General features: G+C 48.2%; 2 protein-coding genes and 2 pseudogenes across 4 annotated transcripts; 3 read left to right on the forward strand and 1 right to left on the reverse strand.

Annotated features, from left to right (window-relative positions):
* Positions 1–1,300: 1,300 nt before the first annotated feature.
* CHST13 (carbohydrate sulfotransferase 13) lies at positions 1,301–21,098 on the forward strand. Of its 3 annotated transcripts, XM_053600148.1 has the most exons (4): positions 6,406–6,458; positions 10,097–10,164; positions 15,599–15,681; positions 19,376–21,098. In XM_053600148.1, exons 3-4 carry the CDS (start codon positions 15,661–15,663, stop codon positions 20,219–20,221), a joined length of 867 nt encoding a protein of 288 aa, XP_053456123.1. In that variant the 5' UTR covers positions 6,406–6,458; positions 10,097–10,164; positions 15,599–15,660; the 3' UTR covers positions 20,222–21,098. The 3 variants fall into 3 exon arrangements, with proteins under 3 accessions (XP_053456122.1, XP_053456121.1, XP_053456123.1); XM_053600147.1 differs by lacking the exons at positions 6,406–6,458; positions 10,097–10,164 and adding an exon at positions 1,301–1,406; XM_053600146.1 differs by lacking the exon at positions 10,097–10,164 and having other exon boundaries at positions 6,111–6,458.
* Positions 10,882–13,329, forward strand: LOC128591667 (chromodomain Y-like protein; annotated as a pseudogene).
* Positions 21,099–28,195: 7,097 nt separating the features above from the next.
* On the reverse strand, positions 28,196–30,443 carry C8H3orf22 (chromosome 8 C3orf22 homolog). The gene is made up of 3 exons (XM_053600308.1): positions 30,291–30,443; positions 29,182–29,307; positions 28,196–28,388 (listed from the first exon to the last, which is right to left on the reverse strand). Exons 1-3 carry the CDS (start codon positions 30,377–30,379, stop codon positions 28,196–28,198), a joined length of 408 nt encoding a protein of 135 aa, XP_053456283.1. The 5' UTR covers positions 30,380–30,443.
* Positions 30,444–48,613: 18,170 nt separating this feature from the next.
* LOC128592388 (leukocyte surface antigen CD53-like) lies at positions 48,614–51,946 on the forward strand (annotated as a pseudogene).
* Positions 51,947–65,518: the final 13,572 nt, after the last annotated feature.

The raw sequence follows: 65,518 nt of genomic DNA on the forward strand, positions 1-65,518 counted from the left end.
TCTGAACCACCCTGACCATTTGGAGCCATATCTTAAAGCCAGAAGAACTATTATTTGATTAACATTCTTCCTTAACTACACCTTCTAAAACTGAAATAATTATAAAATAGGAAAGAATTTCTACATTACCACTGTAACAGACACCAGAGCCTGTTGCCTGACATAGTTAATTATTTTATGGGACTCAGCACAATCATCTCCCAGATTTCACTGAATCTCCACAACATTGTGATCCTGCTGGACAGTGACCTGTCTCACACAGCTGGTACGTGGCAGCAGCAGCCTTTGGAGTCACCAGATTTTTCTTTTTCTTTTATTTATTTATTTATTTATTTGCAGTTTTTGGCTGGGGCTGGGCTTGAACCCACCACCTCTGGCATATGGGGCCGGTGCCCTACTCCTTTGAGCCACAGGCACCGCCCACCAGATTTTTCAAGAGCAGCTTAAGAACTGGGGCTTCCTGCAGTTCCCATCCACAGGCTCACATTACCCTGCAGCACAGTGCCAGCAACACCTCCAGTTCCCGCTACCTAACTTCTGGGCAGCAAGACCTGGGCCAGGTGTGGTCTCCACGCCCAAGGGCTGGCTGAATGCCTTTATCTCTCAAGGCTGGACTCTACTCTCACCATTCTTCCCACCCTACAATCTACACAAGTCCTTGGCGAGCTCCGAATGCTCATTTGGTCCCCAGCGCAGTGGCGGGTGACAAGCTGAGGCACAACAGTCCTGAAGCCCAGAGGGGTGTGAGCTGAGACCCTTACCTTTCCTCCCAGAGCTCGGATTCAGGCAGGCCCTGGAGACCCCAAGGAAAGGCTACAGGGCAGTGGGATATTCGGAGGCGGGGGGATCCCTCCTCTAGGCTCCTTGGCTCATTCCAGATTCACCCTTGGGCCCCTTTATCTGTGGCAGCAAAAAGGCAAGAGGACACTGCCCGGGGGTGTGCAGCATACCACAGTGACGATGCTTTTGGGGTAGACACTGACGCCCCAGGGCAAACGCTAGGGGCAGAGCCTTACCAGAGACAGGGCTCCCCTCCACCCTGTCGGGTGGGGACATGAAAAGAGGAACAGAACTACTCACCTACCGTTGCCCATCTCCCCAGTCCCCAGAGGCCAGAGAATGGCAGAGAGTGGTCGACCTCTGTCCCCCCCAGCCCATCCCCGGTGAGCGGGGCCATCGCACCCCCATGCCGTACGCCTTGGTACGCGCCGGCAGGCTGGCGGCCCGGCAGGTCCTGGGGCGGGTCCTGGGCGGGTCGCCTCCGCCCCCAGCAGGACACAGGCACTGCCATTCCGCCGCCCCGCACAGCATGGGGAAGCGCTGCTGGAGGCGGCGCAAGCTGGTGGCCGCGAGTCTGGGCGCCGCGCTCCTGCTCCTGTGCGTCGCGCCGCACGCCCTGCGCCCTGGTGAGTGAGGCCCATCGAGGCCTGGCTGCGCGCCCATTTCGAGGGCTACCTGCTGTCTCCTTCCCGGCTGGGGCGTAGGGGTGGCAGGGCCCAGAAAGGCTTTAGTAACCCGGTGAGCAACCGTCCTGCTGCCCCTTGGAGGTTGGTCTCTGGTAGCCTGGAAAGGTGATCATTTGGATACAGGGAGACCAGTCTGTTGTGGGTGGTGAAGGACATCTGCTCAGTCCAGGAAGGCAGCCTCCTGTACCCTGAGCATCTGGAGCCCCTAAATGTTAGTGATGACACGGAGTGGGCGGGTGTCCCTCTGCGCATTAAGCACTGCTCACTGGAGCCGCTGCCCTACCCTGAAGTTCCCACGGGAAGAGGCTTAACGCTTTCTCACTGCCCTCATGGTCTGGTTGGGGAAACTGAGGCAGCCGGTCATGACTCTGCAGAGCTGAGTACCTGCCTGAACCCAGCACCTGCGCAGTGTTCACGCTGAGTCTCTGCTCAGGTCATCTCAGGCCTCCCCAGCTCATCTCACAGAGAGGGAGACAGCCCAAAGAGGCCTGAACAGGTATGCGACTGAGTAGGGTCTGCACAGTCTGCCTGGGGCCGAAGGCGCCAGTCTGCCCTGTTTCCCAACCTCTTGCCTTGTGTGTGTGGGAGGGGATGTTTCCCGCCACCTCCCCCACTGCCCTGTGTGCTCTGTGAGAATCTGAGGCTGACCCTTGGAGCCTTGCAGACATAGCCCCAGTGAGTCAGTAACCACCCCCAGGGTGGGCAGGGACCATTGGCAGTGGGTGTAGGAGAGAGAGAGCAGGGCTGGGAGGCCTTTGCCCATCCACCCTGACACACCATCCCCTGTCCCCTGCACTTCCAGACACAGCAGGTCAGACTGGAACCTGGTCAGGGGATGGAGCTACCCTCTGACCCCCATCTCCCCATCTCTCCTGTTTGAGCATAGTCTGGGGTGTGGTCCTGGTGTGTAGCTGTCTCGGTCTTCGTATACCCAGTCATTCAGTAGACAAATGATTGCCCAGTTCCTGGGACAGGGTGGGGCATGACGGCTACTGAACCCACAGGGCTTAGCCCCAGTGTGAGAAGTGAGAGGAAACCCAAGGGCCTGGGCCCCAGGGGGGGTGTCTGCAGAGGAGCATGCATCCTCAGGGGACGGCATGGTGTGTCCCCATGTCTCTGTGGGACACTCTCCTGCCACCTTCCTTACCCATGTTTGAGAGAAGAGAAACCAAGATCTTGGACCACCCTCTCCCCGCAAAACCTGGGAGCAGGGCAGGCACAGGGAAGGAGGAGCAGGTGTTAGGGTGACTCATACACTCCAATACCACCTACCTCATTCTTGCTGGGGGCCTGTTCATGCAAGCATCCACCTAGGTGCTGGGAGACAGTGGGGAACAAAACCTACAACTATTCCTGCCTCACAGAGCTTACGTGCTTAATATTAAAACCAAAATCGAGCTGAGCACAGAAGCGATGAGGGAAAAATCACTACAGTCCAGGGGTGCTAGTCAGGGTCGCACATAGAAATACCACTGCACTCCGGGCTGGGCAGCATCTCTTGATCTGGGTCTCAGCTCTGCACCTCCGCCCCCAAACACACCCCCCAGTGACAGCCTGATGGTGCCTAAGCCCCTCCTTGGCTCATCCATAGCACCAGACTCCTCCTTCCACTCTTATCACTCATCCACAGAGGTCAGCATCTTTCCAAATATTTGGAAGTCATGGATATTTCCCTTGGGGCGACTCCTAGAAGGCCCTGGATTTGGGTGCAGGGAAGGGAGGGTGTCAAAGCAGCAAGGTTCCCAGGGCAGCCCAGCACCTCCTTTCCAGGCTGGACTGCAACTCTCCTGTTCTCTTAGAGCCCAGCACTTTCTACCAGAGGGTGACATGTGAATGGTGACCTCATAGCATCATCCTTCCTAAAGAGTATAAGGACCCAGGGATCTTAGGTGGGGCCCTGCATTCCCTCTCCACCCCTACCCTCTCTCACTGTTCCCCTCATACCCCCCACCATGTGTGCTTGTCAAGATGTCCTGCAATTATGTAGTGTACGACGCTCATAGCTGAAGAAACGCCATATTTGGGTCCCATGCAGAAGAAATTCAGCAGGCTGAGGTAGCTGCTGAGGAATGAGATGGGATTGGCTTTGGAGCTTAGCAGGCCCCTCAAGGGCTCCACAGCAGCACCCTTCTGCACAGGGGTCAGGGCCATTGCCAGCACAGCTAGGGGAGTGCAGACGGACCCTCCAGCTGTCCTGTCTCCCCTGCCTCTCACTCAGCTCCTGCAGGCCTCCAGCTGGTGGTATCCCCTCAATACCCTTGCTTGGTGCAGCCTCATTGGTGTCCTTGTCTGCACCTGAGCACCTGACTCCCTCCCCAGTCCTGGCCCTGCTCAGTCACAGGTGGACAGAGCAGGAACGGAGACTGGAACCCACCCACAGACAATGGTGGTCTCGGTGAGGACGAGCCCAACTCTGACTCACTTCAACCAGGAAGAGCATTTGTCTGTGAGTATAACAATGATTCCAGAGGTCTCTACCTGGGACACAGATGGATCCCAGGGCTGAACTCACAGCTCCAGCTCCAGCTCTGGGTGCTTTCTGGGACAGCTTCACTCTAAGCAACCCCAGCCCAAAAAGGGCTCCTTTACCAACAGCTCCAGCTAGGGTCCCAAGGGTGCATCTCACTGGTCAGGACCTGGTTGCCCGGTGCCTATCTCTAAGCCAGTGGCAGGAAGTGGTGCAGGCTCTGACTGAGCAGGCCTGGGCCACGTGCCTGTCCCAACAGCCCCAGAGGCGGAAGCCAACCGGAACCACTGCACTGAGTGTAGGCAGAAGGAAGGGCGTGGCTGCTGGGGCCCAATCAGTGGATACTAACTGCACTGCAGCCCACTCCCCAGTACTGCTGGGGCGTGCAGAGCTCAGAGGCACCTCCAGAGGGTACCAGGAGGAAAGGTGAGCTGGCAGATAGATGGACAGCTGGACAGAGTGGGAACTGGTACTCTCACTTTGCAGAGGAGGAAACTAAGATCAAGGCAAAGGGAGTAACTTGCTCAAACCAGGATGTATAGGGCCAGATTTAAACCCCAGTCTAATCCAAATCCTTGTCTTTCTCTTCTCTAGGGCAGGGGCATTTGTGTTGGGCTTTGAAGGCTGTACAGGAGCTTACTAGGTGGGAAAATGAGGAAAGGAAATTGCAGACGGAAAGGCCAGACAAAAGCATTGAGAAGTTAAGTGGCTGGTGTCTTAGGATGGACTGTGGGCAGAGGTCCAAGTTCTTGAGGAGGAGTGGTGGGCTTAGAAGCCAGAAAGATACCTGAAGTTGAGGCTCAGTCACGAGTGGCCTGGAATGGCTACAGGCTAGGAGTTCTTCCTACAGCTGTGAGTCTTTTTTTTTTTTTTTTTAATGAGACAGAGCCTCAAGCTGTCACCCTGGATAGAGTGCTATGGCATCACAGCTCACAGCAACTTCCAACTCCTGGGCTCAAGTGTTTCTCCTGCCTCAGCCTCCCAAATAGCAGGGACTACAGGCACCCGCCACAACGCCTGGCTATTTTTTTGGTTGCAGCCGTCATTGTTGTCTGGTGGGCCTGGGCTGGATTCGAACTCGCCAGCTCAGGTATATATGGCTGGTGCCTTAGCCATTTGAGCCACAGATGCTGAGCCTGTGAGTAGAGTCTTTAAATAGTCATCAAAACTATGTGAGGTACAGGGGTTACAGGAAAGAAAAACAGTCCTCTTCCTAATAGAAGTGACCTTCCAGAGGGGTCAACCTACATAGAAACCATATGATTTCAGCAGTAATAAGCGCCATGGACACGGTGGAGTGCTACTTCAGACTGTTGGGACAGGCCCTCTTCGCCAAGGGGACATTTGCATTGTGATCTGGTCACTTTCAAGGTTCCTGGAAGAGCATCCAGGCAGAGGGAACAAGTAGTGCTTGATGTGTGCCGTGAGCAGCAAGATCAGCAGGAGGGCCACTGTGGCTGGACTGTAGTGGCCCAGCAGCAAGTCAGAAAAGGTGTGTGGAAAGGCCGTGGGCCAGAGCAGGGCTTGTTGTGAGACAGCAGAAGGCCCCTGGGTTTGAGATCCCCAAGGCAGGGAAGCAGAAGCAGGAGATGGCGAGGCGCCTCCTTCCAATCCTGGCGACTACTGCAGCAAGAACCAGGCGGGGCTGACTGCCGTGGGGAAGGTGGGCGTGGGGTCCTGGTGGCTCTGGAGGCCCAGCTGACAGGACTGTGCCAGCAACAATCTGGGCAGGTCAGGGTTCCATTCCAGATGCCTTGTGTAGTTCAGCAAATGGAGTTAGAATTAGACACAAGTAAAGAGGTCTCTGTTTCACTCAAAAAACAAAAACAAAGAAGGCAGAATTTCTTTTTACTTAGAAGGGCTTGTCCAGTGTATCCCTCCCTAGGGCCCGATCACCACAAAGAATGTTCCCAACTCTGGGGCACACGGGTCACCCCAGAACCTCCTTGGGGGAGGATGGGGCAGGGCAGACCCATCAGTGAGGCCCTCAGAGGCTGCGCCGGGATGTGTGCCCACTGGCGCCAGGCTCTCTACGGGCCACGCTGCATGGGCCTGGCCACTCCTGCTGGGCTGCTTGTGCAACCCTGACAAGCTACTTATTAACCAGATCCATGTCACAATCCCCACTCTCTGGACTGGGAGTCCCCAAGCAGCATTTCTCCCAGAGGAGACTTGTGGCCTTCATCCCTGTGAGGGGGGCATGTGCCCTTCCCTGGCAGGGGCTGGACATGCCCAGTACTACTGTCCTGCTTCTCTGTTTGGGTTTCTCTGCATGGCGTTTCACCCGAGACCTTATTGGCAAGGCAGCCTCCCAGCATGGTGTCTGCAGCATCCTGTCTGGTCACCGCCAAGGCATGGCCTTGGGTAGCCCACTGCCCTGGCTGGGTGGCACTTCCCCATCTGCCCCATGGGTGCTGTGCAGATGGACAGGGCCAGTGGTAGCCGAGAAGAAGGACAACATGGGCGTGAGGACACAGACGCTGGTGCTAAGGGCCTGGGGCTAAATCCTGTTTTGGGTACAGCAAGTAAGTTGTGAGGCTTTGACAAGTTTCTTTAACCCTCTGACCTCAGTTTGCCTATAGGAACCTAATATTATTCTATAGGAATAATAATAGTTTCTAACTGCTAAAAGTAAACAAGTCAAGGCGCATACAGCCCCAAGCTTCACTGCTCGGTCCAGGTGCAGCCCCACCTCCTCGGGCTGACCGCTGCGTTCTCCCAGGGGCTACCAGCCCACACTGCAGTGGGCACTGTGTCCCTCGGGGGCTGAGAACTGCAGGTGCTGGTGGGGGGGTCCCCACACTGGCCCCTGCCTACGGATGCAGACCTGCCTTTAGGCCTGGGGCTGGAGAGTGTCCATGGCCTGAGCCCTGTGTGGACGTCATATGTGGGGCCTGGGCCCGCCCGGAAGGCAGCAGCTGCTTCCCTTTTGTCACAGCCCAGCTGCCTGCTCTGGGCTACTTCGGAGGTCCCTGTGTCCTCCTCTGTCTCTCTCTGCTCCTGTCTCCTTACCTCTCTTGCTCCTGACTGTGGTCCCCGTCCTACATAGCTCTCTCTCTGTCACTGTGACTTTGGTGCCCCCAGTCCCTCTCTCTGTCCTCTCTCCCTAACCTGCTAGTTTTGTTTCCCTTATTAAAGCAGTGTGTGTTTTTCTCTGTGCCCAGCTCAGGCTCCTCCCTGGCTGTGCAGGCTGGGCCTGCCATGTGGCTCTTCCTGGCCTGTCTGCCGCACTGTGCCCTTGGCAGGGGGCCTGGGACCTGGGACCTGGGGCTGGTGGCAGAGGATACTGGCCAAGGGGGCTTGGGCTTAGGGTGATGGGAGTGGAGGGTGAGAGATGGCCCACTGTGGCTGTGAGCATGAGTTGGAACCAAGGATCTACAAGGATCTATCCCCCTGTCCGCTACCCTGGGACCTTCTGCAGGTCCCAGACCCCTCATGTCTGTGTGGTAGCCAGGGCGGGGCTAGGCACACCAGCTTAGCCCTGTAATCACTGGCCACAGCTATTCTGGGCCTCTCTCTGGGGCCTGTTCCCTCTTGCCCTCCATCCACAGACCCCTGGGGTCTGTTTAGAAGCCCACTTTCCTCTAGGCTGTGGTCTGGCAAGGAAATGAGTGGTTCTATGCTACAGCCAGTGTTTCTGGAAGGCTGGGAACAGTGGCGGGGTCCCGGAGGGTGGCCTAGGTCCCTTTCTCCATCACTGCAGGCTGCTACGCCAACTGTGCCCACACACCCCAGCAGGTGGAAACCAGCTCATCTTAGTCCTCAGTTGTAGCCCCAAGGAAAAAGACACCTTTCAAACGCAACAGGGCTGGAGACCCTGCCCCTCTCAGGGTGGCAACCCCTGTGCTAGCATGCCGCAGGACTAGCTCCGCCAGGGGTGATTGCTGCTATACTTAGGCCAGTGGTGGTGCCAAAGCCAGTCTGGGACTTCCCGGCACTTTGAGGAACTGGCCAACAATACTGCCCTCTCATGTCAGCCCATTTTCTGATGACAGTGACATTTGCAGGACATGTCCAGCTGCCAAGAAGGCAGCCATGGGTCCCACAGAGATCCCTGAGTCTGAGTACAGCGTCAGAAGTTTGAGTGCTGGGACAGCCCAATGACACTGAGACACAAGCAGGCCCTGAGCCTTCCAAGACCCCAGATCTCTGCATGTCCTGGTCATGGGAGAACCTGGCCCTTATTCCAGGGACACACATGACATGGCCTGGGCTGCACAGCTATCCTGAAGCAAGCAGAGGGGCAGTGGGGATCTCTGGATGGGGGCTGCAGGTACACACAGTAGGGTTCTAGAGGCCAGGCAAGGCCAGTCTGGCCATCAATTACTCCTTTGCAGCCTCTATGTATTAAGCACATGCTATGCACTACCCGCCAGGCCCTGCACAGGGTCACAGCACTCAAGGCATGCTCCCAACATGGCCTCCCCTGGGAACTGCTGAAACACAGTTGTGAGTGAGACTGGACCATAAACCTTGGGTGTGGGGCCTGGGAATCTGTATTTCACAGTCCCCCACCCCCACCCCCAATGCATGCTAAAATTCAAGAACCACTATTCTAGGTCAATTTGCCAACGGATCATTTCATCAAACTTCCCAAGTCTATTAGCATATTAAAAGTCTTAAGGGAAATGCTTTAATCTTTTCAGTGAATGTATTAATTTATAGACTTTTCATTTTTTTGACAGCCAAAGGTCATAGAACATTTATTCTTCTTACGGATGTATTCTTTTTTCATATGTTCATGAATTCTTGAATGTATTATTCTTATGAATATTCAATGTTGAGATGAATTCAAGAATCTTTTAAGTAGCCATTTCATATAAATGGACTTATGTAATTGGTGGCTCTTTGTGCTGGTCCCTTTCACTTCACATAATGTTTATAAGGTTATTCATGTTGAAGTATGAATCAGTACTCATGTCTTCTTAAGGCAGAATAATAGTCCATTTTACAGATATATCGTGCTTTTGTTAGCCATTCATCAATTGATGGGTTTGAGTATGCTTGATGTTTTGGCTTTTATGAATAATGCCAATAGGACACTTGTCTGTAAGTTTTTCTGTGGACATGTTTTCCGTTCTCCTAGGTATATATGTGGGACAGGAATTCATGGGTCATATGGCAATTCCATGGTAGTTTTTTTTTTTTTTTGAGACAGAGACTCAAGCTGTCGCCTTGGGTAGAGTGCTGTAGCATCACAGCTCACAGCAACCTCCAACTCCTGGGCTCAAGCGATTCTCTTGCCTCCACCTCCCAAGTAGCTGGGACTACAGGCACCCACCACAACACCCAGCTATTTTTTGGTTGCAGCCATCATTGCTGTTTGGCAGGCCTGGGCTGGATTCGAACCCGCCAGCTCAGGTATATGTGACTGGCGCCTTAGCCGCTTGAGCCACAGGCACCGAGCCTCCACGCTAGTTTTTTAAGTAACTACCAAACTGTTTTCCATGGTGGATGCAGCATTTTGCATTCCCACCAGCAGGTGTGAGAGCTCTCTTTTTATCACAGCCATCCTTGTAGTTTTGGTTTCTATTCCTCTAATGCAGTGGTTCTTAACCTTCCTCATACTGCGATATTTTTTCATTGTTACAAAGGGGTCGTGACCCACAGGTTGAGAACCGCTGCTCATGGCTAGTATTGTTGAGCATCTTCTAATGCACTCATTCAGATTCTTTCCCCATTTAAAAAGTTAGGTTGTCCTGGGCGGCGCCTGTGGCTCAGTGAGTAGGGTGCCGGCCCCATATGCCGAGGGTGGCGGGTTCGGACCCAGCCCCGGCCAAACGGCAACAAAAAAATAACCGGGCATTGTGGCGGGCGCCTGTAGTCCCGGCTGCTCGGGAGGCTGAGGCAAGAGAATCGCGTAAGCCCAGGAGTTAGAGGTTGCTATGAGCTGTGTGATGCCACGGCACTCTACCGAGGGCGGTACAGTGAGACTCTGTCTCTACAAAAAAAAAAAAAAAAAAAAGTTAGGTTGTCCTTTATCATTCAGCTGTAAGAGTTCCAAATTTTGGGTACCAGTCCCTTATCAAAGAGATGATTTGCAAGTATCTTCTCTCAGTTGTGAGCTATCATTTCACTTTCTTGATAGTGTGCCTTGAAGCACAGAAGTTTTTAATGTCAATGTACTCCAATTTATCTATTTCTTTTTTTTTTTTTTTTGCAGTTTTTGGCTGGGGCTGTGTTTGAACCTGCCACCTCCGGCATACGGGGCCCTCCTCCTTTGAGCCACAGGTGCCGCCCTCTTTCTTTTTCTTTTGCTGCTCGTGCTTGTGGTGTCAGATCTAAGAAATCATCACCTAATCTTGTCTTAGATATAGAGATTTATGTCTGTCTTTTCACCCAAGAGTTTGAGTTTCAATTCTTACATTTAGCTCTATGATCCATTTTGAGTGAGCTTCTGTACATGCTCTAAAGTAGGGGGCCAAGTTAATTCTTTTGCATGTGGATATCCAGTTATTACAGACTATTTTTCCTCCCCCTCTAAATTTTCTTGGCACTCTCATCAGAAATCCGTCGACCATAAATGTTAGGGTTTATTTCTGAACTCTTGATTCTGTTTTATTAGTCTACTTGTCTCTCCTATACCACTGTCAGTTTTGATTACTATAGCTTCGTAATAAAGTTGTGAAATCACAAAGAGTGACTCTTCCACTTTTGTTCTTTTTAAAGACTGTTTTAGATATGATGCATCCCTTCAATTCCCACATAAATTTAAGAATCAACTATCAATTTCTGCAGAAAAAAGGTAGTTGGGATTTGGATAGCGAATGCATTGAATCTGTAGATAACTTTGGGGAACATTTCCAGCTTAATATTAAGTCTTCCAGAGTCATTGTTCTCCTGAGATGGAAAATGGCTGTGATTCCTGATCTGAAGCATCATACTGTTTGGCAGTACTGATTGTTGATTATCAGTTGTTTGGGTGTACAGGATTCGGAAGAGAAGTAAACTGGATCATGTTCACCTCCACTGACTGGCTCTGGTCAGGTTGAAAGGATTGTTGACAAAAGGAAAAACAAAAAAAGGAGCACAGAGTACTTGGTTCAGTGGAAAGGCTACAACAGAGGGGACGACACTTGGGAGCCACAGCAGCACCTGCTGAACTGTGAGGAATATACCTAAAAAGCAGAAAGAAAGCACGTTAACCAGAACAAACAGGACCTCTCCAAACAATGCTAGGAAACAGATCTCCAGATCCACTAACAACAACTTTTCTAAAACCTCTTCTAAGGTACTAGAGATTAGCAAAGACCATGAATCTAAAAACAAAGAGTTATTTGCTGCCAGCCAGAAGTTCAGGAAAAACACAGCCCATCTCTCTTTTTAAAGTTAGTTTTGTTTTGTTTTTTTAAATTAAGTTTATTTATTTTTGTATTTTTTTGTTGTTGTTGTTGCAGTTTGGCCAGGGCTGGGTTTGAACCCACCACCCTTGGTACATGGGGCCGGCATCCTACTCTCTGAGCCACAGGCACCACCCAGCCCATCTCTCTTGAGTCAGAAAAATATGGACCTAGCAAAGTCAGGTATCAAGATACTTGTGCCTAAAAGCCCCATTAAGAACAGGACCTCAGTGGATGGCTTTAAGAATGAGAGCCCTGAGAAACTGGACCCCATCGAGCACGGTCAAAAAGACACAGTGGCACCCAAGGTGACATCAGAGAAGCCAGTCGGAGCTCTTTTGGGCCCTGGTGCAGAGCTGGCCAGGAAGGGGAGCAGGCCCCGGATACACCTACTAGTGCCTCAGGTGCCTGGCCCTGTAACTGCAGCCATGGCCACTAGATTAGCCATGAATGGGAAAGGTACATCTCCGTTCATGGATACATTAACAGCCAATGGAACAACCCAACATACAGACATCTGTTACATGAGTGACAGCTGGGAAAAGGAAATTTCTTGATGACAGAAGAGACCAGCCTTTTGACAAGCGGTTGCATTTTCAGTGTGAGGCAAACAGAGAGTGCCTACAGCTACAGAGATGTTGTCGTCAGGAAGCAGGATGGCTGCACCCACATCTTATCCACAAAATCATCAGAGAATAACTCTAAATACAGAGGTAATGGGAGAAGTCCAGAGTGCTCTGACCACAGTGACTGCCACTGACAGCAAGCTGGTTCTGCTGAGTGCAGTTGGCTGTGGTTTCTGTTGCAGTCTTGACTTTATGTATTTTATACAGCGTTTAACAGATGACAGATGAAGAGAAAGCACTAAAATGGTGGAAGCTGTAAGAAACTTCGTGAATACTTTCATTCAGTTTAAGAAGCCCATTATTGTAGCAGTAAATGGCCCAGCCATTGGACTAGGAGCATCCGTATCGCCTCTTTGTGATGTGGTTTAGGCTAATGAAAAGGCTTGGTTTCAAACACCCGATACTTCCTTCAAACACAGTCCAGAATGGCTATTCTACCGTTATGTTTCCCAAGATTATGGGAGGAACATCTGCAGATGAAATGTTACTCAGCAGGCAGAAGCTGACCACACAGGAGGAGTGTGGCAAGGGCCTGGTCTCACAGGCGTTCTGGCCCAGGATATTCACCCAAGAAGTCATGGTTCCAATTAAGGAGCTTGCCTCGTGTAATCCAGTGGTGCTTGAGGAAGCCAAAACTCTTGTGTGCTGTGACATAAAGATGGAGCTGGAATAGGCCAACAAGAGGGTGTGTGAAGAACTGAAGAAAATCTGGGGCTTTCACCAGGGGACTGAATCCATGTTACAGTACTTACAGAGGAAGATCAACGAGTTTTGATTGCCAAGCTGCCTGCCATCGACCATGGAATTGGCTCCAAGTTGTCCTAGTTCATCCTCACAGCCTGAAACAAGTTCCACTCATGTTTGGAAACAGGACTGGAAACACCCAAGCTATTTATTATTCAAGAAGTTTTTAAGTGCTGTAACTTTAAATAACTACAAAGCTTCTTTGTCCAAACATCGTAGTTTTATACTTATATATGCACAAGTATAAAAGTATAATGTAAGCACTAGACTGCTCGTGGAAGTTCTCGTTTTTGTTTTCTTTGGCTAGTACTGTGTTTTTACAGCTGTGTTTCATTGCTTTTGGTGATGGAAAAGTCTGGAGTAATGTTTGTTTTCCTCATTTTTTTCCTCCTAATACACAGAATCTAAAAGGGTTATCAGCCAGCCTCATGGTCCCTGCCCCAAATAGAGATAAGGAAAGATCTGAGATGTTGCCTTTGTCTCCAACAAAGTACAAACACCTCTGATGAAAATTCCATTGACAAGCAGACCCCTAACCAGATGTCTGGAAGACTGACGAGGATGTATATAGCTCACAGCAACCTCAAAGTCTTGGGCTCAAGCAAACCTCCTGCCTCAGCATCCCAGAGTAGCTGGGATTACAGTGGCATAAGTTCATGCCACCATGCCCAGCTAATTTCTCTATTTTCTTGCAGAGGCAGGGTCTTGCTTTGTTGCTCAGGCTGCTCTTGAACTCCTGACCTCAAGCAATCCTCAGTCTCCCAAAGTGCTAGAATTATGGGCATGAGCCACTGCATCTGGCCCTGGCTTTTTCTTTTTATAGTATATTAGATTGTGCATTGATTGATTTTTCTATGTTAATCCAACCTTGCATTCCTGGCATAAATCCTACTTTGTCCTGGTGCATAATCCTTTTTTAAGTGATGTTGTTTTCGGTTTGCTAGTATTTTGTTTAGGATTTTTCATCTATATTTATAAGGGGTATTGGTCTGTAGTTTTCTTCTGATATCTTTGTCTGGTTTTGGTGTCAGGGTAATACTGGCCTCATATAATAAGTTGGGAAGTGTTTTCTCTTCTTCTGTTTATTGGAAGAGTTTATAAAAGGTTGGTGTTAAGTGAGGTCCCCCAAAATACCCTTCTTCCTCCCATATCACTCCTCCCCGCCCTCTCCGCTTCCCTTCTACTTTCTGGACTATAGTTATGTTTTGCCATTCGTATGAGTATGCAGGTGATTATATATTGATTTCATAGTAGTATTGAGTACATTGGATACTTTTTTTACCATTCTTGAGATACTTTACTAAGAATAATATGTTCCAGCTCCATCCAGGTAAACATAAAAGATGTGAAGTCTCTATCTTTTTTATGGCTGCATAGTATTCCATGGTATAAGCATAATGCAATGGTACATTTCAAAACTATTAAGAAATGAGTATAATTGTGATGAAGTGTTACTTAGTTCAGTGTAAGAATGTCACATTGTATATTGAATCTGTACCCTGATCCCCATAAATGAATTAATGTACAAACTTACGATTTAATAAAAAAACAATTAAAAAAAATTAAATTAAAAAAAAAAGGTTGGTGTTATTTAATTCTTTAAACTTTTGGTAAAATTTACCAGTGAAGACATCTAATCTTGGGCTTTTGTTTGTGGGAATTTTTTAAAATTACAAATTCAATCTCTTGTTATAGGTCTGTTGAGATCTTCTATTTTTTTCTTGAGTCAATTTCAGGACTTTTCTTTCTAGAAATTTGTCCATTTCATATAGGTTATCACATTTCTTGCCCTACAGTTGTTCATAGTATTCTATTATAACACTTCCTTGTTTCTTTAAGGTCAGTAGTAAAAACCCCTTTCATTCCTGCTTTTAGTAATTTGAGTCTTTTCTATTTGCTTCTTGGTCAGTCTAGTTAAAGTCTGCCAATTTTGGTGATCTTTGCAAACACTGAACCATACTTTATTAGTTTATTAATAAGAATAATCACATTCATGAAAATATAATCAAGGAGCATGTGATGATATATATTTACTATATTACTGAGAAAATATTAATTGAATTTGTTTATTGTTTTATTTAATTTTGTGTAGAGATTGGGTTTTGCTGTGTTGCCCAAGCTGGTCTCAAACTCCTGGCCTCAAGTGATCTTCCTGTCTTGGCCTCCAAAGTGTCAGGATTATAGTGCCCTTATGCACTAACTGAATATGTTTAAAATGATATTACTTAAAATTGCTTTTAAGTAAAAGAATATAAACTTTTTAGTAAACTGATTTTTCAGTAGTTCTATGAAAACTGAAGAACACAGCAACAAGGGAGACAGTAGCATCCTTGACCTCAGCCTGGGAGACCCTGCATGTTCTGGACTCCATATTTCCCACGAGGCAGCACATGCCTTGACAGAGAAGCACAGGCTGCCCTCGAGGGGTGTTCACAGCAGGCTACCCAGCCTAGTGAGACATCACTGAGGGCCTACAGCCAGCCATGCCACCTGTACTGCTGCCCCACCCTTTCTGGCTGCCCATGCCTGGATCTGGGGGCCTGCAGAGCCAGCCAGCCTAGTCGGCTCTCATGCTTCCACAGATGCAGGGCCAGCAGGGATGAGGCATGACATGAGAGCAGAGGGAGGTGGGAAAGGTTGGGTGGCCAGGCCTTTCCCAGAGGGCCTGTGGGCTGCGCGCCACCTACCCACTTGTCCCCTCTTGCCTGGCACCCTCCAACTTTGGAGGGCAGAATACAGGGAGAGGAATGACCCCAAGACCACAGCCCTGGTGCATCAGGAGCCCTGTCAGTGCTGCCCCTCATGCCACCAAGCCCCCAGGAGGTAGGCGGGATATAGGAGGGAAACTGAGTCCCAGCCGTGGGTCACATGTGGGCCCAGATGGTCAGCCAAGCTCCCAGCTCCACAGCAGTCCCTCTGATATAGCAGTAACATCGTTCTCCTTGTGCCCCACAGCATTTGAAAATGGAGCCCTGGGTTCTGGCTGGCTTGGTGGGAAGAGGAGGAGTCCCCTCCAGATGCTCTACGACCTGGACCAGGTACGTAGACCCCACCCCAGGGATGACTCCCTCTACCCCCAGCCATGGGAACCCCATATCCCCAGTGTAGACCTGCTATAATGGGGCTGGGCCCATACTAGAGCACAGAGGGGTTTCCTTTCCAACCCCAGGCTCTGTCCAGACAGTAGTGACAAGGGCCAGTATTGGGGGTGGGTTGAGAGACCCACCTACCTTCCCATCCGTTACATATAAAATATATAAAAGGGAGTGAAATAGCCCCTGGGGCTGCCCTCAGGGAGCTCACAGTCATAAGTTAAGCTGGGCCCCACAGGGAGCCCCCCAAACATAGGGGCAGCACAAGGGGGCCCCCATATTGTCCTCAAGCGGGTGGCCCAGGCAGCTCCTGGGACTACACACAGAGTTCGCACCACTGTGCCCCACTGGGCAGCCCCACCTCGGGCTCGCACACATATAGGCACACATGGAAGCACTTACTTGTTTAGTGTCTTTTGAGCACCTACTGTATGCAGGCTGTGTTCAGGGTGCTGAGATCCTGCAGCAAACAGGTCGTCTGGGTCCCTGCCTTGTGACTGGGGCCATCCAGGCATTGCTGCACTGATATGTGACCAACTCTGCTCTAAAGGGGAGTATGAGGTGTAGTGAGGGTGCTACCTAGGAGAAAGCCTCCCTCCTCTCCATGGGGATAGGGACACCGGAGCTGAGACCTGAAGAGTAAGAGTTAAGAGGTGAACAGTAGGAGCCAGAGGGAAAGGCTGTGCCAAAGATCTGATGCAGAGTCGAGGACAGTGCTTGAGGTGGCCCAGAGAGGTGGGCTGTCACCTGGCAGGGCCCCGCCTATGTGGCAAGGGCAATAGGGAGCCATGGACAGTTTTAACTGGGAATGACTGTGTCAGATTTCCACGTTTGGAAGTCCCATCAGGCTGCTATGTGGAGAAGAGCAGAGGGGGGCTGGGTAGGTGGCTGCTCACCAAATCCCTGCACAGGGAGTGGAAGGGGCCATGGAGTTTATCTGTCCCACACACCCAGGTTGCAGGTGGGAGGCCTTGGTTCAACAAGGGCCACTGACTAGCTTGCCCTGTATCACACAGAAAAATGAGGGTGGGCCTGGATCTCAGTAGAGCCCTGATTCCACTAGCTCTGTAGACCTCTGAGTGGCAAGTGGCTCCTCACAGCCTGAGGACCCAGTGCCCAGTGAGCGTCAAGTCCTTGGACATGTGGCACCTTGCAACCGGAGAAATGATAGTAATATAAACAGTCTGGCCAACACCGCCTGCACTTTAGTTCTGTGAACTGAGCACAGCAACCACTAAGGTGGGGCTGTCATCCCTGTTTACAGATGAGGAAACTGGGGCACAGGGAAGCTAAGTACCCTGTAAAGGTCACAGGCTTCACAAGGACTCAGCTACTTAGGACTTAAGGCAGCCAGGCTGGGAGCTGTCAGTTGTAGCCCCAGACCAGCTGACACAGTCCCCCATCTTGGAGCCCCAGCTTCCTACCTGAGAGCCATGTGACCTTGGGCAACTCATCTTCTCTGAGCCCATTTTCTCTTCTGTGAAATGGGGACAGCATTGCCTGTGTTGGTATTCACAGGTCTGTAAACAATGGCAGTGCCAACTGAGAACAGTTAGCACTTACTTCCCAAGATGCCAAACCAGCATCCCCACAGCACAGAATCAATGCATGGCCCGACTCACCCTCTGGAATCCCTGCACTCCAGACATTTCCTCATAGGACAGTATCCCAGGCAGCACAAGAAGGTGGAGGTAAAGGGTTTTTCCCTTTGGGAGCCCTCACTCTCAACCCTAAAGGAAGGTCCCAGGGGTGGCGCCTGTGGCTCAGTGAGTAGGGCGCCGGCCCCATATGCCGAGGGTGGCGGGTCCAAACCCAGCCCCGGCCAAACTGCAACAAAAAAATAGCCAGGTGTTGTGGCGGGCACCTGTAGTCCCAGCTACTCGGGAGGCTGAGGCAAGAGAATCACGTAAGCCCAAGAGCTGGAGGTTGCTGTGAGCCACATGATGCCACGGCACTCTACTGAGGGCAGTAAAGTGAGACCCCACCCCAGGGATGACTCCTCTTTTTTTCTGTCTCTACAAAAAAAAAAAAAAAAAAGGAAGGTCCCTCTACTTCTTGGTCGGAGCCAGACCACTCCGCCCCCCTTGCCCCCCACACCCTTTGCTTTAGCAGAGGTAGATGAGGTTGTATGGCCAGGTCCTTCGAGGCTGGCACGTGCCCTAACACAGAGGACATCTGCTGGCAAGGAGAAAATCAAGCTGACTGGTACGTGGATGAGCAAACGTTCCCTGCCATAGCAATGTGTTGAGTCCCCTGCAAGCTGAAAGCAGACCTTGGCTGTGGGTCCCTGAAGGACGGCCTTCTCCTGGCATTGTGCAGAGCCAGGCTTCTGCGACCGATCCTGATGGTAGAACAGGATCTTTTAAGTGCCCTCCAGCCCCCAACAGCCATGGCTGACCTTGGCAGCTAGCTCTGCGATGAGATTATGAAAAAGTGACATAAGTTCATTTGACACTATGAGACATACAGTATCTCATCCTGGCTGCTGTTCCTCACTAGTGGTCACTAGTCCCTGGGTCCTTCCAGACATGTTCTAGGCATTTAAGTAGCATCAGTGGCTCTGTCATGTGCTCATATTTACATCTTCAAAATCTCACTTACAGTATGTATATCTGTATAGTCTCTTTCTCTCTCCTTTAACTTTTCATTATGAAAAGCCAAATATATACATGTACAGAAGTACTGAGAACAGTCCCAGGAACCCTCATATTCCCACCTCCCACTGCCACCTGAGACTGTTTTGAAGCAAATCCCAACCTGTGGATGCTGTAGCCATGTCATTATGCCTCTCTAAAAGACAGGCTCCCTTCACTTGTCCTTTCTGAAACATTTTTTAATCCCTTCCCTCTGTAAACACAAATATTAATCCCGGTTCTGAACTTTAGGTTTTTTTCACTTAATGTGTCTTGGATATCTGCAGAATAATGTTAGAGGCATCAGAAGCATAGGTGTGCACATGTGTGGGCGCACACACACAAACACACACACTTCCCACCCCCCACCACCAATGCTCACATGCAGGCACTGGGTCTACTGTGCCACCATCTCAGATGCTGCTGTGGTCTCCCCTGAAATGAAAACACCCTGAAGCGCCCATTTTTATTTATTTTTATTATTATTATTTTTTTTTGGTTTTTGTCCAGGACTGGGTTTGAACCCGCCACCTCTGGCATATGGGACCGGCGCCCCACTCCTTGAGCCACAGGCGCCACCCGCCCCCATTTTTTTTTTAAACTAAGAAATAACTCACAAACATATCCTGATAGGTGGCAAGTGGCTGCATTTTGTCAACTCTACAGGGAGTTACACAGAGCAAGCGTTCTTACACAGCACCCTACTCTTGGCAAACAGAACAGTGCGTGCATGCACCTTATGTAACTGTGACTACTTATCACTCCTAGCACACGTGACTAGTCTCATCCTTCGTGCCTTGGCAAGGTGAGATTCCCTTTTCTCCAAATCCGGGTCCAGAATAGATCCCAGGGCTCCAAATCCCACAGACATCAGTGACAGCTCTGGGGTTAGAACCCAGCCCAGCTCCCGCCCCCAATCCCTGGGCACATTCCGCCTGCATAGTGCCAGCGTCCAGGAGCCTGCTGCAGCCCTGCGGCATCTCCGGTCCATTTCCTGTCGCCCACAGGGCCCACCCTTGCCTCTGGCTAAGGTGCACCAGCAGCGGCGCGACCTGCTGCGCAGCGCCTGCAGCCGACACACGCGCCGGCAGCGCCTGCTGCGGCCCGAGGACCTGCGGCACGTACTGGTGGACGACACGCACGGCCTGCTCTACTGCTACGTGCCCAAGGTGGCCTGCACCAACTGGAAGCGCATGCTGCTGGCGCTGAGCGGCCGCGCCCACGGGGACCCGCGAGCCATCCCGGCGCACGAAGTGCATGCGGCCGGCAGCCTGCCCTCGCTGGCCGACTTCAGCCCCTCGGAGATCAACCGGCGCTTGCGCGCGTACCTGGCCTTCCTGTTCGTGCGAGAGCCCTTTGAGCGCCTGGCCTCAGCCTACCGCAACAAGTTCTCGCGGCCCTACAGCGCGGCCTTCCAGCGGCGCTACGGCACGCGCATCGTGCGGCGCCTGCGGCCCGGCGCGCACCCGGAGGCGCTGGCGCGCGGCCACGACGTGCGCTTCGCCGAGTTCCTGGCCTACCTGCTGGACCCGCGCACGCGGCGCGACGAGCCCTTCAACGAGCACTGGGAACGCGCGCACGCGCTCTGCCACCCGTGCCTGCTGCGCTACGACGTGGTGGGCAAGTTCGAGACTCTGGCCGAGGACGCGGCCTTCGTGCTGGGCCTGGCCGGCGAGCCGGGCCTGAGCTTCCCCACCCCGCCGCGGCCCAAGGCGGCTGCCGCCTCCCGGGACCGAGCCGCGCGCCTCTTCCGGGACATCAGCCCCTTCTACCAGCGGCGCCTCTACGACCTCTACAAGATGGATTTCCTGCTCTTCAATTACTCTGCCCCCACCTACCTGAGGCTGCACTAGAGTGGGGTGGTGTCCGGGAGAGAGGAAGGTCTGTTACAACACGCCGCTAGGAGGGCCGTGGTGGGCCCAGAGCACGTGCTTTTCTGACAAGACCCCCGGAATTCTGAGTGCCACCGGCCCAGGGCACTCTTTGGAAACCATTGCGCGCAGTCTTCCCTGGTTGGTGGGCACGCTGGCCGGAATGAGCAGCCAGGGAGCGGCTGCTCAGGCACAGTCACGCTGGGGCTTTGCCTCCACCGCCCCTGCCTGCGATGCTGTTTCTTCCCAGACCTCATTACCGATCACACTTGGTCAGGTTTAGGTGCAGCCCACCTCAGGTGGCCTTACACCCGTGTGCCTGCTTACTGCCTCTGCCTGTCACTTGAGGCTTCCTTTCTCTGCCTTCTCCAGCTAACAAGCACCTCCCGTGGCCTTTTGGCTGTGCAAGGACTTGAGAACGCCAGTGCTTTAGGGTTTTAGAGGCCATTCTGGGGTCACCTGTGCCCCTGAACATGACAGCATGCAACATTCTGCAACAGAGCAGAATGCTGATGCCTGGCTCCGTATGGCCTGTGGCCCAACCCAGTGCCCACCCTACCCCACACACCCTGGCAAGTACAGCCCTGGCCAGGAGAGAACCCCTCCCTTAGCAGGACTCAAGGTCAGGCCTCTGCCAGTGGGCATGGTTCAGACGCCAGGTGTGAGCTGTCTTCACTCTGTGGTTGTACCACCTGGCTTCCTCTCCCTGTGGCTGGCCCTGCCCAGGCCCTGCCTTGGGTCTCAGTCTGGCAAAATGCTCAATTGGAGCCTGTGGTGCAATACAGTGGCAGGTTTTATAGGACCTTAGTGAGCTGGGGTCATTATATTTTTGAAATAAATGTGTTTTGTGACTCTGTCACTTTTTGGAGTTTCCCTGCTTCATTGCACTATTGTTATGGGGGCATGGGACTGTCTGACCTTGGACAACTCTATGAGTCTTTAAGCCTGTTGCCGTTGCTGCCAGATGACATAAGAATGGTTACGGTGGTGTGAAGACCAGATGTGAGTGTTCACAGCAGTGAGGGACATGTAGGGATAGGGTAGAAAGGTGGTGCATAGGATGGGATGCCCATAGGGTGATCAGTTCTGGCTGGAGGGACAACAACTTGGAGAAAATCTAATCTAGCTCTGTGACCTTGGCCAAGGATTACAGCCTACATCAGCTCAGCTAAGACCTGTGTCGTGTACCGCCTCTCACCCTGCGTGGTTATGTGTTGGGTGTGGGTGTTGGGACCCTGGGCAATGAGCACTGTCTTCCCTTCCAGCTTTGGAAACCCAGATAGCCATAGGAATTCCTTGGAACGAGCTGAATGTCCCCTTAGTGACTGGCTAAATATATGATGTCCTTTTTTAGTTTCTTTGGGTGATCAATAAAAGTGCCAGAACTTTGGGAAGAACAGGGCGGGACATGCTTGTGTTTTTGAGAAGCAAAATCAGAAACACAACCAAGGGAGGGAGCTTGGCAGGAATGTGCCCAAAGCCCAGCTGTAGGACCAAAGACAGCCAGGGAGGCAGCTCAGTCAGTCTAACTGGCTTTTACTGTCCCCTGCCTTCAATGCTATCCCTTCCCAGGCCAGTCCTAAGGTGCCTCCCTCTTTGTAACCTGCCGAGGCCTTCAGGACACCCTCCCGGAGCTTTCCTGCCAGTGTGGATCAACTCCAGTGGCCCTGGGAAGGGGCTGCAGCTGCTGGTTTCCCCGCAAAGCTTCCTGAGGTCTATGCCTCTGACCCCCACTGGAGGGCCACCGCACAACGGCCCTGCACCATTACCAAGGCTCCCTGGGTGCTTTGGTTTGAATGTTTGTCTTCTCTCAAAATCAAGTTGGAACTTCATCCCCAACATGGCAGAACTGAGAAATGGGGCACTGGCCCTCGAGTGGATCTATTTGTGGGTCAGTGAACAAGTGGATCATCATGGGAGCACGACTGGAATGAAACCTGAGCCAGCACACTCAGCCCCTTCACCATGGGATGGCCTGGGCCACTTTGGGACTCTGCAGTGTCCCCACCAGCAAGAAGTCCTCACCACAGGCAGCCCCATTGACCTTGGACTACTCCACTTCCAGAACTATAAGGAATAAATTCCTTGTCCTTATAAATGACCTATTTTCAGGTGCTCCGCTATAAGCAGCAGAGAGCAGACAAGTCACTGGGCCACAGCCCTGCTGTTCTGAGCCAGGTGTGAGGAAGGACACACCTAGGGGCCTCCGTCCTGGTTAGGAGCTCCCTGGCTCTGAGACCCTCTCTTGGAGGCCACACATGCTGTGTATCAGGCCACTGTGTGCTCAGTTGTTAAACACCTGCTTCAATCACACACACCTTGGTTCCTAGCTCACTCAGCCCCACACAGCCTCAGATGTGACCTGTTTGCTGAAGTTACACGCATAGGATGTCACACTCCCCAAATCTTACAAGTAGATGTTCCCTGCCACCTGCTCTTTCCTCTTCAGGCCACCACATTCTAATCCTTGTCACACACGCTTATATCCCTCACGTGTGCAGCTACTCCATGACCTCCCACTGACATCCCCCTACACACTGATATTGCAGGCACCCAATGTCACATGCACACTGTGCCCACCATCATGCCACCCTGCACCCTGTGCTGTGTGTGCAGGACCACGCCCAGGACTGCATGCACTGGAGGGGTTTGGGCAGCTCTGGAGGCTTCACATGTACCTTCTGACCTCGCTGTCCTCGGGGAATTCTACCCCCTCTCTGGCAGCCTCTAGCTGTCTCATCTTTGGCTGGTACCAGAACATGTGTCCCCACAGGCTGACACCCCCACCCCCATGACTAGGTCCTGGCAGGGTCATTGGATGATCTGAGAAAGAGGGTCATGCACACAGCTGGACAAGGCATGAGGGCCAGCCAGGAGGCACTTACTCTGCCACCCCTTCAGGCCAGTTCCCACAGGGACCGCCAGCATGAGCTGCGAGTCATCTGGCATTTTTAACTTCCTTGAAATTCTCTTTTATTTTCCAGTTTTCTAGACTCTCAAAACTAGAGACTTCGAAGGGTGGAGGTGACGTTGATGGATTGGGTTAAAAATATTCGTTTAAACATTCTTTTGGTTTTTCTGGCTTTTGTTGTCAGGGAACTGTTTCCCAATTTTTTATAGTTATGGTGTGGACTTTTTTGTTCCATTTTTTTTTTTTTAAGTTTTATTTTGTGGCTTTGTCATCCAGGTAGCTTCCTGTGGTGCCTATTTCCAGTGTTTAAAATTTGGTTAAAATAGGGAAGCATCCATAGCTCAGTGGGTAGGGTGCCAGCCACATACACCGAGGCTGGCGGGTTCAATCTGGCCTGGGCCAGCTAAAACAATGTCAGCTGCAACAACAAAAATAGCTGGGCATGTGGTGGGTGCCTGTAGTCCCAGATACTTGGGAGGCTAAGGCAAGAGACTCGCTTAAGCCCGGGAGTTAGAGGTTGCTGTGAGCTGTGATGCCACAGTACTCTACCCAGGATGACAGCTTGAGACTCTGTTTCAAAAAAATAAATAAATAAATAAAAATAAATTTGTTTAAAGTAAATCCCCAGGTCCTTGCAAGCAATGCTGTTTTGTACATTATTCAGTTTTAGGGTCACAGAACGTGGCTTGTGTTGTGTTTTGCCAGGATATTTCAAGAGGACAGCAGGATCTGTCCTGAGGTCTCAGGATGCTGCAGCTGCCTGTGACAGGCTTGTCAACGACGGTTTAAACAAGATGTGTGTTCTTGTCTAGAGGAGGGTGTTCAGAACTGGTGAGATACCTGCTCCATGGGGCCACTGGGAGACCAGGCCCCTCTCTCTTTTTCGTTCCCCTATCTCTAGAGACTGGCCCTTTCCTATGTTCCATGAGAGAGAGCTCTTCACCTTTCAAGAGCGAGAATGTTGAAGGGAAAAGGACACCCAAGTTCTACTTAAAGACACACACTAGATAGTACATTCCATTTCTAATTCCATGCTGTTGGCCAGTTCCTAGAGCAGCGGTTCTCAACCTGTGGGTTGTGACCCACAGGAACTGTATTAAAGGGCTGCAGCATAAGGAAGGTTGAAAACCACTGTCCTAGAGTGACTGCCATGCCTGGCTACAAGGGAGTTTGGAAACGAAAATACTACCTCTAACCTACATCCCTTCATATTCGCCAGTTCTAGGTAGGGTACCCTGATGGGCTTCCTGGCAACTCTTGGCCTGATGACAGGGAAGCTGGGTGTGTGGGAGTGAGTGTCCCCTGGGAGCCGTCCTGACCCAGTCAGGTGGTGGGGGCAAACACTCCCACTTTTACCTCTCTTGGGAGTAAAACTGAGGAACAATCTGTATTGTGTCCCAGATTTCCCTGGGGTTGGGCACTTAAATGAATTGCATCCCCCCACCCTGAAAATTTCTATATTAAAGCCCTAACCCAATGTAAGGGTATTTGGAGATGGAGCCTTTGAGAGGTCACTGGGATTAGCTGAGGTCATAAGACCCTTGTGATGGGCTTCGTGTCCTCATAAGAGGAGACACCACAGAGGCAGTGCTCACTGGTGCTCCCTCCACCTCTCTGTCTGACATGGCAAAAAGGGCAGAAGCGAGAGAGCCCTCACTAGGGAGACAAATCGTTCTTCACCGCCACCCTGGACACAGCAAACCATGGCGTGGCAACCAGCCCATTTTCAGTGTCTTCCTTGCCATGTTTCCCTTTCATGTTTCTCTACGGGGCTTCCTGGGATCATCTCCCAAATAAGCCATTTGCACCCCTATCTTTATCTCCTGTTCTGCTTCTGGGGGCACCTGGCCCAGGGCAGAGAATCAAGTATAATTCCATTACCTGCTACTTGATTCCAGGGGTCCTAAATGATAGGCAATTAGGTTAATTTCAATCCTTTCCAAATGCCAAAATGAATGTTCTTATACATCCCTTGTCCTGAATAGGTGTGAGTGTGGCAATAGGGTGAATCCCTAGGAGGGGGCCACACGCCATCAACGCACTGTCTAACATGCCTCTTCCTTTGTACCCACCATGGCTCACTGCAACTGCTCTTAGTATAAGGGCGCACCAGGATTTGGATGGCTGCACTATGCCGGAGTTGCTGTCTGCATTGTCCAGGAGGCCATGTGTTTATGTTTATGAAATGGTTTTGCATAAAGGATATTGCTGCTCCCTCTCTCTATTGCCAAAGATTCAGATCGCTGCCCACACCTCTGTTAGGACTGTTGCGCCACACAGCTTCCTGAGGGCTTGTTCTCCTCTGCGGGGGTGTCACGTGCATGCACAAGGCTGGCATCAGCAAGTATTTCCTGATGCCCTTTAGATTCTTTCCTCAGAGTGAATTCCCAGAAGAGGCAGTGCTAAGGAAAGACCATGCACATTTTTCTGACTGACTCTGGGTTCAGGTACTGGCATGAACTTTTTCTATAAACAGAATTGCAGCTTTTGTCCCTAGAAGCAAACAATGTATTATTTCAAGACATAATTTTCAGAAGCTGGGACAGATGTAGCCATCTGAGTGGAGAGGGCAGGGATGTGGCTCCCAGGCTGGGTGTGGGTTGGAGAGTGTTGGGGTGTGGCTTCCAGGCTGGGTGTGGGTTGGAGAGGGAGGGTGTGTGGCTCCCAGGCTGGGTGTGGGATGGAGAGGGAGGGGTGTGTGGCTCCCAGGCTGAGTGTGGGTTGGAGAGGGAGAGGTGTGTGGCTCCCAGGCTGGGTGGGGATGGAGAGGGCGGGGGTGTGGCTCCCAGGCTGGGTGTGGGATGGAGAGGGAGGGGGTGTGGCTTCCAGGCTGGGTGTGGGTTGGAGAGGGAGGGGGTGTGGCTCCCAGGCTGGGTGTGGGATGGAGAGGGCGGGGGTGTGGCTCCCAGGCTGGGTGTGGGATGGAGAGGGCGGGGGTGTGGCTCCCAGGCTGGGTGTGGGATGGAGAGGGAGGGGGTGTGGCTTCCAGGCTGGGTGTGGGTTGGAGAGGGAGGGGGTGTGGCTTCCAGGCTGGGTGTGGGTTGGAGAGGGAGGGGGTGTGGCTCCCAGCTGTGTGAGGGTTGGTAGCAGCCCTTCCTTTATTCTGTATCTCAGACTGGCATCAAGGTGTTTTGCTTATATCAAATGGTAATGGGGTTTTTTCTTCTACACAATTTTTTTTAATTTCAAAATATTACAGGGGTACAAATGTTTTTGGTTACATGAATCACTTTTATAATGCTTGAGTCAGCGCTGTAAGTGTACCCTTCACCCAGACACTCTTTATCGTATCTGTCAGGTAGGTTTTCCTCTCCCCTCCTCCCCTCCCCCAGGCTTGGTCCCCACTGAGTGCTCATCAGTTAGCTCCAGTTTAATAGCAAGTACATGTGAGGATTGTTTTTCCATTCCATACTTCCCTCAGTTCCATTCAAATTATCGCAAAAGGCATTGTTTCATCCTTTCTTATGACTAGTACACGGGTCACTACGAAAGTTTTGAGACAGACTGTGTTGTGGTCCTTATTTCACTTCCAAGAAACACAATTGACAGCATCCTTTCTGATTCACATTTGCAAGCTTCAAGTTGCTGGGCTTATTGGTGTTGCTGGGAAGGCTTCATGTGTTTCCATCCATACAGATTTTACATTTCTTGATTTTTGTGTATCTCAAGACTTTCATAATGACCCCTGGCATACACATACCACATTTTGTCAATCCACTTAAGTACATCACTTTAAACTTTGGGGGAAACCTCCTCAAGGCTTATATAGTCCAAATGGTAATGCATCTGGCTCCTGACCCCAAAAGAAGGGAGCCTCAGCAGTCTCTGCTTTCTGGAAGTGGGACTCCATCCCCAGACAGGCACTGCAGGTCCCCTGCAAAGACCTGGGGCCACTCCCCACCCTGGGAGGGGCTGAAGACCTGCTCAGGGTGTCAGAGCAGCTCTCCCCAGCTCCCCCAGGCACTCGGAACTGACTCCAGAGTCTGCCTTTGCAGACTGGAACTGCTGCCCCTGTCCTGCCCTTGGGGCCTGGGAAGCCACCCCACTTCAGTTCTCTCATCTCAAGCCCCCTCATTCACCCCCTTTCTGGGACTCTAAAGCCACTTCCCCACCCTGCTAGGGTCCGTCTCCTTCCTCTGTCCCCAGAGGGCTACAATTAGTGTCCCTGACTTTGTTTATCCTCCCAAGGACTTTAAGAGGAGTTTGTAGCCCCTCTCTTTGTATACTGGGGTGGGGCACCCTCAGCTCTCCAGCGGGCACCTTGCTACACAGTGCTGCCAGCATGCAGCATTCCTCAGGGGTCGTCCCAGTCACCAGCTGTGCCTGCACCTACTTCTCATCGAGCTGCTTACTCTGCGATCTACAAACAGGGTGGCATTAAGTTCATGTGTGACACTTTAAGAAAAGGATGTGCCTCTCTTCCTGTCATGTCCCAAGTTCCCAGCTCTTGTCCCCGGACAGGTGGCACTTGCCAACTGCTCACATGCACAACACACACTCTGCACTGCTCTGTAACACACACAGGATAAAGTATGTCAGACACATGCTTCTGCTTATTGTTAAAAATCTTAATATGCCTTGTAGACAACTCAGATCAGTATATAAAGAGCTGCTTCTTCATTTTACTGGCTGTCAGGAGGAGCTGTGGTCCGACTGACAGTTTCCTATCAGGTGTTTTCTGACCCTTTGTCATTCCCAGTGGTACTGGAATAATAGCATTGTCCAAATATCTTTTCTCATACCTGTGAGTATGTGCCTGGGTAAAAGTCCTAGAAGTGGCATTCACACTCTTTTTAATCCTCACACAAACTCTGCAAGGTCATTATCACACCCAATTTAGAAATGAGAGAATAAAGGCTCAGAGAGTCAACGTGACCTGACTGAGTGAAGTGAGGTCAGACCCAGCACGGTTTATTAGCAGAGCCTGGATTCTATGGAGGGCACGGAGAGCTCCCAGGTTGAGGTGGCCATGATGGTCACTCCCCTCATGAAAGTCCCTGTGGCTGCTGCAGGTCTTGCAGAGGGAGGCCACATTGAGTTGGGCTCTAGTAGAGGCCTGTGGACAGGCCTGGTGCCTCATTGGTGTAGGGGTGCTCAGAATCTGCTGGAGCGGGGCCCAGCCTGGGGGCACCTTGTCTGGAGAAGCGGTGGTTCAGTAACTTGAGTTCCCAGAGGTAGCACAGTGGAGACGGTGGTGGCGGGGGGCTGGACGATTGTGTAAAATCTGGAGCGCCAAGCCTAAGAAAGTCACACAGAGCTGCAGCTGGCCCTCAAGAGTCCTGCTAGCTGCAGCCAGAGAGGCCCCAAGAAGTTGGCCAGGGCCACCTCTGGGAGGGCTCCAGACAAGACCTGCTCCCATGGGCCTGTCCTGATCCTCCCACATGGAGCCCCTGACGCCACATAGAACCCCTGACTCCGCAGGCAGCCTGAAGGCCCTGAGAGCACACTCCAGCCTCCACACTCTTCATACAGCCACCGTCCGGCTAGGGCTACAGCACACCGTCCTTGCCATCCACCAAGCAAGCTCATTTCCAGTGCCTGCCAGAGGCAAGTGTCCTGCCCCCTGCTTGATGAGGCCACTTCCGTTCCTGAGCCTGCCTTCTCTCCCCCTCCTCTCCTTCCAGTCCTCTTCCCTAATAGTGAAGCTCAGGCCTGAGCAGGCCACTGCAGTTTTGGTGACTCCATGGTCCCTCAGGTCAGTGCTGTCCGTCAGTGACCTGCCACTGCCTATTCCATAGCCATCATGAAAAGCAGCCCCCCACATTCTCCAGGTGACTTCATTCCCTCTCCTTCATGACATTTATGCAGCAGTTCACTGCCTGGAGCATCTCCTGGGAATGGCCACTGGGCTTTAGCAGTCCCTTTTTCTGCCTCAGTTTCCTCAGTTTCAGAGTGGGGCATGTGAAAAGATGGTATAAACTTCTGTGTGCCAGTCTGGGAGAGACAAAGGCCAGGTGAAGGGCGGTGTGCATGTGGCCAGGGTGGGCAGGGTGACCATCAGACCCTGGACCTGCCTCAGGGAGGAACTTACCCTCGAACTGGGATGGACCGCGTGGGTACCAGCCTCTTCTGCAGGGGCAGCTGCTCCTTGGCCAGGCTGCTTGTGGCCTCCCAGTTTTGCAGGGCCTCTGGGCTGGGCTCCGTCAGCCAAGACAGCCTGCAGTGCCATTGGGAGTGTCAGGGTGGCTGCAGCCTCCAGCTCCCGGAGTAGCTCTCATTCACCTGGAGCTTTCTCTCTGGCAGGCACTGCTCGGTGTGCCTTACAGCTGCCACCCCCCATGTCAGCTCACACGTGTGCTGAGGGAGGTCGAGTTACCCACACTTTGACCCCCAAGCTTTAGCCTCTCCAGCTTTTACTGCTGCTCTGCGCAACGCATACCTGTTACTCAGCCTCTCATGACAGTGTCTGTAGTGTGGAGGTCACCACCTGGGTGTGTCAGGGCCAGGACAAGGACAGGAGCACCCTTGTGGAGGCCACCACCTCCACATTCGCCCTAGCCTGACTGTGCACAGGATATCTCCCCACATGGGCCCTGTGAGCAGCCCTGCGGAGCACCCCTTGCCCACCTCTGGGCACAAAGCCCATGTGAGGCATGGTGGGTGAGCACTGGGCCCCAAGCTGAGCTCTGGAAGAGCTGAGACTCATGCTCTCCTGGGCGGGATCTAGGGGCACTGTGCCTGTGCTGTTGCCCGTGTGGTAGTCGTGTTTTCCTTGTATTCGTCTTGCCTGTTTGGGGTGGTGGCTTCCTGGTATGTGAAGCACCCCTTCGAGGCTTTACCCAGGCCCCCTTAAGTTGTCTGTTTCTGCAGGTTCCTAAGTCCAATACAAACAACTGACACCTGCCAGGCCAAGTCTGACACCCCTGGGGGGTGGCAGGAATCTGTGACTGTGCTCCCCAAATGATTGCAGGGAAGAGCAGCTGGCCTAGCTCTGGGATAGCCCCTCAGCCCCAGGCTGTAGCAGGGGTGGAGGGCTGGCCCCAGGCCGGCAGCAGAGTTTAGGCTGCTCACTGTGCTTCCTGTGGACAAGAGACCCCTAGCGCCAGCTGTGCACAGCACCCTGCAGATCCTGTGTGGAGGGGATCTTCCTCCCAGGGGGGAGGCAGGGCTTGGCCCCTCCCGGCCCCGCGCATCTCATACCTGTATGGAAACATGTTGGCAAATTTCTCCTGGGCCTTGCTCCTACTCTTCTTACTCTGGTGAGACTTTTTATGGGTCCCTGAGGCCATGATAGAGAGTCTCTCAGCCAAGGATGGCTAGAAGACAAGAGGAGGGGCAGATGGCAGATTGACAGAGAGGCCCAGTGGGGCTGGGGGGTGCTAGTCCACCCACGCATGCTCTGCCTCACCACCCTGTGTACCTGTCAGGCAGTCTGAAGTGTGTACCCATGTAGCTTTCTGCAGCCACCATAATCAAGGTCCTCAGTGGAACCCCCTCATGTTACCCCTCCACCGCCACACCTGCCCTCTGCCCCGTCCCTGACCCCTGGCAGCCACCAGTCTGTTCGCTACAATCTCTAGTCATTTCACAAATATACTATGGATGGAATCATGCAGTGTGTGTCTTTCAGGGACTGTCTGCTTCCCCTTGTGGTTTTGTTGAGATCCATCTGTGTTTTTTCAGTAGTTTGTTCCTTTTTACTACTGAGTGGCATCCCGAGTTGTTTCGGTCTGTTTAAACTCTACTCATTGAAGGACACTTAGGTAATTTGCAGTTTGGGGCAATTATGAATAAAGCTGTTATTAATTACCCATATCCAAGTTTCTACATGAAAATAAGTTTTCATTTCCCTGGAATATATAACTCAGGGTGCAACTGCTGGGACATGTGGTAAGTCCATTTCTAGATTTAAAAGGAACTGCTGAAAGATTTTCCAGAGTGGCTGGACCATTTTCAGACCCCCAGTAGCATACAGGATTTTAAAAATCTAAATCTGCTTAGATTGGCATTGAGACCACTGAAGGTCAGATCTGACCACTGGGGTCTCATTGCCACCGTATGGCTTGCCTCTTGCTCACCAAAGGCTTATGCTGATGTATTTTTACAGTATTCTAAATGGCTGCTAGGCCCTGCACATGTGACATGGGAACTTGTGACATTGCTGCCTGCCTGCCAGCACCTTTCTTCACATGTGGTCCCTTGAGCTGATGGTGACGGCCCAGGCAGGGAGGGGATAGGTTCCTGGTGGGGCAAGGGGTGGGTCGCAGGCCAAGGGGACTGGGTCCTTTTGCACGAGTCTGGGTGGTAACGGAGTGGAGGCTCTTTCTCTTGGCATCAGCACCATCCAGTAGAACTTTCTGAGACGATGGAAATGTTCTGTCTGTGCTGTCTGAGAAGGTAGCTGCTAGCTACACATGCTTGTTGGCTGAGTATGACTGTGGGACTGAATATCTTAAATTTTATTTAGTTCTATGGAGAGCATGGCCAGCTCTGTGTGTCCTACCATATTGGGCAGCACAGCCCTGGCCTCTGGGCCTAGAGGGCATCTGCTGCTGCCCGGCCGTGAGCTCAGAGGCCAGAACTCACCAGGACCCTTTGCTGGGAACTAGGTCTGTTCCTGCCCTTTCTCAGGAAGGCAGCCCTCTGGTTGTGATGACCTCAGATGCATAGCTGCCTGGCTGTTGGGTTTCTCAGCTGACCTTGTGCTGAAGACACATAGCCTGCCTGCACAGAGGGGACACAGCAGACTTTGGGGCCATTGTGGGTAGGGCCAGGAAAGCGCAGCTGCAGGCCCCAGTGTGGTGGCTGCTCTAGGGCCACCGCTCAGGCTCATCAAATCCACAAAACCCCTACCAGGCACCTCTGCCTCTTGATCCATGGCCGTGCCCCTCCAGGGTGGCACCTGCCTTATCTCTGAAACCTCTCACACTCAGACTCACACTCACAGACACATTCACAGACTCACACTCACAGACTCTCACACATGCACAGACTCTCAATCACACTTGCAGACTCACACTCACAGACACACACACTCATAGACTCTCACACTCAGACTCACACGGTCTTCCTCACACTTGCAGACTCTCACACTCACAGACTCTCAATCACACAATCACACTCTCACTCACACTCGCAGACACACACACTCACAGACTCTCACACTTGCACACTCACACACTCACACTCAGACTCTCCCTCACACTCACAGACTCACACACTCAGACTCATAGACTCCCTCACACTCACAGACTCTCAGACTCAGACTCACACTCACTCTCACGTTCACACAGACTCTCAATCACATTCACACACTCACACTCGCAGACTTGCACTCTCATACACATGCTCACAGACTCTCCCTCACACTCGTAGACTCTCACACTCACAGATTCTCACACTCTCAGACTCTCGATCACACTCACAGACTCACTCATACTCACACTTGCAGACTCTCACACTCACTCAGACTCTCACACTTGCAGACTCTCAGTCACAGATTCTCACACACTCACAGACTCTCACTCATACACTTGCAGACTCTCACATTCACAGACTCACACACTCACAGACTCTCACACTCACAGACTCTCACACGGACTTAGTCACAGATACTCACAGACACTCTCAGACTCTCACAGACTCTTAGTCACACTCACAGATACACTCACAGACTCTCACACTCACAGACTCGCACAGACTCTTACACTCACACTTGCATACACAGACTCACACTCACAGACTCACACACTCATAGACTCTCAAACTCACACTTGCATTCCCACACTCACAGACTCTCCCTCACACTCACACTCTCACACACTTGCAGACTCTCACACACTCACACACTCTCAACCACACTCTCACACTCCCAGACTCTCACACTCACAGACACTCACACTTGCCAGGCTCTCTCACTCACAGACTTCCAGAAGCCTTGGTCTTGGTCTGTGTCCAGTGTCCAGCCTCCCATCTGGGATCCCAGGGCCAGTCTACACTTGGAGCAGGCAGCTTCACCCTGACCAGAACAGGTACCCCTCTGCTTAAGGCATGGTTTGCACTAACCCCTATAGTCCCTTGTGGGGACAACTGGGCAGCATGTCACATTATCAGAGTTACCACTGAGAAGCCTTGCCTGAGGTCCACTGGCTTTCTGAGGACCCCAGGATCCCAGCCCTGGGGATGTTTGCCTGTGTTCCCCAGTGGCTACTCCTCAGAAGTCAATGGGTCTTTATCATGCAATGTGCTATTAGGCAGAACTGGCTCTAGGAATGGAAAGGGGATGAGAAGTGCATTCTAGTGTGGGGGCAGCCTTGGACCAGGGAGTGCAGGGCCCCCAAGTCAGACAGAAGAGGACACAGGGACAGCTCACTCTGCCAGATAAAGGAGAACAGCCAGTCTGTGCTCACCTCTGTGTGTGAGCATGTGAGAATGTGTGTGTCCATGTGTGGGCATGTTGAGAGTAGACGTCTGTTTGTAATTCTGCACGTGAGTTTGTAGATGTGTGAGTATAAGTCTGTGCGAGTCGTGTGTGTGTATCTGTGTGAGTGTGAGTCTGTGTGTGTGTATATCTGTGTGAGTGAGTCTGTGTGTGTGTATCTGTGTGAGTGTGAGTCTGTGTGTGTGTGAGTATAAGTCTGTGCGAGTCGTGTGTGTGTGTATCTGTGTGTGTGAGTCTCTGTGTGTGTGTATCTGTGTGAGTGTGAGTCTGTGTGTGTGTATCTGTGTGAGTGTGAGTCTGTGTGTTTGTGTGTGAGGGTATGGGGGTTTTGTATGAGTGCATCTGTATATGTGAGTCTGTGTGTGAGCACATGTCTGTATCCATGGGTCTGTGTGTGTCTGTGCATGTGTGTGTGCATGCAAGTCTGTGTGTGTGTGTCTGTGTATGAGTCTGAGGCTGTGTGAGTGTGTGAGTCTCTGTTCATGTGAATCTGTTTGTATGAGTGTGGTCTGTGTGTGTGAGTCTGTGTATGTGACTCTTTGTGTGTATGTGAGTCTAAGTCTAGGTACGTGAGTGTGTGAGTCTGTGTGTGTCTGTGTCTTTTTGTGTGAGGCTGTGTGTCTCTGTATTTGAGTGAGTGTGTGAGTCTGAGTCTGTGTATGTGTCTGTGTGAGTCTATGTGAGTCTATGGGTATGCGAGTCTGTGTGTGTGAGTCTGTGTGTGAATGCCTCTGTATGAGTCTGAGTCAATGTGAGTCTGTGTGTGTCTTTGTGTGAGTGAATCTGTGTGTGTGTGAGTCTGTGTGCATGTGAGTCTATGTGAGTCTGTGTGTGAATCTGTGTGTGTGTCTGTGTGCGTGTGAGTCTGTGTGAGTCTGTGTGTGAATCTGTGAGTCTGTGTGTGAGGCTGTGTGTTATAAGTCTGTGTGTGCGTGAGAGTCTGTGCGTGAGTGTGCGTGAGTCTGTCTTTGTGAATCTTCATATGAATCTGTGTGTGAGGGACTGGCCTTCCTGTCCCTTTCCTGCCAGCCTAGATGCAAGTGAAGCTCTAGCTGGGCACCGGCTGAAATCTGCATGGCCCGGTCCCAGCCCCCGATGGTTCTGAGGACACGGAGCTCCTTTCCCTGGGCCTAGGTGCACAGTCTCACAGCCTCAGCCTGACCTCAGCCAGCCCTTCATTCCTGGTGAGTCATTCCCCTCCGGCCTCAGCTCAGCCGAGGGGTCAGAGAGGGCCCCACAGCAGGACCCAGTTGGTGGCTGCAGAGCAGTCCCTGTAGGGGGCCCTGGGGCCCCTGCCGAATGTCTATGTGCTCTGTGCATACCTCATTCATCTCTTCTACCTGAGGGACGGCACTGCCACTGCCCCCATTCTTCAGGTGAAGAAAATGAGGCTCCAGGTTAATTACTTTGTCTGCATTCCCACAGTGAATGGGGGTGAGCGATGGCATCAGAATGTGGGATCTCTTTTCCTGCTCACATGGCCTCAGAGAGTCCACAACCAGGGAGGCAGCACTGCCATAGGAACCCTGGGTGCACAGGAAGGAAGGGTCGCCCTCATGCCCACCTTATCCCCACCTGCCTGACCCCGTAAGTCGCTAGAATGACCTGCAGACTGACCCAGCTGAACCTGCGTTCCCAGGCAGGGGCCTTTGCAGAGCCTAGCGCAGCCCTCTGACAGCACAGTGCTTGCCTGGTCCATCTACGATGGCCACATTCCAAACAGATATGGGCTGTGGCTCCCTGCCATGCGAGCCACTAGTGCTCCCCAGACAGCCAGGCCCAACTCTGGCTAAGAACAACCTGGAACTGCTCCTACCCGGGGAGATGCTGGCAGGGAGGGCTGCTATGACCCCCGAGGCTAGTTGGGCCCTGTCTGCAGTGCCCTCTGGGTAGGCTCAGCCAGATGGGGACGTCCAGGGTTGGGAGCTTCCAGCCATAAGGGAGGGTCCAAATGAACCCTCAGAGATGCAGGACACTGTAGCTGGCCTATGTGATACCAGAGCTGGCCATGGTCCCTGACGCCACACACTATGGGAACACCAGCCCCGGGCTGTGGCCAGGCAGGGTCCACAGGCTCATTGTGACATCATAAGCCCCTGAAGTCACAGTCAGTGACACCATAGCTGCTGACCCATACGGCTTGGAATCCAGCCTAAAGTCCTGACCCAGGACATAGCTGTACAGATAGCAGCATGTGGGCCAGGATAGCTGCACTGTTAGCTCCACATGCCCCACACAGAAGTGCCCACACCTACACTCCCCCATTCAATTCTGGAAACAGAAGATACAGCCCAGAAATAGCTAGAGACTCACTGTGGCTGCAGCAAAGCTTTTCTGGCCGACCTTGGCCTGAGTCCCAGAAGTAGGTCAGGAATGGTCAGGCCGAGGATTAGAGCTCATGGACTATGGGGTCTGGGGCTTGGGCAGGCTGCTTCTCCACCTTCCAGTCTGGGCCCACTGTCCTTTGCTGTGGCCGTAGGCAGCAGCTCAGCCTCTAGACCTGAGTCAGTCTCGGGGGGACTGCGACTCTTGCCTGTGTAGCAGCTCTCAGGGGGCTCTGCACGAGCCAGCCCAGGGAAGGGACTCTGGGCGGGGCCCCTACTCTGCCATATATAAAGTAGGAACAAATCGAAAAGGAGAGAGCAAGTGAGATGTGGGGTGAGGCCTGGCCAAGCAGTCAGTGCTGCCTGCCGGGAGACTCCCAGATTCTGAAGGGAAGTCACGGGCTGTTTTCTGTGACCTAACCAGGGCTGTGCAGGAACCTGGATCTCAGGCAGCCTGTCCAAATCCTTAGGCCTAAATTTAGGTTTTTTTCCCCTGCCTCTTCTCCAGGTGAGAGGATTGTGCCAGCTTCTTAGACAATGGCTTGGAATGAACAGCAGGAAAGGGTGTACCTGGCACCATCAGAGTTGGCTGGGGCCAAGGGCATTGAGAGTTTGCCCAGGAGACTGGGGTCCCTCTGAGTTCTTACAAGGACTGGGGACATGAAAGGTGGGAATAGTCACCAGGTGGGCTGGATGAGAACATCATCTCCACCTGACTTTCCATGTGGTGGGCAATGATCCTCTCTGAGCTGAGAATAGTGGAGACAAGAACTTTCCAAGGGCCCTACCATAGCACTGGCGTGGTATCACAGATGCTGAGGGCAGCCTCCAAGAAGAGGTGGACTTGTGGGGTATCTGGGTTGTGCATCTTTCCCTTCCTTGCCAGCCTGACTGTCAAGCACTCAAGACCTGAGAAGTGACCTCTGTGGCAAGAAAACAATGGGGCCAGGTGAGGCTAGGGTGAGCCAGATCTTCCAGGATGTCAGAGGTCAACAGAGGGCTCCTGGAAAGAAATGGCAAGACCAGGCACACACTCTGAAGCTCTTCTCTTGTGGGAGGGTGGAGAGCACAGCAAGTGGGGCCAGAAGTAGGTAGACCACAGGACAAACATAGGCAATCACTTAAGCAAGAGATGGTGGCACCTTGGCATGAAGTGGTGATGGAGGAGAACAGAGGGAAAGGTCTGGATTGGAGAGCTGCTTAACAGCTAAGCTCTGCACAATCAGTAACAGGTTATGGTAGGGGCAAAGATGATGCTTGGTTTCTTGCATGCTGCTAGACATGGGTAGTTGAGTTTGAGATGCCTTTGAGACATCTAAATGGAGCTGTCCCTCACTTAAGAAGTTATATATTTAGGTCTGAGAGTCAGATGGGTGACATCTGGGCTTAGGAGAGCAGTTTCATTGGTACATCATGGGTGTATGGATGGCATCTGAAGACCATCCTCTGAATAGGAGAGGGTGAAAGGAGATGAGAGTCCTCACCTGGGCATTAGACTGCTCCACTATTTGCTGGTTAAAGAAGAATGCACCTGAGAAGTCAAAGTGTGTTTGGTCACCAAAGCCAGGGATGCCCTTATCTCAAGAAGCATAAAGCAATAAGCAGTGTCAGTGCTGCAGATGAGTCTGGAGAGGTAAGGACTGGGAAGTGATGCTGCTTTGGGGCTGTCTGGTTCTCCCCAGAGGTGATTCTTTGGACACCAGACTGCAGGGCAAAGAGTGAGAAGGCAGGGAGCTCGCTCCTCGGGTGGCATGGCCCTTTGCCTCTGCCACACTTCCCTGAGCCACCTCCATTGCACTCCACAACTTTTCATTCATTGGTATTGGCACGGTTTTTGTAGATTATTTAGGGTTTTTTACATACTTCTTTCTGATTTGAATGCCTTCTATTTTCTTTTTCTTGCAATGGCTCTGGGAAGAACTTTCAGTACTATGTTAAATTGAAGTGGGGAATGTGGGCACGCTCATCTTTTTCTTCATCTTGGAGAAACTTTGATTTTTCACTATAGAGGATAGTGCTGGTGTGGGTTGTTTGTATGTAGGTTTTATATTATGGTGAGGAGTTGAGTGTTTTTATAACAAAAGGGTGTTCAATTTTGTCAATTGCTTTTCTCACATCAATAGAGGTGATGGTATAGTTTAGAGGTGATCGTATGGTTAAAACTGTGGTATAGTTTTATACAATGTGGTATATTGCATTGATTGATTGTCTCACTATGAATTTATTCTAAGATTAAATTTTACTTGGTAATGGTATATAACACTTTTAATATAACAATGGATTTAGTTTGTTAATATTCTGTTGAGGATATTTCCATCTACATTTTTAAGGATATGGACCTCTAGTTTTCTTTTCTTGTACTGTATTTATCTGGCTTCACTATTAGAGCTATGCTGGGCTCATTGAATGAGTTAGGAAATGGTCTCACCTCTTCAGTTTTCAAGAAAAGTTCGAAAAAGTTTTATGTAAGCTCTTTAAATGTTTTATAGAATGCTCTAGTGAAGTCTTCTGGTCTGGGGCTTTTCTTTGTTACTGATTCGGTCTCTTCATCAGTTACAGGTCTATTCATATTTTCTATTTCTTCCTGATTCACTTGGTAGGTTATTTTGTGTCTAGGATTTGTTCATTTCATCTAGGTTACCCAATTTGTTGGCATAAATTATTCATAGCATTCTTTTAGGGTAGGGGCAGGGGCTCACAGCTATAATCCTAGCACTCTGGAAGGCCAAGTCGATTGCCTGAGGTCAGGAGTTCAAGACCAGCCTGAGAAAGAGGGAGACCCCATCTCTAAAAAATAGCCCAGTGTTGTGGCAGGTGCCTATAGTCCCAGCTACTTGGGAGGCTGAGGCAAGAGAATCACTTGAGCCCAAGAGTTCGAGGTTGCTGTGAGACATGGCACTCTACCCGGGGCAACAAAGTGAGATTCTGTCTCAAACACACACAAAAAACAAAAAACAAAGTATTCTCTTATAATTCTTTTCAGTTGTGTATAATCAGCTTCCCTGGTGGTCTAGTGGTTAGGATTTGGTGCTCTCATTTGTGTATAATCAGTAGTAATAGTTACCATTTTCCTTTCTGGTTTTAATAATTTGAGTCATTGTTTTTCCTTTGTCAATCTAGCGAAAACTTTGTCAGTTTTGTTGATCATTTCAAAAAGCATCTTTTGGTTTTGTTGATTTTATCTATCATTTTTATATTATCTGTTTTATTTGTCTTTAATCTGTATTATTTCCTTGCTTCTGCTAACTTTAAATTTAGTCTTTGTTTCCTAATTCTTAAATTGTGTAGATTATTAACTTGGGATCTTTTCTTCTTTTTTAAATGTAGACATTTACAGCTATAGATTTCTATCTTAGCACTACTTTCTCTATGTCCCATAATATTTAGTATCTTGTGTTTCTTGTTTTTTTTTTTTTTTTTTGCAGTTTTTGGCCGGGGCTGGGTCAGCTCAAAGCATTTTCTAAGTTCCATTGACCCACTGGTTTTCTAAGAGTGTGTTAATAGCCATATATTGTGAATTTTCCAATTTTCTTTCTGTCAATGATTTCTAGTTATTCCTTTGGGATCAGAAAATATATTTTGGATGATTTGAATCTTTTTAGATCTGTTTTGTGACCTAATATATCCTGGAGAACATTCATGTACATTTGGGAAGAATGTATATGTTGCTATTGTTGAATTTAATTTTTCTATATATATCTGTTAGGTTTAATTGCTTTATAGTGGTATTCAAATGCTCTTTCTCCTTATTAATCTTCTATCTAGCTGTATCCATTATTGGAAGTTGGTTATTAAAATCTCCAACTATTATTGTAGAACTATTTATTTCTTCCTTCGGTTTTAATAGTTTTTGCTAAATATATTTTGGGGTTTGTTGTTAGGTCCATTTAGGTTTATAATAGCTATATCTTCTTGATGGATTGTCCTTTCATCAATATTTAATATTCTTCTTTGTCTTTGGTGACCTATTTGACTTAAAGTCTGCTTTGTCTGAAGATATCTGCATGGTCCCTGTTTCTTTCAAGTCTGATAATTTTTTATTATCTACTTACATTAAATATTAGGCATTAAAAAGAAGTCTGGATTTCTGGGAGATGGAACTGTTTTTGTATCTTGGTTCTAATAGTAGTTTACAACTGTATTTGTCTGGATTCATAGAACCGTACACCTAAAAACTGAATTTGATTGTAAGTAAATTATGTCTCAATTTTTTTTATTAAATAATAGCTGTTTACATTAATGCAATCATGGGGCAACATACACTGGTTTTATAGACTGTTTGACACATTTTTACCACACTGGTTAATATAGCCTTCCTGGCATTTTCTTAGTTATTGTTTTAAGACATTTATATTCTTTTTTTTTTTTTATTAAATCAGCTGTGTACATTAATGTGATCATGGGGCACCATTCACTGGTTTTATAGACCATTTGACACATTTTCATCACACTGGTTAACATAGCCTTCCTGGCATTTTCTTAGTTATTGTGTTAAGACATTTATATTCTACATTTACTAAGTTTCACATGTACTGTTGTAAGATACACCGCAGGTGTAATCCCACTAATCACCCTCCCTCTGCCCCTCTTCCCCCCTCCCTCCCTTCCCTCCCCTCCCTCTCCCCCTTCCACATATTCTTGGGTTATAACTGGGTTATAGCTTTCATATGAAAGCCACACATTAGTTTCATAGTAGGGCTGAGTACATTGGATACTTTTTCTTCCATTCTTGAGATACTTTATTAAGAAGAATATGTTCCAGCTCCATCCATGTAAACATGAAAGAGGTAAAGTCTCCATCTTTCTTTAAGGCTGCATAATATTCCATGGTGTACAGATACCACAATTTCTTAATCCATTCGTGGATTGATGGGCACTTGTGCTTTTTCCTTGACTTACCAATTATGAATTGGGCTGCAGTAAACATTCTGGTACAAATGTCTTTGTTATAATGTGATTTTTGGTCTTCTGGGTATATACCTAGTAGAGGAATTATAGGATTGAATGGACCTATTTTTACATCTCTAAGTGTTCTCCAAACATCTTTCCAAAAGGAATGTATTAATTTGCATTCCCACCAGCAGTGTAGAAGTGTTCCCTTTTCTCCACATCCATGCCAACATCTCTGGTCTTGGGATTTTGTGATATGGGCTAATCTTACTGGAGTTAGATGATATCACAAAGTAATTCTGATTTGCATTTCACTGATGATTAAGGGTGATGAGCATTTTTTCATATGTCTGTAGGTCGTGTGCCTGTCTTCTTCAGAGAAGTTTCTCTTCAAGTCCCTTGCCCAGCCTGCAATGGGATCACTTGTTCTTTTCTTGCTTATACGTTTGAGTTCTCTGTGGATTCTGGTTAATAAACCATTGTCGGAGACATAACCTGCAAATATCTTCTCCCATTCTGAGGGCTGTTTGCTTGCTTTACTTACTGTGTTCTTGGCTGTGCAGAAGCTTTTTAGTTTGATCAGGTCCCAGTAGTGTATTTTTAAAGCTGCTTCAATTGCCCGGGGGGTCTTCCTCATAAAATACGTGCCCAGACTGATTTCTTCAAAGGTTTTCCCTGCACTCTCTTCCAGTATTTTTATAGTTTCATGTCTTAAGTTTAAATCTTTAATCCAGTGAGAGTCTATCTTAGTTAATGGTGAAAGGTGAGGGTCCACTTTCAGTCTTCTACAGGTTGCCAGCCAGTTCACCCAGCACCATTTGTTAAATAGGGAATCTTTTCCCCCACTGAATGTTTTTAATTGGCTTGTCAAAGATCAAATAATGGTAAGTCGCTGGGTTCATCTCTTGGTTCTCTTTTCTGTTCCATACATCTACCTCTCTGTTTTTGTGCCAGTACCATTTTGTTTTGATCACTATTGATTTATAGTATAGTCTGAGGTCCAGTAGCATGATTCCTCCTGCTTCATTTTTATTTCTGAGTAATGGATATTCGAGGTTTTTTTCTCTTTATAGAGATCTTTCACGCCCTTTGTTAGATAAACTCCCAAATATTTCATCTTCTTTGGCACTACTGTGAATGGAATAGAGTCCTTAACTGTTTTTTCAGCTTGACTATTATTGGTATATATAAAGGCTACCGATTTATAGATGTTGATTTTATAACCTGAGACAGTGCTGTATTCTTTGATCACTTCTAAGAGTTTTGTAGTAGAATCCCTGGTGTTTTCCAGATATACAATCATATCATCTGTGAAGAGTGAAAATTTGATCTCTTCTGACCCTATATGGATGCCCTTGATCACCTTTTCTTCCCTAATTGTGATGGCTAAAACTTCCATTACAATGTTAAAGAGCAGTGGACACAGTGGGCAGCTTTGTCTGGTTCCTGATCTGAGTGGAAATGATTTCAATTTCAATTTAACTTCATTCAATATGATATTGGCTGTGGGTTTGCTGTAGATGGCCTCTATTTTAAGAAATGTCCCCTCTATACCAACTTTCTTAAGTGTTCTGATCATGAAGGGATGCTGGATATTATCAAAAGCTTTTTCTGCATCAATTGAGAGAATCATGTGGTCTTTGTTTTTTTATTTGTTTATGTGCTGAATTATATTTATAGATTTACGGATATTGAACCAGCCTTGAGACCCTGGGATAAAACCGATTTGGTCGTGATGTATAATTTGTTTGGTGTGTTACTGGATTCTGTTTTTTAGGATCTTGTTGAAGATTTTTGCATCTATATTCATTAGTGATATTGGTCTATAATTTTCTTTTCTTTTTGGGTCTTTTCCTGGTTTGGGGATCAGGGTGATGTTTGCTTCATAGAACGTGTCGGGTAGTCTTCCTTCTTTTTCTATATTTTGGAACATTTTGTGTAATATAGTTACTAGTTCCTCTTTAAAGGTTTGGTAGAATTCTGACGTGAAGCCATCTGGTCCAGGGCTATTATTTTAGGGAGATTTCATATGGTTGATGCTGTTTCAGAACTTGATACTGGCCTATTCAACATTTCCATTTGATTCTGGCTAAGTGAAGGTGACGTGCTTCCAAGTATTGGTCAATTTACTTCAGATTTTCATATATCTGAGAATAAAGTTTTTTGTAATATTCATTAAGGATTTTTTGAATTTCTGAGGAGTCTGTTGTTATTTCGTCTTTGTCATTTTTGATTGATGAGATTAGAGATTTTACTCATTTTTTCCTGGTTAGGTTAGCCAAAGTTTATCTATTTTATTGACCTTTTCAAAAAACCAACTTTTTGATTTATTGATCTGTTGTATCATTCTTTTGTTTTCAATTTCATTTAATTCTGCTCTAATTTTGGTTATTTCTTTTCTTCTACTGGGTTTGGGGTTGGAATGTTCTTCCTTTTCCAGCTGTTTGACAAGTTCCATTAAGTTGTTAACTTTCTCTCTTTCCGTTCTCTTGTGGAAGGCTTGCAGTGCTATAACTTTCCTTCTTAGGACTGCCTTTGTGGTATCCCAGAGGTTCTGATAATTTGTGTCTTCATTGTCATTTTGTTCCAAAAATTTGGCAATTTCCTTCTTAATCTCATCTGTGACCCAGCTATCTCTCAGCATAAGGTTATTTAACTTCCATGTTTTTGTATGAGAATGCAGATTCCTGTTGCTACTGAGTTTAGCTTTTATTCCATGGTGGTCTGAGAAGATGCAAGGAATAATTTCTATTCCTTTAAATTTACTGAGGTTAGACTTGTGACCTAAGATGTGATTGATTTTGGAGTATGTTTCGTGGGCTGATGAGAAGAATGTGTATTCAGTTTTGTTGGGATGAAATGTTCTGCAGGTGTCTGCTAAATCCAATGTTGGATGGTTAGGTTTAAATCTAAAATTTCTTTGCTCAGCTTCTTATTGGAGGATCTATTGAACACTGCCAAAGGAGTGTTAAAATCTCCGACTATGATGGAGCTGGAGGAAATCAAGTTGCTCATACTCTAATGCTGTTACAGTTTCTCTTATAAATTGAGGCACATTCTGGTTGGGTGCATAAATATTAATAATTGAAATCTCATCGTATTGAGTATTACCCTTAACAAATATGAAGTGACCATTCTTATCCTTCCTTACTTTTGTTGGTTTAAAGCCTATTGTGTCTGCAAATAGAATTGCAACACCTGCTTTTTTCTGATTACCATTTGCCTGAAGTATGGATGACCATCCTTTCACCCTGAGTCTGTATTTAACTTTTAAGGTAAGATGTGATTCTTGTATGCAGCAAATATCTGGTCTGAGTTTTTGTATCCAGTCATCCAACCCTTGCCTCTTTAGAAGACAGTTTAAGCCATTCACATTAATGGAGAATATTGATAGGTCTGGTAAAATTTTGGGTATCGAGTTTTTCGAAAGTCCAATGGACAATTTTAATCCTTTTGCCACTGTGGAAGTTGAGGTTTGATCAAAAGTTTCTGAGTGAGTTTACTTTTGTGGTAGAGGATTGGGGTGGTCATTATGGAGGATAAGTCTGAGAATATCCTGAACAGCTGGTTTGGTTATGGCCAATTTCTTCAACATATGAATGTCATTAAAGTATTTAATTTCTCCATCATAAATGAAACTCAGTTTAGCTGGATACAGGATCCTGGGTTGAAAGTTATTTTGTTTTAGGAGATTAAAAGTTGATGACCACCCTCTTCTGGCTCGAAAAGTTTTAGCAGAGAGATCTGCAGTCATTCTAATATTCTTCCTTTTGTAGGTAATGGATTTCTTACGTCTGGCTGCTTTCAGAATTTTCTCCTTCATATTAACTTTAGTGAAGTTGATTATGATATTTCTGGGGGGTGTCTTATTTGGGTTGAGTCGTGCTGGGGTTCTGAAACTGTCTGCTATCTGAATTTCAGAATCTCTTGGGATGTCTGGAAAATTCTCTTTCATAATTTCATGGACAAGGGCCTCTGTGCCTTGTGAAGCCACATCATCACTTTCAGGGTTTCCAATGAGACGGATATTAGCCTTCTTCAAACTATCCCAGAGCTCTCTGAGAGAATGATCCATTTTTGTTCTCCATTTCTCTTCCTCTTTGAGAGTTTGGGAGCATTCAAAAGGTTTGTCTTCAATGTCAGAAATCCTTTCTTCTACTTCCTCCACTCTGTTACTGAGGGATTCAACTGTATTTTTCTGATGTTTGAAGGCTGCAAATTCTTGCTTCAGTGTGTCAAAATCTTTGGTGGTTTTGTCTTTAAATTTGTTAAATTCTTGAGACAACTTTTGAATTTCTCCTCGAATTTCTAATTCTGACTTTACAATTGCTCCTCGAATTTCTAATTTCAAATTTTCCCTCATTCTATTAATCTTGTTTGCAATCTAAATTCTGAATTTGATTTCTGACATCTGAGCCAGCTGTTTATGAATGGGATCTTCAGTTACATCTGCCATATCTTTCCTTGGGTGGGTTTGATCTATTCTGGTTATTCATGTTACCAGAGTTTTTCTGCTGATTCTGCCCCATGATTATTTTACACCATTTGACTTTTCCCCTGGAGCTTTGTCATGGACCCATACAGTGCTAGGGCCTGAGAAACTGGGGGACCTGTTTGGTGTGGTGGGGCTAAGTGGCTTTGTCTTGTTTTCAGCTGGTCTCTGTCTGACCCTAGTGAAACAGTTACTCTGGGTTGAAGTCTCAGCTATGGAGAAATACCAGCAAGTAAGTCACCCCCCCGCCCCCTCCCCACAGGTAACAATTGGAAAAGGAAAATCAAACCTTCCTACAACCACACACCCAGGGCACCACTTGGATTGTCCTTGGGCAATTGGCTCAGTTCAAAAATTCCAAATCAATTGTCTCAGTCACCACCTGTCTCAGGTGGGAGAGTTTAAATGGTCTCTGGCAACTGGATCGCAGGGGTCTGCTGACAACTCAAATATGACTTGCTCTGGTGCTCTGTGAAGTCAGGAGGATCCACCCAGCAAATAGATTAGTCTGGGAAGGTTGATGCCTCCTTTCCCACCTTGTACCTCTGTCACACCCAGTCACTTATAACCCCACAGGGCTGTGACTCAGTTGCCTCCAATGAGCAGATACTCCAGGTGTTTTCACCGGGCTGAATCACAAGGAAATCTATGTCTGCTCAGCCAGGCCACTGCTCTCTACCTCTACCAAGCAGGGGAATGTGAGGCCTGACAACCTCAGGCACTTGATGGAGGCTGGGGGGTGTTCACTCAGTTCCAGCCCACCCCTGATTGATGTTACTGACAGAACAGATCAACTTTGCGGGAATTTGTTTCTGTCCCTGTTAAATTCTCCTGCAGAAGAGAAGCTGTTTTGAGTTCCCAGAACCTGCACCTCAGGCCCTGTCTTTGCTCCTGCAGGTTTTTATTCGTAGCACGGTTACTTGTCAGTTCTAGCCTCCTGCCTTCCTTTCTTTATAGGCTGACTATCCCCTGAGGGCCAGGTGTGTCTTAGGCTCAGTAAAGGTCCTCTGGGTCAGACCCACCCTGGGAATTTCCCAGCTCTGCCCAACCGTTTTCTAGTCCCTGTTCTCCACTAGTACTGCCTCAGGCAAACCCTTTACTCATGGGGCCTGTGTTTCTGTCCCATATCTGTTCCGCAGTGGTTGCCACCTGAGAAGATGCCCAGCCTCCTCTGGTTGGGATGTGTGACTTAGGAATATCTGGGGGCGAGCCTTATTGTTGCCAAAAACAGCTGTTGCTCTGCACCTCGGGGCAACACTGTTCCAGTGTGGTTCCCTCTCAGTAAACTGTCCTCTCCTCACTCCCATGCTGCAGACTCAACACTGACCAGCTGCAGTCCATGCCCTGTCCACACCCCTTGAGAAATCACCCAAGAATCTGGACTCCTGGGGGACAGGCCTCCAGACCTCAGAGTGAGAGTAGAGGGGAGTGCTGGGAGCTTAGAATTGCAGATAGAGAATATATACAGTTTTATACAGTTTTATGCCTGGCAGGAGAATGCCGTGGCACCCTAGTAGGGGAGGTAGGTCCAGTTTTTAGAGGGTCTCTCCTGTGGAGTATAATAGGAGGACCTTTGAACTCTAGTCGTTTGTTTGTGGGGCACTCCAGGCCATTCTCATGGTGGAGGGACTCCCGTCTACTTGATGATGGATTTTGTACCTTTTGTTTGTATCCTTGGGGTTGCAGCTCGCCTCAGCGGGATTGATGTGAGTTCTTCAACCTTCTCTCTTGGTGCAGCTCTAATCCACCAGGTTACCTGCTAAATTTCTGTCCTTTAACTCTCTTCTGGATGGGAGCCTCTGTGGAAAGCTGGCTTCAGTCAGCCATCTTGTCTCTGCCCACCCTTATGTCTTAATTTTTGAAAATTAAAAAGAAAAACATTATCTGAAAGCTCTGGCTATGTGTTTAGGGTTTATTGAATTTGAGTTTACTTTCAAATTATCTAATTGGGCAAGTTTATTTGGGAACCCCTACTTAGTATCTTTAGGTTTTTCCTTAGGGGCTTCTCAGAGTCCCCTGAGAAATAAGACACTACCAATCTCTGGCCACGGCAAGGGTGAAGAGCTGGTTGCCAGAGCTCTGGGAAGTGAGTGAGAGAAGAGGTCTGAGGGATCAGTAAGTACCTATTCATTTAAACATTGTGCTGGTGCAGCACCCATGGTGCCATTTATGCCAAGTGCCCCTAGTCAAGAGACCTTTGGTTTTAACCCTGACCAGAAAGTAACCTTCCAGACAGTTTCCCGTGGGCAAGAAGTACTCTGCCAAATGATGGAAGGTTGAATCTCACTGTCTCTTATGTGGACTTCCCAACGGTCCACTTTATCTCAGCCAGCCTCCCACATTCCCACCTGCTCACTCCTCCAGAGGCACATGGTGCTGGAAATTACTGAACTTTTCATTAATTTGAGGTAAAGTGAGATTGATTTCTTGACTTTCTCCATACCTGCTTAGAAATATTTTTTTAATCTGCTGGATTATTTACCACTCATCTATTTGCTTTTCTTTCTAAAATTTCACTGCAATTTGTCTCCTCACCTATTCTGAAAAAAAATGAAAATAGCTAAGTAACTGGAAAGATAGTCTATGTTTAGGGATTGTAAGATTTGCTATTAGGATACAAATACCACCTAAAGTATTCTACAGGTTTGATAGATGCAACCTCTATCAAAATAGACTCCATGTAATACCTAGCAAAACCCCATTATATCTGTGAAGATATGGAAGAGCTGATCCTAAAATTCATATAAAACTGCAAGGGACCCTAAATTGCCAAAAATATTCTTGAAAAAATAAAGCAAAGTTGGAGGGCTCACACTTCCTGATTTCAAACTTGCTACGAAACTGTAGTAATTAAATCACTGTGGTACTGGCATAAGGATATATATATATATATATATATATGGGGTAGAATTGAGATTCCAGAAATGACCCATAAATCTGTAGTCAATTGACTTTTTACTGAAGTTCCTAGCCATTCAAGGAAAGAATAAGGAGAGTTCCGAAAATGTATATCCATTTTGAGAAAAGAAACTATTGTATTAAAATTGCAATATTCAATATATACTGATAACAAAAAATGATATAAGTCACACTGAGCACCTCTTATAATTGCAGAAGTCAAATCTGACTTGAGTATTATTACATCTGTATCTCAGTACTTTGTGAGGCTGAGGTGGGAGGATCACTTGAGCCAAGGGGTTCAAGGATGCAATGAGCTATGAGTGGGCCACTGCACTCCAGCCTAGGAGGCAGAGCAAGACACTGTCTCAAACACAAATAGCCCTGGACACCCGTGTTATCAACCTTGTCTCATCTGACACAAGGATAATCACCAAATCCTGCCTGAAGGACTAATAAGGGGCAAGATTATCCCAGCATGGGCATAAGTAGCTTGAAACTGCTGAATTATGTTCTGTTTTTCTTCAACTTGCTCTTTTGGTTCTGTGGCTGCTGCATTTGGGGCTCTGGAATCTACTTCCTGGTACACAACAACTTTGGAGTGCTCTTCCATGACTCCCCCTTCCTGGTAAATGCGTTTGCCCTTGTCATTGTGGGCTCCATTGCCATGGCGGCTGCATGGGCTCTACCAAGGAGAACAAGTGCCTGCCCATGTTGGTCTTCATCCTGCTGCTGATCTTCCTTCTTGCAGAGGTGATCTTGGCCATCCTGCTCCTTGTGTATGAAAAGAAACTAAAGGAGTATGTGGCGGAGGGCCTAACAAAGAGCAGTTAACACTCAGACAACAGCACCAAGGAGGTGTGGGACCCCATGCAGTCATTTCTACAGCGCTGTGGTATAAATGGCACAAGTGATTGGTCCAGAGGCCCACCACCATCTTGTCCCCCATATCCACAAGTGAAGGGTTGCTATACAAAAGCAAGACTGTGGTTTCAGTCCTATTTCCTATATGTTGGAATCATCACCATCTGTGTATGTGTGTGATCCAGGTATTGGGGGTGTCCTTTGCACTGACCTGAACTGCCAGATTGATAAAACCATCCAGGACCTAGGGCTGTCACCTGCACCTGCTTTGTGCTGGAGAGACTTGTTTCATCTCTGGAAATCCAAAGCCATTTATATTAGGAAGCCCTAAGTGATTGCCTGCTGTACTGGCATCTTTCCCTCCTCTCATCTCTTCCCAGTATAGGTCCCTGTCTTATAAAACCAGAGGAGAGGGTGTTAACCAGGTATTTCCCATCTCAGGCAGCAAGACAACCTTGTACCCACTGATGGCAGCAGCCATGTCTCTTAAGGTGGTGAAATAACAGATGAGTGGTTTTTGGACGTAAGAGGCCAAGAGAATATGTGACACTAAGAGCTCAAGATCAAAGGGTGGGTCCAAGATACTAATTTTTCATTTTCCTATTGTGAAATAGACTTTATCCCAGTCTATTCTCCAAAGTTACGCAAGAGACAAGCTAAAGCAAGTCCTGGATCCAGACTCACTGGATCATTGCTACGCCCTCTGTTTATTTTTGGCTAGAGGTCATGGCTACAGGAATGACAGAGTACACTTTCTCCAAAGGGCAAGGTTTCACATCACTTTCCTGATTAAAATGTCTTGTTGATTTATTTTACATCTTTCTGAAAAAACTATCCAGTAATTCATATCCTGACTTCAACCAGTGTCTTAGCTGATAATCACATTCAAAAAAGTTCTATTGTTATGTCTCTTTTGGGTAAGGTTTTGTTAATGTATAATTTTAACTCTTCATTAAATCAAGTAGCTTATAACCTCAAAGCAAAACAAAAAAAAGCAGAACCTGTCTCAAAAATAAAACCCACAACAAAATACTACTCCATACCCCTTATGCTGGCTATTATTCAAAAAAGGAAATAATGAATGTTGGGGAGGATGTGAAGAAATAGGAAACCTCAGACATTTCTGGCAGGAATGTAAAACGGTGCAGCCACCTAGGAAAACCGCCTGGCAGTTCCTCAAAAAGTTAAACACAGAGTTACCAGATGAGCCAGCAATCCCACTCCTAGGTATGTTCACCAAATAATGGAAAACAGGGACTCAGATTCTTCCATAGGAATATTCATTGCAGAATTATTTACAACAGCCAAAAGGCAGAAACATCCCAGTTTCCCTAACCAAGTAAATAAGGTGAGGCACACCCAGGCTATGGAATATTATCCAACTCAAAGAAGGAATGAAATACTAGCACAAGGATGAGTTTCAGGAACATTCCACCAAGTGAAATAAGCCACACACAGAGGTCGCAGATTATATGATTCTGATTATGTGAAACATCTAGAATAGACCATTTCACAGAAGCAGAAAGTAGGATGCAGGTTATCAGGAGTGGGAAGGCATGGAGAATTGGGGGTTATTGTTTAATGGGTATGGGGTTTCTCTTTGGGATAATGAAAATATTTCGGAACTACGTAGAGATGGTTGCACAACATTGTAAATTTACTAAATGCCACCAAATTGTACAATTTAAAATAGCTGATTTATTTATTTATTTATTTATTTTTTTGTAGATATAGAGTCTCACTGTACCGCCCTCGGGTAGAGTGCCGTGGCGTCACACAGCTCACAGCAACCTCTAACTCTTGGGCTTACACGATTCTCTTGCCTCATTCTCCCGAGCAGATGGGACTACAGGCGCCCGCCACAACACCCGGCTATTTTTTTGTTGCAGTTTGGCCAGGGCTGGGTTTGAACCCGCCACCCTCGGCATATGGGGCCGGCGCCCTACTCACTGAGCCACAGGCGCCGCCCTAAAATAGCTGATTTATGACATGTGAATTTACCTCAATAAATTTACCTCCCTGCACACACACACACACACACACACATGCACACGGGCACCTACAGATCTTGTTTATAGGCAAGTCAATGATCAAAGAATGATGAAGACACGTTAAAATGACCCAGAACCAAATTGGGAGCAGTGGCTTCAGGGAGGCTGAAGCAGGAGGATCGCTTGAGCCCAGGAGTTTCAGGTTGCTGTGAGCTATGATGATGCCACTGTATTCTAGCAACAGAGCCAGGTCCTGTCTAAAAAAAAAAAAATACGCAGAACCAGCTTTAACTGGTCAAATCTGGGACAATCTGCCTCACTAGCCCTGGGTCCTGCACCAGGCTGGTTAATAAAGTGGAATATTACTCAGCAGAAGAGAGGAGGCACTGACGCCAGCACCAACACCAGCGTGCAGGAGCCAGAGGCACCTTCAATGGGGGACCCGCCCTGACACCTGCACGTAGAGTCCAGGGAGGGGTGAGGGTATGGACTGGCCTCAAATGGGCACTAGAGAACTGTTTTAGGGTCATGGGATTATTTGCTTGGTGATCCAGAAGTGGATCAATAAAGTTGATGGGGAAAAGAATTAAGTGCCTATGTTTGAAAAACTGCAAAATAAATAAATAAATAATAATTAAAAGAAAAGAAAAGAAGGCTTCACACTTCTAACTACATATTTGTGAGACCTGGTCCTCATGGGCCCCCAGGTGGCCACATGGGCCAGGGTGAGAGAAGATTGGCCCTGGACACAGCCCATGCCCTTTCCCTCATTTATGTTGGTGCCTGTCCCCAGGGACATGCCTATACAAAGAAATTTTGCCTGACTCCTAACTGGGGTACAGGACAAGAGGGGAGTGAGAGCTGTGTCCTCTATGCCCAGTGCTGGGATCAGGTTCAGCACGGCTCCTCCCAGCTGCGGTGTGGACGATGTCTTCCCTGGGGCCGTAGTGTCGTAGCAGAGGGAATAGCCGTCATGGGCAGGTGGGCAAATTTCAAATGTCACAGGGAGGGGGCATCCAAGCAAGCCCACACGCTCCGACAAGGCGCACAGGCAGGAGTGCTGAGCGGGGTGAGCCAGGGCTGAAGTCACACACTCTCGGACTTTCTGCAGTGATGCCCCCGGCACTGGCGCGAGGAGGCTCAGGATGTAGCTCTAACCTTTCATAAAATAAACAAAACAAAATCCTTTTTGTTCTTTTCAATATTTTTTACTCTACATTTTCTTCTGAGTGAATTACACTCAGACCCAGGTTTTGCCTGGGTAATGTCGGAGAACAGTGAGAGAATTCTCCCACCCTCCTCTCACTGCAGACAAAGCTGTGGAGGGGCAGGGACACTGGATATTGGGACTTTGAACCCCTCTCCCAAAAGTCTAGTCTTAAACCTGTGAGTCCATTAAAGAGAAAACTCAAATTGCATATTGTTAAACCCAGAGAACCAAATTTAACTTTGGGGATAGACAGATATGTTTGCTCGGGGTGCTCAGTGGGGACCACCAGGCAGCTTCAGGGGCCCCTGACAGAGAAAATCTCTGGTCAGGTTTGGCTCATGACTGCAGGAGCAGGGACACTGCTGTCGCTGACTTGTGTGTGAAGCCTTGTTGTAACCTCAGAAGTCTGGTCTTTGTCTACAGTGTGTGGGGCTGGTCCTGGTAGGAGCTGTGTCCCCAGGGGGTGGGGGTGATCCTGAGTCCTGGCCTCATCCTGACAGAGGGGATGAGAGCCTGGCCAGCTGTGGAGACAGCCAGCCGCGCAGCAGGGCACAAGCCCACCCTTCCCTTCATGGGGGTTGGGACATCCCCAGGCTCATTTTTTCCAGGGCAGCAGCTCTCCAGCTGAGACAGCTGGGCCATCTTTGTGCTTGGCTGTGCTGTCCTTGGTGCTGCTGGTGGTCTGAGAAGTTATAAGAAAACAGAGCCCCTGGGCATACACGCACGTCTGTGTCCAAGATGTTGCAGGAAGAAACCGGACTGCTTGACGGTGCAGCAGCCTTCAAGACACCGAGGGCTGAGCTGGAGCCCTTTGTGCTAGTCCACTGAGATACCATGTTAGTCTACACTCAGCTGCTGTAACAAAGACGCCACTAATGCTGTGGTCGTCATGCCACAGAAGCCTCCATCTCCCTCTCCTAAAGACTAGTGGCCCAAGCTGGTGGGACTCTGCCCAATGAGGTCACTCAGAGACCTCCTCATTCACCTCTCCTGGAAGTCCTCCCACACCTGTGCTGCAGCTTTTGGATTGTGGGAGGAGAATAAACGGACAGGCAACTTCACTTTTAAAGAGTTAAAGTGGAAGTTGCAACCTCAAATCCCATCAGCCCAAACTAGTGACATGGCCACATTGTCTGCAAGGAGTGTTGGACCTGTGGGTCTCTCACTGGCATTGTGTGTCCAGCCAGAGATCAGTGGTGAGACTCTCCTCCCCCCCCAAAGGGGAGAATGACTTCATAGGAGCTGGCAGGGAGCTGCTCTGACACGATCAGGGATCCATCCTCAGTGGGTTGCTCTGCAGGTTCCCAGAAGACCATGGACAGATGATTGGTCTCCTGGGGCTGAAGTGGGAACAGGGACTGACTGCTGCTGGGCATCGGGGCTTTGTTGGGTGATGGAAAAGTTAATATTCAGATTGCAGTGATGGTAGCACAACTCTGTCAACGAATTTAAAAACTGTTGAATTGTATACTGAAAACAAAGTGAATTTTAAATTATACCTCAATGAAGTTATTAAAAATTTTATTTGCTTCAAAGATATTAGCTTGGATAAAAATTTCACATGGCACAGGCAGCCCACGTGCAGGTGTCTAAAGAAGAGGGAGGCGTCCAGAGGTCACAGCAAGTCCGTGCACCAGGTGGCAGCACACCACGGCCGGACAGAACACTGCCCACTAGGGTTGTTAAAGCCGCACAGACCCACCTGGAATTTTCAATTAAAACACCTAAGTCACCACCCTGAGGAAACTAGCAGCACCAGGTTGGGCAGGCAAGAGTGAGGCGTCCATGGAAAGGTCCTGTTGGCCCTGGGCTGCTCCATGTGGAGAGAAAAGAAGAGGGAAGGGGGTAAGAAATGGCAGAGGGGGAGAATGGGGAGAGGGAGGGGAGGCCTCGGTGGGGTTCATTTCTTTCCACCTCACTTTTCACAGTTCAGTATGCATCCACCGTGGGGATGCTTTCTTCCTGACCACTGAAGCATGACTGTGTCTGCTTGTGGCTGATTATCCTTGAGCACTGATGTCTGCAGCCTGGGGAGGTGACCGCCCGCAGGGCCGTGCTTACTGCACACTATTGCAATTCCTGGCCCAGTGGGCAGTGTCACCCTTCCTGGATTTTCTCTGGTAAGAGGTTCCTTCTGCATGATTGACTAAGCTTCTTTCCAACACACGTCTGCCCATCTAGGGCACCAGGTGCTATATGAGGGGCTGGGGATACGGAGACGAGCAACACCAGACACCGGTCTTGCTCCCGAGAAGGCCGCAGCCTCCATGGGGAGACAGGTTGGAACTAAATAGCGAGGAAGGAAGTTCTTGGGGATCGGGTGTGACGTGGGGGTAGGGGTGAGAAGACATTGAATAGGTCAGGGGCAGGGAGCGAGGAGCTGGCCAGAGGGGCATGTGGCTGGGATTAGGGGGCCAGGCAGATGGAAGGCAGGCAGACCCCACCAGGGTCACACAAGGGACTTTGGTCTGTGGCGTCAGAGAGTACTGGCTCAAAGTGTGTGTGACCTTGATGTGCTATTTACTGTACCTCAGTTTCCTCATTGTAAAACAGCAGCAGTAATAGTCGTGGGGAGAATGAAACTGAGGGTGCCTATACACAGGGAGTGTTAAGTGGGTGTCTGCAATTCTTATGCATTCCCAGGGCAGTAGGGTGTCTTTAAAAGATTTTAAGGAGGAGAGTGTCACAGTCAGATTTATGGACACCAGAAGGACAGACAGTAGGGGCAGGACATGACCAGGGGACTTAGGAAGTGGAACTTCTGGGAACCTGCAGAGCAACCCACTGAGGATGGATCCCTGGTCGTGTCAGAGCAGCTCCCTGCCAGCTCTGAGGAGTCTGGATGTGAACAGGGGCAAAGGAAATATCTAGGGTGATCCCCAGTTGGGGCAAGTGGGGGTCCTGACAGAGATTCAGATTCAGGCAGGTGATTTGGTCTCCAAGTGTTGAGTCCAGTATTGTGATCTCGGGCAGGTGGGTTGCTGCTGGGAGCTGCGGCCTAGATTCCGGTGGTCTGGGAAAGAGAGGGCCAGGAGGCAGCCAGGGGACTGGAGTCTCTGTGTCTCAGCGCTGCTGACGTCTAGGCCTGATGATTCCCTGGGGTAGGGCTGCCCTGTGCTGGCAGGGGGTTCAGTAACCCTGCCTCTGCCACCCAGGGGCCAAGGCACCTCCCATGGCCCACATGTCTTAGACATTGCCAATGTCCCTGGGAGGCAAAACCACAAGTCCCCTCTCCTGTAGTCCAGAGGCACTGGCTCTAGGCCTGCTAGCTGCCCACCACCAGGACAGCCCCCTGCTCCAAGCCCACCCCTGGGCTGAAACCCCAGACTCTGGGCTATTTTCACATGAACCCCACCCACATCAGCCCCTATCACTCTGCTTAACCCCTCATTGTTCCACACCCCTCCCTGCACCTTTGGCTACATATCAGGAACTCCTGCTCTGAAGGGCAACTTCACACCAGGGTTGTCCCCCTTTCTCCCAGGCTTCTTGCCCCTATCTCTGGGCAAAGCCTGGCTTTTCCCTGGGAGCAGGTCCTTCCCTCCTGGTTCTTGTCAGAGGCCAAAGACTCCACATAAAGATTTTAAAACAAGCTGAGTGCAGTTGCTCACATCTGCAGTCCCAGATGAACAGGAGGCTGAGGCAGGAGGATAACTTGAGCCTAGGAGTTCAAGGCTGCAGTAAGCCATGATTACACCACTGCACTCCAGCCTGAGTGACAGAGCAAGACCCTGTCTCTGAAAAATAAAAAGTAAAAATCGAAATAAATAAAGGCCAGGCCCAGTGGCTCACGTCTATAATCCTAGCACTCTGGGAAGCTGAGGTGGATGGATCGCCTGACCTCAGGAGTTAGAGACCAGCCTGAGCCAGAGCAAGACTTTGTCTCTAAACACATAGCTGGGTGTTGTGGCAGGCGCCTGTAGTCCCAGCTATTTGGAAGGCTGAGGCAAGAGAATCTCTTGAGCCCAAGAGTTTGAAGTTGTTGTGAGCTGTGACGTTATGGCAGTCTACCGAGGGTGACAAAGTGAGATGGAGGAAGGCAAAGAGGAAGGAAAGGAAAGGAAGAAAAATTTGAAAATGAATTAAAGACGCAAAGCCCAGCTTTAGGCCACACAGGCCTGCCTTACAGGATGAGAAGCCCGGGCCCTGGGCCACACTCCCCACGAGCTGTGTGACCCTGAGCAACCCTTTCATCTCCCCAAACATCAGCCTCCTCAAGTGAAGGTGAGAATGAGCTGTCTGCCTTGCAGGGCTGTCGTAGGTTAAAGGAGACACAGCCTGCTGGATTAGTCACTTTCTGGCAAAGGATGGAGGAAAAAGGGATAGAGAGGGAAGCGGCTGCCCAGACCTGCCTGCCCTCAGGAAGGCCCTCAGCACCTGCTCCTGCAGGTGCGTAGTCTTGTATTCACATTGCTTCCCCAAGACCTTTTCCTCATGGTCTTAGCAGTAGTTGTGACAAAAGAAGGGACCAGCCAAAGGACAAGGACCTGCAGAGAGCAGTCTCCCTTCCCTCCTGCAGACCCTGCCTCGCCTGCAGGTCAGACTGGCTGTTGCCGTCTCTGGGGCTCTGCCCCTTGTGGCACCCCTGACACCCCTTTTGGCAGTCCCAGTTGGCGTGGCTCCATGGTCAACAGAATGCCACCTGGGACCCTCTTCCTGTCCTCGCTACCCCTCCCATTCTTTCCAGTGGTGGCACTTCCTGTCCTCCCTGAAACCAGAGCTGAAGTGGGGAATCCTTGGGCAACATGGGCTCAGCAGACTGCTTAGGTTCACATCCCAGTTCCACTGCTTACGACCTCTGAGCCTTGAGTGGGTTTTACAAATCTGAGTGTGCTTCCTGAGTGTTTCCTGGAGTTGATGAACAGTACCTGCCTCAGAGGGTGTGGTGAGGGGAAACCAGATCAAATCAACAGTGCCCAGCACAGAGCTCTGTAAACCATGCCTATTGTTCTTATTGATTCTAATAGGAATTTGCCCAGTATTTTGCCATATATATTGATTAGTCTAATCCATTCTTTTATTTTACCAGGATAAGAAAATGCAGGTTCTGGGTGGCGCCTGTGGCTCAAGGAATAGGGCACGGGTCCCATATGCCGGAGGTGGTGGGTTCAAACCCAGCCCTGGCCAAAAACCACACACACACACAATAATAATAATAATAATAATAATAATAATAATAATAATAAAGAAAAAGAAAATGCAGGTTCTATGCCTCTCATCCAGGGAAGGTAGGAGAGGGGCCCTATCCAGCTCACCTGAGATGCTCCCTGCCCACTGGCAGAGCAACCCCCAAGGGACAGCTGGGAGCCCAACACTTAACTCTGGTTAGAAATTCTCTTACCTGCCTTCTTCAGAAGGGAGACAGGACTCTGAGAAGCAAGGTGAGCTGCTGTGGGTGTACAGACAGCAAAACCAAGGGCTAAGACTTTCCTACCAAGTCCAGTGTGATGTAAGGAGCAACGTTTATGTGAAACAAGATATTTTTGGCAAATAAATATTTGTTGAATGAAATCACAAGAAATCATGGATGTTACCCTAACGCAAGAACATCTGCTTAAGCTTCAAAATGACTTGTTTGCTTGTAACTCACCAGGGAGCTGAGAATGCAAACAAAACAAAAACAAACACAAGGAGAAGAGACCCCACAGCTACTTTCCTCCAGCTGAAATGATGGAAGGTGGAGGAACCCATTAGGGATGGGGAGAAAGAGAAACCAGCCACTCACAGAAGATGCCCTGGGGCAGTGTGTGTGCTGACCAGGAGCCCACCCCCACCTCCACCCTGGGCCTTCAGTGACCAGCATCACACAGCTGAGAGACATCCCTCCAAGGGACTTGAGGCCTTCACCAAATGGTTTGTGGTGGCCCAGGGAAGGTTGGAGGCCACAGAGCAGGTCGAAAGGCCTCTCGGGCCTAGAAAGTCAGAGGCAGGACTGGAAAGCAGGGAACACCCAAAAGCTGAGTGCAGTCTGTAAGGCAGAGAAGGGTCTGTGGTTCAAAGTGCACCAAGTGGGCTGGAAGTCTCGCTGGGGCTAAGATCCTAAGTCCTGCTGACAGCTCAGTCCTGGCCACAACCTCAGCATATGCAAGGCCCGTGGGGATGAAGCCAACTAGAAGTGCAGGAAACCCACCCGGCCTGACCACTATTAGATGGGCCGCAGCATCTGCAGTCACACTGACAGAAAAAGGGGAGCACTCTTTTCAGGGGGCAAATATTATTTACTTCAGTTTCCACTTGCTATTCATGCATACATAATGTCTGACATATAAATTTAGGAGACATGCCCCCAAACAAGAAAATGTAACCCATCGACAAGAGATAAAATTCAATGAAAGCAGACAGGGGTGGCCAAGGTGTTGGAATCACAGCCTTAAAACTATGACAAATACATTGACAGTCCAAAGGAAAGGTAGATGCTATGTGACAATACATGGGGAATTCAAGCGGAGATATAAAAATATAAGAAAGGACTCACAGAAATGCAAGAGATAAAAAATGCACTACCATAAATGAAGAACCCACTCAACAGGTTTCACAGCAGATTAGATACAGCAGGGGAAGTAACAGAGAACCTGACGACCAGGCAGCAGGCAGCTTGAGTCACAGCATCAGATGAACACGGTGAGGAGTAGAACGGGAACTCTGAGCTCTGTGGGACAGTAGCGGGTGCAAGGAGAGAGAATATGAAAAGAAATGATCCACAGATCCAAGAAGCTCAGTAAAGCATGAGCTAGGTAAGTACAAATGTGCGAGTAAGAGCCACACTGCCGAAAATTAAAGCTGAAGAAAAGTCCTGAGAGCAGTCAGAGAGTCAAGGGCACATCAGATACAGGGGGCAGGGGAGTAACAGGTGACAGCTGATGTCTCACCAGTGACAACAGAACCGAGATGATGATGGAACTGCATCCTGAAAGTGCCAGAAGGGCAGTTCAAAATTGAAACTGAAGTAAAGACATTTCCAGATAGCTGAGGAAATCAGTCTATCAGACCTCTGAAAAGGGCTAAAAGAAGTTCCTTGGCTGAAGTCCAAAAGACATTAAACTGATTTGGCTTTGTTCCTCCCCCCACTTACAACATAAATGGAAAATGGCCTCACTTGCTAGGATTCAAAAAATGTAAACATGGGCCCTAGCACTTAGTCTGCAGGGATGTCTGACCTCCCCTTGGAGAGAGTAGGTGGGCAACGCAGAGAGCCAGGCAGAGGGCAGCAGGGGAGCTCCTGAGAGGCGCAGGGCCAGGCAGCAGCCTGCAGTGGGAAGATACTCAGGTGCATATGAGGCAGACTGTGATTCCTCAGTAAGCCAGAGGCTTCTCCCCTGGGCATTTAATCTACTTAGGAAATTACCTGAATCCTGGGTCTCCAAGTTGATGAGCATGACCAGAACTGACGACAGAAAATACAGCCAAGGGCTTTGTCTGAACTGCTCTAAAACCACAGCATGGTCTCTGATCACCCTGAGATGGTAGAATTTCCATCACTATGAGAAATACTAAATGGAAAGGGCCTTTGCCTTTAAATGTGTTTTCCTTTCAAACTTAGGTTTTTATGATCACTGTAAACATAAACTGAGACTTACCTTTTAGTTTATTGACATTCTTTCCTGCTGCCTTGACACAGTGGAAAAAGAATGAGTTTGGAGGCAACAGGTTCAGGTGTGCAGTGTGGCTCCCCTCCTGGAGGTACAAAATTCTACAAGTACAAAATTCTCTGTCCCCGTGGACACAGCTTCCGCCTCTGTACGCCAGAATGCTTTTGAGATAATGGGATAAATGTATAAACCAAGCAGGACTCTGGCTTGTGGAATTTAATGTTCATTCCCTTCCCTGTACATGACAAAAGTGTGTACTTGACTGTTTATGTGCATTTGGTATTCCCAATCAACTTGTAAACACATAGGGACCCCATGTGACCCCTACACAGGACTGGATCTGAGTCCCATGGGTCCACACAGAAGCTGAATAAGAGGACTTAATAGCACCGCAGCTCTGAACAAAGATCACTTACTTTCACTAGCTAAGGTTGCCGATGTACTAAATGAGTTCACTAACTAATAGTTTGCTTAAAGAAGTCGTATGTCCACCACTGTATGATGTCATCCCAGGCTTCTGTGGGCTTTATCCCAAGTAAGGGATGAAAACTTTTCCATCCAGTAAAGTTAGAAAACCTTGAGGGAAGAGCGGATGGCCTTCAATGGTCTACAGTCATTAGTGTCACACAGAGAAAACACACTGAGAGAGCACTTGTGTTCTAAGAAGACAATTTGGAGCACAATGTTTGCCATGCACTGGGGCATCAAGTGTGTTTAATTACAGAGTCCTACTACCCAAATGGCACAGCATCCCCAACATCCAGCTGTGATTTCACCCAAGAATTTACAGTACCTAGCAAACAAGTACAAAATTGTCATCTTGCACTCAGCCCTAAGGCAGAGACTGATCCTGAGAAATTCATAATAAATGTCAATTTTTTTACCACTCACTTGGCAGGCAGCCTGACAAGAGAAATAAGACAGAACTCATTCCTCCCAAATTGTGGCAATCACTTATCATCTTTGAATTTAGGGGACAATGGAAGGAGGTAAGAAACCCAGGTGGCCTGGGTTATAGGTGACCTGTACAGCCCACAGAAGCAGGTGGCTCAAATTGCAGAAATAAAGCTGCCAATAGTGCTGGGTGCTTATCCCACATGTCCCTTCCCACGTGCTGTGTACATGGCAGAGTATTACACTGGACCCAAGAATTAAACCCCAATACACTCTGTCACTGCTAATGGAATATGCTATTGAATCAGGAGAGGTAACAAAATCTCCAGCAGACTAATGGGCAAGTTAGAAGACACTGGAGCACCGAGGCCCAAGTCAGGACCTCGGTCCCTGTCCCTCCCTCTCCCTGCCGCCCTCTCTTTTCTTTTACCTACACAAGCCTCAGACCTGCTGCTCTACCTGAATTCTTATTTGCCTTGATTCATCCTCCTATTTTAGCTGGAAACATGGAGACATCCTTAGCTCCCCTTGGTATGTACATTGTTCTCACCCAACCAGTGCCTACCATTTGGTATTTGTTCAGTGACTACTTGGAGCATGGATTAAATATCAATTTTGAAGTATAATTTACACAGAATGTGCTCATTTTCTTACTGATTGATAAACTGACAAATTCATATGGTCCTGCTGCCACCAACACAATTGAGATATTGAAATTTCCCGTTACTCCAAGAAGTCCTCTGTGTCCCTTCCCAGTGACGAACCCTTGTCCCCAAACACTGGTCTGCTTTTTGTCACTATATATTCAGTCCTTCCTAGAGTTTCACACCCATGTGTAAACACACGGGAGCATGTGCATCTGTGGCCTGGCTCCCCAGGATGTGCAGGGGCTGAGATTCGCCACACTGTTGCACTGGTCAGCCGTCCACTCATCTGTGCTGCTGAATAGACTCCACTGTGTGAACACACTGCAGTTGCTTGTCCAGTCATCTCTTGCTAGACATTTGAGTTTGTTCCAATTTGGGGCTGTTATGAATAAATCCACCTTTCACATGCCAGTCTTTGTTTGATACCTGGGATTTAAATTGCTGGGATATTTGGGGAGTGTATGAAGGTCTGCAAATTAAGTTTGCAAACTCATCTTAGGAAAAGGGCTATACATACCTCACTTTCGAAGCATTCCCCTTGGGAAGCTATGCATTGACACCAGCTCCTAGTCCACCCTTCCAAGCAATTTTGGAACTCTTTTTATGGAATGGCCATCAGCTGTCATCACATAACACACAAAAACATACAATAATGAACACCACTCAGCAAGACACTACCACTCATTGACGCACACACACTACGCTGATATATCAAGGTTGTGAAACCTTACTGAGTTGTTTGTATAGTGCTGCCAACATAAGTGCACAGTGGCAAGTTCACAAACCTAATTGTGAGACCATTGTATAACCACAGCTCTGATGGTCATTTCAGAGTTCCAAAAGTTCTCTGAAGGGTGAACTAGGCACTGGTGTCAGTGCACAGCTTCCCAAGGGGAGCACTTTGAAGGTGACTATAGTGATATTCAGCAAGGAGGTATGTAGCACTTTTTCTAGGATGAGTTTAAGTTATGTCTAACTTAATAAGGAACTGCCAATTCCTACCAACTCCCATTGCTACCAATAATGCTCCTTCTTGTTGCTCCACATTCTTGCCAACATTTGGTGTTATCAGTCTAAATTTTAGCCACTTTGATGGGTGTGCAGTGGCATTTCTTTGTATTTTAAATATGAATTTCTCTGTATGTAATATGTTAAGCGTCTTTTAATGTTGCTGTTTTAGATAAACACTTTTATTGGCTAAGTGTAAAGTATCTATTCAAGTGTTGGTTGTTTGTCTTACTGTTGCTTTGTAAAGATTGTATATTCCAAGTATAAGCCTTTTGTTGGATATACATTTATAATTTGCACATATTTTGCTCCTAGACTGTAGCTTGCCATTTTATTTCCAAAAGGCTCTCTTTAAAGACTTTTAAATTTTGATGAAGTATAGTTTATTATTTTCTTGTATATTTAATAATTTCTATATGATATCTACTTTGTCTACCTGAAGATTATGAAGGTTTCCTCCTATATTTTTCTCTAGAAGTTACAAGCATATCACAAAAATATTGTGAGTATGGTTCCAGACTTCCATAATAAAGCAAATATTATAATAAATAAGTCATATGAATGTTTTGGCTTCCCAGTGCATATAAAAGTTATGTTTACACTGTTAAGTGTGCAATGGCATTGTGTCCAAAAAATGTACATGCCTTCACAAAAAATAGTTTATTGTTCAAAAATGCTAACTATCTTCTGAGTCTTCAGCAAATTGTAATCTTTTTTGCTGGAGGTGGGTATTCCTTCACGGTCAATGGCTGTTGACTGATCAGGGTAGTGGTTGCTGAAGGTTGGGGGTGGCTGAGGCAATTTCATAAAACAATACATCCTCAAGGTTCACCACATAGATCTGACTGTCCTTTCATGAAACATTTATCTGTATGTAGCTTGTAATGCTGTTTGATAGCATTTTACCCACAGCAGAACTTCCTTCAAAATTAGAGTCAATCCTCTCAAATCCTGCTGCTGCTTTATCAAGTTCATGTAAAATTCCAAAGGCTGTTGTCATTTCAATGATGTTCACAGCATCTTCATCCATAAGAAGCAACTCTGCATTCCTTCAAGTTTGATCATGAAACCACAGCAATTCAGTCACATCTTTGGGCTCCACTTCTAGTTATTTTGCTATTTCTACCACAGATGCAGTTGTAGAAGTCTCAAATCCTTCAAAATTACCTAGGAGGGATGGAATAAACTTGTTCCATTAACTCCTATGAAGGTAGATATTTTGACCTCCCCTCATAAATGACAAATTTTCTTAATAGTGTCTAGAACAGTAAGTCCTCTACAGAAGATTTTCACCTTATTTTGCCCAGATCCATCAGAGAAAACACTATCTATGGAAGCTGTAGCCTTAGGAAATGTATTTCCTGAACAATAAGAAGTTAAAGTCAAAATTACTCCTTGATCCATGGAATTACATTGTGAATGGATGTTGTGTTAGCAGGCACAAAACAACATTATGACTCCACCAGAGCACTTGGGTGGCTAGGTATATTGTCAGTGAGCAGTAATGTTTTGAAAAGAATCTTTTCTGGGTAGTAAGTCTTAACAGTGGGCTTAAAATATCCAGTAAACCATACTATAACAAGAGGTGCTGTCATTCAGGTGTTGCTATTCCATTTCTAGAGTGCAGGCACAGTAGATTTAGCATAATTCTTAAGGAACCATTTCAGAATAGTAAATGAGCATTGGCTTTAAGTCATTACTTGCATCTAAAAAGAGGCAGCCAGGAGTTGACGTTTCCCCTCCTGCTGTGAAAGTTCTAGATAGCATTTTCTTGCAATGTAAAATTGTTTCATCTACAATGAAAATCTAGCTTTTAGTGTAAACATTTTGACTAATTTTAGCTAGATCTCCTGGATAACTTGCTCCAGCTTCTCCATCTGCTTCTTCGTCTTGCTTTTTTATATGAGAGAGCTTCTTTCCTTAAACCTTAAGAACCAACCCCTCCTAGCTTCAAACTTTTCTTTTGCAGCTTTCTTACCTCTCTCAGCCTTAAATTGAAGAAAGGTAGGTCCTTGCTCTGGATAGGCTTGGTTGTAGGAATGTTGTGGCTGGTTTCTTCTGTCCAGACCACTAAAACTTTCTCCATCTCAGCAATAGAGCTGTTTACCTTCTTATCATTTGTGTGTTCACTGGAGTAGTCCTTCTAACTTCCTTCAAGAACATTTCCTTTGCATTCCTAGTTTGGGTGTTTGGTGCAAGAGACCTATCGACACACTTTCCTCAGTATGCTTAGTTATTTCTAAATTTTTATTTAAAGTGAGAGATAAGCAACTCTTCCTTTCACTTGAACACATAAGAGGCCATTGTGGGGGTTATTAATTAATCTAAATTCATTATTGTTGTACATCAGAGATGGGGGGGAAGGCCTGAGGACATGGAGAGAGATGGGGGAACAGCCAATCAGTGGAGCTGTCAGAACACTCACAACATTTATAAATTCACCATCTTATATAGGTGCAGCTTGTGCCGTCCCAAAACAACTACAATAGTACTATCAAAGACCAGGAATCATGGATCATCATAAAATTATTAATATAATAATAATGTTTGAAGTATACAAGAATCACATAGAGACACAAAGTGAGCAAATGCTTTTGGAAAAATGGCACCAGTAGACTTGCTTGATTCAGGGTCGCCACAAACCCTTCATTAAAAAAAATGCATGGCTTGGTGCCCATAGCTCAGGGGTTAAGGGTGCTGGCCACATACACCTGGGGTGGTGGGTTCCAACCCGGCCTGAGCCTACTAAATAATAATGACAACTGCAATAAAAAAACAGCCAGGTGTTGTGGCGGGCACCTGTAATCCCAGCTACTTGGGAGGCTGAGGCAAGAGAATTGCTTAAGCCCAAGAGGTTGCTGTGAGCTGTGATGCCATGGCATTTTACCAAGGGCGACACAGTAAGACTCTGTCTCAAATAAATAAATAAAATAAGGCAAAATAAAATGAGGCATGTTTTATATAGTTTTTGTTTTTACTACAATCCATTTCCAGTTAATTTTTGTTTATGATTTGAGGTAAGGGTCAAAAGAGGTTTGTTTGTTTTTTCCATATGTATACTCAATTATGCCAGCAATACCTTTCATTGTATTGAAAAGACTGCGATTTTTCCATTAATTACCTTGGCACATTAACAAAAGTTGAACAACATATGCAGGTCTATTCTGGACTTTATTCCAT

Source organism: Nycticebus coucang, chromosome 8, assembly GCF_027406575.1.
Source record: "Nycticebus coucang isolate mNycCou1 chromosome 8, mNycCou1.pri, whole genome shotgun sequence".
In the NCBI taxonomy this organism is placed as follows: domain Eukaryota; kingdom Metazoa; phylum Chordata; class Mammalia; order Primates; family Lorisidae; genus Nycticebus; species Nycticebus coucang.

Coding starts and splice junctions, on each gene's coding strand:
- CHST13 (XM_053600146.1), top strand. CDS start 6,341: ATGGGTGCTGTGCAGATGGACAGGGCCAGTGGTAGCCGAGAAGAAGGA. Junction 6,459..15,598: donor TCCTGTTTTGGGTACAGCAA/GTAAGTTGTGAG, acceptor TGTGCCCCACAG/CATTTGAAAATGGAGCCCTG. Junction 15,682..19,375: donor TGCTCTACGACCTGGACCAG/GTACGTAGACCC, acceptor TGTCGCCCACAG/GGCCCACCCTTGCCTCTGGC.
- C8H3orf22 (XM_053600308.1), bottom strand. CDS start 30,379: ATGGCCTCAGGGACCCATAAAAAGTCTCACCAGAGTAAGAAGAGTAGG. Junction 29,308..30,290: donor GCCAACATGTTTCCATACAG/GTATGAGATGCG, acceptor ATGGCACTGCAG/GCTGTCTTGGCTGACGGAGC. Junction 28,389..29,181: donor CGGTCCATCCCAGTTCGAGG/GTAAGTTCCTCC, acceptor TGACTTTCTTAG/GCTTGGCGCTCCAGATTTTA.